We start from the raw sequence: 72,089 nt of genomic DNA, 5'->3' as shown, positions 1-72,089 counted from the left end.
CTACTATCTACATCATTGTTGACCCTCGGACATTTGATCGGATATTATTGGCTTTACCTTGCACTAAACGTTGTTCCCATATCATGTATGTAAGTAAACGGCTCAATTGTAATCATGTATTGTCTTTCCACTGACTGGTTGGCACGCAACAAAAGTTTTTCACTGTACCTCGGTACACGTGACAATAAACTCAACTGAAACAAGTTTATTTCCTGAAACCCCTCTGTTTGTGCATTCTCTCCGTGACCTGCGTGGGTTTTCTCCGGGATCTTCATCTTCCTCCCACACCCCAAAGACGTACAGGTTTGTAGGTTAATTGGCTTGGTGTAAATGTGATATTGCACCTAGTGTGTGTAGGATAGTGTTAGTGTGCGGGGATCGCTGGTCGGCATGGACTCGGTGGCCCAAAGGGCCTGTTTCCGCGCTGTATCTCTGAACTAACAACAAAACCAAATTATGTATTTAATTCACATCCAAACTCGAATGGGCATGATATAAACCAATGAAATATATAGTACACGAAAAAAATTATTATGCTACTAGAGTTTGTGGTGAGTCAAACTGTGTTACATGGAGATAATGATTACATTTCAGAGATACTTTTATGAAGAACTTCATCTTGTTTTCATAACATTAAGTTCCCAGAGCGGTTAACTTTCGTGCTTGTAAGCACAAATGTCACAATACATTGCCGTGTATCATTTTATGAATTCAAACTCTTGTAACATGTTATATTTTTTTTACGTTGCTATTGGAAACAGCTGGCCTGTCCCACTGATTGCTGAATCCGACTACTTAGGAGGAACTATTTGGAAAAGTAAAGATGTTTTAGCAGATTTTATGCAACCAAGCGATCTTTTGAGTTTTAACATTAGTTTTTAAGGCTTTAGTTTCAAAGATACAGCGCGGAAACAGGCACTTCTGGCCACCGAGTCCACGCCGACCAACGATCCCCGCACACTAACACTATCCTACACACGCTGGGGACAAGTTTACATTCACACCAAACCAATTGACCTACAAACCTGTACGTCTTTAGAGTGTGGGAGGAAAGTGTAGTGAGAATCGAACCCGGGTCTCTGGCGCTGTGACCCCTCTTCTCTGTTTCATGATCCACCTCAGAGAAACAGCATTTGTAACATTATGTATTTCAGGTGTTAAGTTAATGGTGTTCCTTCTTATCATGGTGCCGAATGGGGAGCAAGGTGCTTTCCCTCTCAACCCCATTCTTCTGCCTTCCCCCCCATGACCCTGAATTTATGATTTGGTGGAAAGAGTTTCAATGGAATGTATGATCCCAGTAGTACCTGGAAGTGAAGCCCAACCATGTGTATCTGATAGTGAACCACAGAGTCCTGCAATCTGTTTACCGAGGGAATCTGAAGGCAAATGGAATGAGGGGCGGTACGGTGGTGCAGAGGTAGTTGCTGCCTTATGTGCCGGTGTGTAGGCTAATTGGCTTTGGTAAAAAAATTTGTCCCTAGTGTGTGTAGGGTAGCGTTTGTGTACGGGGTGATCGCTGGCCGGCGCGGGCTCAGTAGGCCAAAGGGCCTTTTATTGCGCTGTATCTCTAAAGCCTAAAGTAAAGTCTATGGTTATGGTCAGGGCTATTGTGCTTACTTTAAGGGTGAATTTAACCTAAAAATTGAGCTCATCTATTATGACTGGATTTTTGGCAAAAAGAAATATGTTTAGCCTATTAACTTTAAGATATACCTTTTGATATTTATATATTGTTACTAGACTAAATGGGACCCGTTGGGTCCCAGCATCACACGGGAGGGCTGGTCACCATCGCAATATTCCACCTCTCCACCAATTCCAATATTGCTAGCCAGTGGGGGGAGGGGCTTTCTATTGCGCTAGTATGGGTGTTGCGGGCCGAAGGTACTGGTTTCCAGAGGGCTAGTATAAACTTGTTAAAAAGGCGCGGCAAACAATTGGGCAGCAGCCACCCGACAACAAAAATTCATTTTGTGAACACAAACTTTTTTTAAAGGCTAGGCAAACAATTAGGCATCAGCCACTTTACAGCCTCAGAGAGCCATGACCCTCCCACTTCCTGGGTCTGGCAGAGACTGAGTGAGGGACTACACTTCCGGGTTTTATAGTCCCTCCCCCTGCCGCCAGAGGGGGCAGCAGAGAGAATGGGGATTTTTTTGGAAATATTAATATCTCTCTGATTTTTCATCGATGGGAAAAATCCTCCGGTCCCGGAAGGCGGAGGGGGGGCTCTGAGCGAGGTGACCAAAAATGACAGCCGTAGGTGGCGGCATTCTCTCGGAAATCACGCCACAGTGAGCCAAAAGCGGTCAAGATCAGACTTTTAGTAATATAGATTGTTATTGATATTGGTCTATTATTGTCACATGAACCAAGATACAATGAAATGCTCTATCGAGTTGTAGAGTCATACAGTGTAGAAACAGGCCCTTCGGCCCAACTTGCCCACACCGACCAACATGCCCCATCTACACCAGTCCCACCTGCCTATGTTTGCTCCATAACCCTCTAAACTTGTCCGATCCATGTACTTGTCTAACTGTTTCTTAAACGTTGCGAACGACCCTGCCTCAACTATCTTTTCCATGCCCTTTGTGTGAAAAAGTCACCTCTCAGATTCCTATGAAATCTTTTCCTCTTCACCTTAAACCAATGTCCACTGATTCTCGATTCCCGCACCCTGGGAAAGAGACTGTGCGTCTGCCCGATCTATTCCTCTCATGATTTTATACACCTCTATAAGATCACCCCTCATCCTCCTGCACTCTACGGAATAGGGCCCTAGCCTGCTCAACCTCTCCCCATAGCTCAGCCCCTCGAGTCCTGGCAACATCCTCGTAAATCTCTTCTGTTCCCTTTCCAACTTGGCAACGTCTTTCCTATAACACAGTGCCCAGAACTGAACACGATACTCTAAATATGGCCTCACCAACGTCTTATATAACTGCAACATGACCTCCCAACTTCCATGTCTTTGGCTTGCATGCGGCGAAGTGCTGTTCTGGATAGAAAATGTTGCACACATATTTCAAAGTATTACATTGTAGACAAGATTAAATAATTATCTCAGGCAGCCTTGGACTGGTTTCATCCACGAGAGTTATAATGAACCAATCAACAGCTGGCTTGCTTATTCCTTGCAGTGATTCATCGAACACGAGAGCAGTCAACTTAAACTACTGATGAAGACTTGATTAACTGTGTTCAGTTTGAGGATGAGAGGCCCCAATGCCAAGCCAAGACATTGAGCAAGCCACATGACTCGCTGCCAGATCTTGCTACTGCTCTTCATCAACTACATGAATTGGAGCTTTCGAAAGGTTTCAAGTTCCCCCACCGACACTGCCAAAGTTAGATATGGTGAAGGGAGGGCCACCCCCCCCAGCTTCTTGTTATGATGCGACGTTTCCTATGCTCATTTGCCTGCCGCAAATCCACATAAAAGCACTTTTGATGGAACTCGTTCAATTCCCGACCAGAAAATACAGAAACCGCTGGGTTGCTGAAGGCCTGATGATGTTGTGTTGAAAAAATGAAAAGCATACAGAGTGTCCCGACCAGAGAGTTAATTACCTAAATAATGTTTCCAGTAGCACACTGTGTCATTAGAAACATAGAAACATAGAAAATAGGTGCAGCAGTAGGCCATTCGGCCCTTCGAAACAGCACTGCCATTCAATATGATCATGGCTGATCATCCAGAATCAGTACCCTGTTCCTGCTTTCTTCCCCATATCCCTTAATTCCATTAACCCTTATAGCTACATCTAGCTCTCTCTTCAATATATCCAGAAAATTGGCCTCCACTGCCTTCTGTGGCAGATAATTCTCTGGGTGAAAAAGTTTTTCCACATCACAGTCCTAAATGGCCTACCCCTTATTCTTAAACTGTGACCCCTGGTTCTGGACCCCCCCCCCCAACATGGGGAACAAATCTCCTACTTTCCTGGTTTCGACTTGCAGCTTATTAGTGAAACATTGATAGATGCAAAACACAGCTCCTGGACTTATGATTTAGTTGGTTGTGTCCAAATTATTTTAAAAGAAGCAGACACAATTTGAGCGACTTCGTCAGTGACTGAGGATGTGCCATTTGTACATTTTCATAAAGTCATAAGATCATAAATGATAGGAGCAGAATTAGGCCATTGGGCCCATCAAGTCTGCACCGCTATTCAATCATGGCTGATCTATCTCTCCCTCCTAACCCCATTCTCCTGCCTTCTCCCCATAATCCCTGATACCCGTACTAATCAAGAAGCTATCTATCTCTGCCTTAAAAATATCCATTGACTTGGCCTCCACAGCATTCTGTGGCAAAGAATTCCACAGATTCACCAACCTCCGACTAAAAAAAATCAACTTCATCTCTTTCTTCAAGGAACGTCCTTACATTCTGAGGCTATGACCTCTAGTCCTGGACTCTCCCACTAGTGGAAACATTCTCACCACATCCACTCTATCCAAGCTTTTCACTATTTACTATTTCCATATGGATGCTCAACAGGCTTGTTTACTGCATGACAGACACAAACAGCTGGAGTAACTCAGCAGGACAGGCAGCATCTCTGGAGAAAAGTAATAGGTGACTTTTCCGGTCGAGACCCTTCTTCAGACATCCAGAATTTTGTGTCTTTTCTTGGTAAACCAGCATTGCAGTTATAGAGTCATAGAATCGTATAGCACGAGAGTCAGGGGCCAGAGGAACGAGAGATATAGAAGGGACTTAGGACAAATGAATGGAAGATATGCAAAAAGCAATGATAGTCAAGGAAATCTGGAGCCCACAATAATAATAAATTTATTTATTTATTTTTTATTAATTTAAAAAAAAATTTTGGTCCATTGTTGGCTGTGGGATAGGCGATAATGAGTTATACAGACAGTGAAACTAGTACGTCAACTAGGGTGGGGCCCACTTCATGGATTCCATCATATGGAGACCTGAAAATTAGAATCAAGAATAACTTTATATAGTTTATTATGATGTATTAACACATTACCTAGCAAGGTTACAACATTTTGAGATTTTAAAAATCAAGTCTGCAATTTATCCCATCAGATAAAGCATAAAAAAGAAGTTTAATTTGACACATAATTCACTTTCATATCTTCAGTATTAAAAAGGTTATGGCCATTTTCAAACTCGGAAATTAGCAACTTGTTCCCTATTGCTTTTCCATTGACTTAACTCAAAAGCTGTGATCGAGGACAGTCAAAAGCCCATAACTTTCTTAAAAATTAAGAGAACTGAAAGAAATTTTCAGTTATTATAGATTGAAGCATTCTGAAACAAACATGAAACAAACTTACTTGGATGACCTGAAATTAAAGCATATAATTAGTTAGTTACCAAATTGTAGCTAATTACAAAATTCAATTACTAGATCCAAACATCTATCCATTTCTTAAGAAAAGGTTAACATTTTTAAATAGCCTAAGTGTCCAAATAACATTCACACATGAATTTACAATATAACATGTTTCTTAAATCTCATTGTCATGAATTTATAGGCCAAAGGAAGGAATTTAATGTTTAATTCCCGTAAATTAATGGCCATTTTAATCATCTTGCGAGTGGGTTTTTGTGGAACGCGATCGATTGGAACGTTGCGGTTTGCGGTGAATTTAAACCCCATATCGGCAGGAAAAACACTGCCGGTTCGTACGGGGCCCAAATCACATTTTCTCAACGTGAAATTTTGATTAAAGCCATCCTAAGAAGCAAGTTTATATGTATAATATACGACTTACCTTGCTTTGTCCCGTACGTGAGATCCGTTCCGTTACCAGCATTGACAGCGTTAGAAGTCGATTTTTATTTTACTCCAGCGCTGAAATTGTCCTGCCGTTTAAAAAAAAATATTCCGAGAACGGCAGTCGGAACGAATTTTCAGCATCAGGTAGAAGCCCGAGAAAATATACCTCGAACAGGCAGAAGAAAATGGCATTTTAATCCCGCCCCCCTCCTCAAAGGCGCCAAAGTCGCGCACACGGCCAGTGACAGCGCCGTAGAAGGTATGTTTTGTAACATACCTACATTACCTGCTTCAAATATTTCTCTATATAAAACTACGTGCAAAAGTAATTAGAGGATTTTTTTATAGAAACAGGGAACTTGTTAACAACATGTAAAAAACATTTGGATAGCGACAGGGATAGCGAAAGATTTTTAGGGATATGGGCCAAACATAGTCGGGTATGACTTGTGTAGTTTAGGCACATTGGTTGGCATGGGTAAGGTGGGCCAAAGGGCCTGTTTCCATGCTGTATGATTCTATGTCTCTATAACTGCAGATGCTGGTTTACCAAGAAAAGACACACAATGCTGGAGTCTGAAGAGGGGTCATGACCCGAAGCGTCACCTATCCATGTCCTCCAGACATGCTGCCTGACACTGGTAGGCCAAGGGGGCCTGTTCCCGCCTGATCCGCTGAGTTACTCCAGCACGTTCTGTTTTTTTTTGTTGTAAACTAGGATCTGCAGTTTCTTGTTTCTAAGTTTGAAGAAGGGTCCCAACCCACAACGTCACCTATCCATGTTCTCCAGGGATGCTGTCTGACCCGCTGAGTTACTCTGGCATTTTGTGTCTTTGCAAGAGGATTTTTTGCCTGGCCTGAAGCACTGGCAAAGAATGCTGGAGAAGGAATACATGTGTATACACAAGTTTAGGGGCTTTGATGTCCTGCCTAATCTAGAGATACAGCGCGGAAACAGGCTCCCTTGGCTGACCAGCCATCCCCGTACACTAACACTGTCTGACACACTGGGGACTATGTACAATTTTTACTGAGGCCAAATTAACCTACAAATGTGTGCTTCATTGGAGTGTTGGAGGAAAGCAGAGCACTGGGAGAAAACCCCAGCATAAAGGGAGTGGATGAGAAAGTGGGAAAAAATAGAATTCATATGAACGAGGGATCGATGGTCGGCGGGGACTCGGTGGGCCGAAGGGCCTGTTTCCATGCTGTATATCTAAACTAAACTAAACTAAACTAAACTATATTTGCAAGCTAATTCTAAAAAGAGTTATTAGTTTTTTGAAGCCTGAAGAATGGTCTCAACCTGAAACGTCACCCATTCCTTCTCTCCAGAGATGCTGCCTGTCCCGCTGAGTTAATCCAGCACTTTGAGTCTTCGGGTTAAACCAGCATCTGCAGTTCCTTCCTGCTAATTTCCAAGCCATCTTTCTACTTATTTCAGGCACATTAGCTTCAGAACACAGATCATTGTGAGTGGTGCACTTTTCCAATCAATTGCTGGAGATCATTTAGATTACAATTAATTCTATGGAAGCTTTTACTGGTCTATCTTCCCGAACACAAAAACCAGCATCAGCATCATAACTCACCAGCCAGCGAGTTCCCCAGCACGGACGATTATGCATTTGTGCAATGTAACAGGCGGGTTCAAATTGGAGCTATTAAAATGTTAATCGATCCTTCAGCCATGCAGATACCAAAACACTCCATTTTCTGACAATGCAACTTTAAAAAATGTTTAGTTTAGTTTAGAGATACAGCGTGGAAACAGACCCTTCGGCACACCGAGTCCACACCAACTAGAGATCCCCACACATTAACACCATCCTACACACACAAGGGGGCAATTTATATTTATACCAAACCAATTAACCTACAAACCTGTGTTCAAGAAGGAACTGCAGATGCTGGAAGATCGAAGGTACACAAAAATGCTGGAGAAACTCAGCGGGTGCAGCAGCATCTATGGAGCGAAGGAAATAGGCGACGTTTCGGGCCGAAACCCTTCTTCAAACCTACAAACCTGTACTTCTTTGGGGTGTGGGAGGAAACCGAAGATCTCGTACAAAACCCACGCAGGGGAGAACGTACAAACTCCATGCAGACAGCACCGGTAGTCAGGATCGAACCCGGGTCTGGCGCTGTAAGGCAGCAACTCTACCGCTGTGCCACCGTGCCGCGCATATTCATCTGGGTAAGTTTGGAATTACTATTTGGTGAGTTCTGCATTATCACTTTTGGTGCAAGTGACATTTGGAAAGAAAATTGTCTTTGGGATAATTTTATCATCAACATGATCATATGATTACATCCTTTTACAAGCCAGGTAAGACAAACAAAGTTTGGAGGGTGATCACGGAGACACAAGGAATTGCAGACCCTGGTCTACAAAAAAAGACCCAAAGTGCTGGAGTAACTCAGCGGGTCAGGTAACATCTCTGGAGAACATGACTGCGTGACATTTCGGGTCAGAACCCTTCTTCAGACCTGCCTGAGGAAGGGTCCCTACCTGAACATTTCTTCGCTCCATCGAGTCTGTGCCGACCATCGATCACCCGCTCACACTAGTTCTATGCTATCCCACTTGCTCACACACTTGGGGCAGTTTTATACAGGCTAATTGATCTACAAACCCACATGCATTTGGGATGCAGGAGGAAACCAGAGAAATCTGAGAAAACTCATGTGGTCACAGAGAGAACGTGCAAACTCCACACAGCCAGCACCCGAGGTCAGGATTGAACCCGGGTTACTGTTGTTGCGTGACAGCAGGTCTACCAGCTGCCCCACTGTGCCATCCACAACCTCATGATTTTTGGAAAATGGAAAGTTGAAAAAGATATCTGAATACAGAAGTTGGGAGGCCATGCTGCAGTTGTACAGGACAGATGGGTCTAGTGTATATGGGGCATGTTGCTCAACATGGGCAAGTTGGGACCGAGGACCTTTCCACGCTGCATGACTATGACTCTATGAATCTTTGACCCTTACATGACTTTCAAAGTTAAAAAAGAATGACCCATGAATATCGCTGCCAACTCGGGGGTGGCACGGTGGCGCAGCAGTAGAGTTGCTGCTTCACAGCGCCAGAGACCTGGGTTCGATAATGACTATGGGCGCTGTCTGTTTGTACGGAGTTCGTAAGTTCCCCTCGTGACCTCATGGGTTTTCTCCGGGTACTCCGGCTTCCTCCCACACACCAAAGACGTGCAAGTTGGTAGGTTAATTTGGCTTCGGTAGAAATTATTAATTGTCCCTTGCCTCTAGGATAGAGTTATGCCCCTGTCCCACTTAGGAAACCTGAACGGAAACCTCTGGAGACTTTGCGCCCCTCGCAAAGTTTCCGTGCGGTTCCCGGAGGTTGCAGGTGGTTGCCGGAGATTGCAGGTAGTGGAAGCAGGTCGGGAGACTGACAAAAACCTCTGGGAACCGCACGGAAACCTTGGGTGGGGCACAAAGTCCCCAGAGGTTTCCGTTCAGGTTTCCTAAGTGGGACAGGGGCATAAGTGTACACGGATCGCTGGTCGGCACGAACCTGATGGGCCGAAGGGCCTGTTTCCGCGCTGTATCTCTGAAGCTGATTTAAACTAAACTCTGCTGTGTTGCAAATAGAGGGAAATTTCAGATTCAGGGAGAGGCGTAAAACCCTTAACTCACACACAGCATGGAGGTAATATCTTAAGCTGAATCAAAACCCTTTAGCTAACAATATTATGGAGTCCTGGCGTTATCCCTTCGAGTTCACCAGCGGGAAACACAGCAATCTAGCTCACAGCATTGTACGTCAATGATTTATGTGTCATGTGCCTTAGGAATCAACTCTCAATGTTTCTGCTATTAAGTGTGGGAGGGCCATGATAAACAGCTTTCCTGGATCGTTCCTGTTTCAACCATATTGGCAAAATGTCTCCAAACATTTTCAGCGTTTTAAAACCACAAGTTCGGCTTTATAAATCATCTAAGAACTTCAGGCCAGGAGACGATTAATGGGCCAGTCCATAACCAAACTGTCGTTCCATCATTTTCCAATGTCATATGTTATCAGCGGGGCTGCTTGATATAAACGCCACTGAATATTACTGCGTTTAAAAAAAAAAAAAGAAAAGCAGGCCCATCAATAATTAATCATCGGCCGCTACAATTTGTCTTAGGGTTACCAAGGTGCCTTTCAAGTCAGGCAGTGTCAAACATTAACGCTGACTTGGTGACACTGAAATAATCCCAGTGGAAGTTTCCACTCCGTGACATTGGTGAGAGATGACTATCAGAGAGCTTTGCGAAATTATGACTTTTAGTTTCGTTCAGTTCAGAGATACAAGAGCGGAAACAGGTTCCGTCGGCACACCGCGCCTGCGCCGACCAGCGATCCCCGCACACTAGCACTATCCTACACACACTAGGGACAAACGCAGGGCGATAATTTACAATTTTACCTAAGCCAATTAGCCTGCAAACCTGTACGTCTTTGGAATGTGGAAGGAAACCCGAGATCCTGGTGAAAACCCACGCAGGCCACGGAGGGAACGTACAAACTCCGTACAGACAGAACCCGTAGTCAGGATCGAACCTGGGTCCCTCGTGCAGTAAGGCAGCAACTCTACCTCTCCGCCACTACACTGCCCTTGATAGAAGTATATCAAATTATGAGAGGCATTAAAAGGGGAGACAGTCAGAACCTTTTCCCAGGAAGGAAAGATAAGTCCATATGACATAGGAGCAGAATTTGGCCATTTGGCCCATCGAGTCTGCTCCGCCATTTGAACTTGGCTGATCTATTTTTCCCTCTCAGCCCCATTCACCTGCCTTCTCCACGTATCCTTTGACACCATTTTCAATCAAGAAATATCAAATACTAAAGAGGAGAGAAGCAAAGTTTGAAGGAGAAAAATTTAATAGGAACCTGAGGGGTAACTTTTTCACAAACGGCGGTGGGTGTATGGAACAGGCTGCCGGAGGAGGTTGTTGAGACAAGGGACTATCGCAATGTTTAAGAAACATTTAGACAGGGCAGGTTTGGATGGTATATAGACCAAGTGCAGGCAGGTGGGACAAGTGCAGATGGGACATGTTGGCTTGGGTGGGCCGAAAGGCCTGTTCCCACGCTGTGTCACTCTGTGACTCCATGCTTCAATGTGCGGTAAAAAGCTTTTTTCCCCACAGAGGGCGGTGAGTGCATAGAATGTGCTGCCGGGGATAGTGGTGGAAGCAGATATAATAGTGGCATTTAAAAGTATTTTGGGTAGTCACCCAAATATGCAGTGAATGGAGGGATATGGATCATGTGCAGGTAAATAAAGGTGGGTCTTGGCATTATGTTTGGCACAGACATTGTGGGCCGAAGGGCTTGGTCCTGCGCTGTACTTGTAGTTGCTAGTTCTAAGCTCCCACCCCCGTCTAGTTTCAGTCAAAAATCACTGAGTCAAGCACTTGCGCATCTAAACTTTATTTTGACAAAACACAATCACAGTTCCAACTATTGTACTGCGGGTTCGATCCTCGTATCTGCCTGATCAAGCCCTCTTAGCCTCGCTCAAACAGAGACACTCCAGAAGGTCATGCAGTCGTAAGCGTTCTCCCAGAGATCGACACAGGACCTCGTGGGAGCGGCCTTTTATACGTCCCCAAACCTTGAGGGCCGAACAACATGGGGTGGTCTCTTTACAGTCCAATAACAGATATCGATTAACCCCGTACATTACAGACATTTCCCTAACCCAACAATACAGTGGCTAATACATTGTATTCAAACAGTGTTTCTCAAAGGAAACAAACATCACAACATGTGCCCTGATATGCAAGAAAAGCCAGACAAGGCTCAATGCTTAATCCAATCAACATCCAGCAAAGTAAAGCTTTGCAACATTATTTACAATGTGTGTCTGGTTTGCATTCATCCAATCCGTTCTATGCATTTTGCACCTAATTGTCAGGGTCTGCAGATGTTCCCATTCTCTTCCTACAGCTCTAATCTAGGCTCTAGACAAACTGGCACCATTCTGCAGCTTGTCCCATTTCTACAGAAGGCACATTTAAATTGACCGAATGGCCTAGCAGCCCAGAAGCCTTTATTCAATTTTAGTGTCCTAGCCTCTCCAATTTGGCAAGGATTAACATACTGATCTACGTGTTTGAATCCAACATTATCATAATCATGATCATAATCATACTTTATTAGCCAGGTATGTTTTGCAACATACGAGGAATTTGATTTGCCATACAGTCATACCAATAAAAGGCAACAAGACACACAAAATACATTTTACCATAAACATCCACCACAGTGACTCCTCCACATTCCTCACTGTGATGGAAGGCGAAAATAAAGTTCAATCTCGTCCCTTCTTTATTTTCCCGCGGTCGGGGGCCTCGAGCCTTCTGTTGGCGGGACGATCTTGGCTCCCGTAGCCGGCAGTCGGGCCCTCCGCGTCGGGGCGATCAAGCTCCTGCATCGGGGGTTGGGGGAATCTCAGCTCCCCCACGCCATGCGATCTGACCCCGGGTCGGGGCTGGTCGAAACCTTCCGCGTCGCAGTGTTGCAGGACACTTTTATGTTTCCTGACATGAATTATTTCTCGATCAGTGTAGGTTGAAGTCAGACATAAAGGTGGTTAACTTTAAGACGCTCCCTGACATGGCACAAGGCCTGAATCTGAAAAGACTGCCCTCTACAGCGTTACGACCAAATCTCTCAAGCTCTGCGTTTCCGAGGTGTTGCCGCTGAGCAAAGTTGAGCTGAGTTCTGCTGAACACTGAGAATACACAGTGTTCTTTCAACGAACTGTAGCAGCAGATGTTGTCTTCACTAGCAGGTGAATACCTGTTGGCACGCCGCCTCACTCGCAAACCACTCCAAAATCAAAAGCAGTAATAAATCAAGGAAAGAAAGAAACGGCTGGAGGAAAAGAAATAGACACAAAATGCTGGAGTAACTCAGCGGGTCAGGCAGCACCTCTGGAGAATATGGATGGGTGACGTTTCGGGTCAGGACCCTTCTTCAGACTGGTCACGTTTAAGGAGCAATTAGACAGGTACTGTACATAGATAGGACAGGTTTACAGGGATATGGGCCAAATGCAGATGTAGACTAGTGTAGATGGGACATGTTGGTTGGTGTGGGCAAGTTGGGTGGAGGGGCATGTTTCCACACTGTGTGACTATGACTCAAATAAAATAACTTATAAAGTTACTTATGTTAAAATGAACTTAAGCCTACTATAGTATTCCATTGTAGGTTTATTTTCCTGATTTCCCTCTTAGTCAGTTAGGAGCCACCATTTCGGTTTTACTCTATATATTTGGTCGGGATTCCAGTATGCTACTTAAGTGTAAACGTCATATTGTCGTGTGAGTTTTAGTTTTAGAGATACAGTGTGAAAACAGGTCCTTTGGCCCTCTAGTTCTACATTATCCCACTTTCACATCCTACGCTTTAGGGGCACTTTACAGAAGCCATCTCCCTCCTCGTCCTCTTTCACATTTAATGCACGCAAGTGCCACTGTGTGGTAGAACCAGCGTGGGATCAAAATCCCTCCCCCAATCATTTTGACAACAATACAATACCATTTATTTGTCATTTGAACCTCCCATGAGGTTCAAACAAAATTTGGTTTCTGCAGCCATACAAGAAAAGAACCAAGACACACACCAACACAATTTACACAAACATCCATCACAGTGAATCCCCTCCTCACTGTGATGGAAGGCAAAGTCTTGTCTCTCCCCTGCTCTCCATTCTTCTCCCGGTGTCAAAGTCAAAGCCCCCGGCGGGCGCTAGCAAGTCCCGCGGCTGTTTAAACCGCGCCGGGCGATGTAAGGCCCCGCTCCAGGTCACTTTCAACCCAGCAATTCGGGCGGGAGAAGTCGCCTGGCTGTCCATGGGATGTGCGCCTCCCATCACAGCTATTGCCAGCTTAACTGAGGACCACATCTCTTCCCTTGTCGGCACTTCCTAATTCACTCAGAGCATGGTGGATATATGGATTGAGTTGGCAGAGGAGGTAGTTGAGGCAGGTACTATAACAACATTTAAAAAGGCATTTGGACAGGCACATGGTCTCTGAAGGTCAAACATAGGCATTTGTACATTTACGCCAAGCCAATTAACCTACAAACCTGTATGTCTTTGGAGTGTGGGAGGAAACCGAAGATCTTGGAGAAAACCCACGCAGGTCACGGGGAGAACGTACGGAGACTATACAGACAAGAACCCGTAGTCAGGATTGAACCCGGGTCCCTGGAGCTGTAAGGCAGTCGCTCTACCACTGCGCCACCATGCCACCCTGTCTACACACTTAATTTCTAACCCTCAAGGAGATACTTATTTCCATGCACCATAAATATCATTTATTACTTCTGTGGACAGCCCAACCTCTGTCTGTTATGTTCTAATAATAATAATAATAATAATAATAATAATAATAATAATAATAATAATAATAATAATAATAATAATAATAATAATAATAATAATAATAATAATAATAATAATAATAATAATAATATATTTTATTGTCATTGCACATAAGTGCAACGAGATTTGTGTATGCAGCTTCCATCCGACATCATAACTTAAGTAACTACTAAAATTTAGGTTTAGATACCCCGAGAACATGGTTTGTACAAAGAACATTACAACAGTAAAATAGTAAAAACAGACTAAAGTGCAGATGTGTCTGTGCGACGTGACCATCCGAGGGAGACAGTCCAGGGGGGGTGGGGGGCACTCAGCAGGGCCGGTTCAGAGCCGCTATAGCTCTGGGAAAGAAGCTGTTCCTGAGTCTGGAGGTTGGAGCGTAGAAGGCCTTGTAACGTCTGCCGGAGGGAAGTAGTTCGAACAGTCCGTTACAAGGGTGTGAGGAGTCTTTGTGGATGCTGACGGCCTTCCTGAGGCACCGTGTGTGGTAGATGCCCTCCAAGGCTGGTAGCCGTGTCCCAATAATCTTCTGCGCTCTGTGGACGACGCGCTGAAGAGCTCTCCTCTCCGCCTCCGTGCAGCTGAGATACCACACAGAGATGCCATACGATAGTATGCTCTCTGTCGTGCAGCGGTAGAAGGTTGTCAGCAGCTGTTGGGGCAGACCAGTCCTTTTCAATGTTCTCAGAAAGAACAGTCGTTGTTGTGCCTTTTTAACCAGCGCAGCGCTGTTGGTGGACCATGTGAGGTCCTCTGAAATGTGATGCATTAATTAATTTGTCATCTAATTAAAGAGGAGGTAAGTGTCTTGAATTTCATTTCATTTAGGATGTAGAATTAATAAACAGTAATGACCGTGATTTTGTTATGCAGTCTGTGAAAATAAACCTTACTATGCAAGTTGACCATGTAACATGCTGTTTTATTTATTGCAATGGTGGGTGTTCATTGCAGTCCTGTAAAATTCATTCCACGAGAAATATGAATAAGCTAAATATTAATGAGGGTACCTTGGATGAATAAGAGGCAGAAGGATAAGATTGGGACAAAGGAGGGTGTTTGAGGTGAGAACATGACAGGGATGAAGAGATTCGGACTAAAGTGAAAATGAAGAACAAATAAAACACTGAAGACAAGGTGGAACAAATAAAATTAAATTCAAGAAAGCGATGATCAGTTTCAGTTTCAGTTTAGTTTATTGTCACGTGTGCGGTGAAAGGTTATTGCTCGATGGCCATTTAAAAAGGATCCTCAGATTGGGAATAAGAGCGCTGAGGTGTGGATGGTATTAAAAGGATTGGGCAGCACGGTGGCGCAGCGGTAGAGTTGCTGCCTTACAGGGCCAGAGACCCAGGTTCGATCCTGACTACGGGTGCTGTCTATAGGGAGTTTGTACGTTCTCTCCATGATCTGTGTTTTCTCCAGGTGCTTTGATTTCTTTCCGGGGTATTTTTTAAAGCAGAGATTAATGGGTTCTTGATGGGAAAGTCATCAAGGATTATGGGGGGACAATCAATCAATCAATCAATCAATCACTTTATTCATCCCCGAGGGGCAATTTAAAGGGCGCATTACAGTAGCTTTTAAAAAAAGAAAAGGACACAATCAACGAAGAGACAAACATTCAAAGCTACTCTCTGCACCAACCGGTCGACCACACGAGCAGTGACCCGGCAAGGATTGGGTTGTCAGCAGCGATACAATAATAAAGAACACACAAAATGTAACACAAACATCCACCACAGCATTCATCACTGTGGTGGAAGGCACAAAAATTTGGCCAGTCCTCCTCCATTTCCCCCCCGTGTACAGGACCAGAGTCCAGAGTCAGTCCAGGATCGGCTCTTCCTCACCGGAGACAGCGGCTTTAAGTTGTTGTAGGCCGCAGGCCGGCGGTCGAGATTTAAAGTCCCCGCCGCAGCCAGAAGCACCGTAGACTGCAGGGCCGGCGGTCGAAGCTCCCCTCCAGGGGTGATGGTAAGTACATGCCGGCCCCGCGGTAGAAGTTGGCCGCGGGCCGGCAGTGATGGCTTCTTCTTCCCCCGGGTCCCCCACGAGGGATCCCGGGCTGTAGACGCTTCAGGCTGCCGGCTGCCCCGGGCCAGCGAAATGAGCGCTCCCCTCCAGCGAGCCCCAGCGAGGGTTCACCCGCTCCACGCCGAGAGTCCACGCTGAGCCCGCTGCTGAAGCCCCGGGCGCGTCTCCGGGAAAGGCAGCGCCGATCCTTGATGTTAGGCCACGGGGGAGGCGACCTGGAAAAAATCGCCTCTCCATGGAGGAGGCGACCAAAACGGTTTCCCCCTCACCCCCCCACACCACCCCCCACACAAAACACACGAAGGAACATTAAATACATACTTTAAAACAAACTAAAAAATAAAAAAAGTTGAAAAAACTGACGCGCTGCTGACATAGCTGCTGCCAGAACAGCGCCCCCGGAGTACCAGTGCCCCCGGACGGCAGGAGAATGGGGTTGAGAGGGAAAGATAGATCAGCCCTGATTGAATGGCGGAGCTGAAGGGCCGAATGGCCTAATTCTGCTCCTACGGTCCATGGTCTTAGAGTCATACAGCGTGGAAACAGGCCCTTCGGCCCAACATCCACACCAGCCAACATGTCCCAGCTACACTAGTCCCACCTGCCTGCGTTTGGCCCACATCCCTCCAAACCTACCCTATCCATGTACCTGTGGAACTGTCGCCTAAACTAAACTAAACTAGTCTCTGCATCCAAGCCTTGCAGTCTTAGGATAAATGTCAGGTTTCCCATGTATGCGTAGCTCGAACATAGTTGGACGAATTGGTAGACCTGTTATCAAATCAGTATTTCATGAGAATTGACATTTGAACCTCATTGCTCTGTACAAGCCTGGAGGTGCTTGGTACAGCTTGCACTGCACAGCTTGTAAGGTGCACCAAAAAGGTGTGCTCACAGCAGAAATCGGAAGTAAATCAAGAGCTTTAGCATTGAGAAAGTTACTACTACCCGCCTCAGTTTAAGGGGTTGGACAGGCTAGATGCAGGAAGATTGCTCCCGATGTTGGGGAAGTCCAGGACAAGGGGTCACAGCTTAAGGATAAGGGGGAAATCCTTTAAAACCGAGATGAGAAGAACTTTTTTCACACAGAGAGTGGTGAATCTCTGGAACTCCCTGCCACAGAGGGTAGTCGAGGCCAGTTCATTGGCTATATTTAAGAGGGAGTTAGATGTGGCCCTTGTGGCTAAGGGGATCAGAGGGTATGGAGAGAAGGCAGGTACGGGATACTGAGTTGGATGATCAGCCATGATCATATTGAATGGCAGTGCAGGCTCGAAGGGCCGAATGGCCTACTCCTGCACCTAATTTCTATGTTTCTATGTTTCTATGTTCTCAGTTTAGCTTCCTGCAAACCTTTCTTTACAAAGAATATTAATGCTCGGTGAAAAATCTGGAAACGGTGATGTGGGTGGATATTAACAGCAGGAAGTTTTAATGCCTGAAGCAACAAATAATTTATATTGCTGACGAAACCTTTGTATACACATTCCAATAGCACACACGGTCTTCAAAGCCCCTTACCCTCTGACTATTGCTTACTCATGAAAGGTAAATTCAGCAATCCGAACATGTATTGCTGATTGATCTCAGTCTTACGTGTTTAAATGGGTACTTTTAATTGATCGCTACTCCCTTATTCACTCTCACGCAAAAAAAGTACCTTGCAAGTTCTCAACTAATCTTCATCCCACTCTTGTCCATGTTCCAGCTTGAAAAGCAAACGGAATTAAAAATGTTGAGCGTAATAGATCGGGCAGAAGCACAGAGTCTCTTGCCCAGAGTAGGAGAATTGAGGACCAGAGGACATAGGCTTAAGGTGAAGGGGAAAAGATTTGATAGGAATCTGAGGGGTACCGTTTTCACGCAAAGGGTGGTGGGTGTATGGAACGAGCTGCCAGTGGAGATAGTTGAGGCTGGGACAATCGCAATGTTTAAGAAACAGTCAGACATGTACACGGATAGTGCAGGAAGGGACTACAGATGCTGGTTTAAACCGAAAATAGACACAAAAAGCTGGAGTGACTCAGCGGGTCAAACAGCATCTCTGGAGAAAAGGATTAGGTGATGTTTCGGGTCGAGGCTGAACAAGGGTCTTGACCCTGAAACAGGTTAGGAGGGATATGATTGGTACGGGAGTCAAGGGTTATGGGGAGAAGGCAGCAGAATGCCTTCTCAGGCAAGAGAAATTTATGGAATTCCCTGCCACAGAGGGCAGTGGAGGCCAAGTCACTGGATGGATTTAAAAGAGAGTTAGATAGAGCTCTAGGGGCTAGTGGAGTCAAGGGATATGGGGAGAAGGTAGGCACGGGTTATTGATAGGGGACTATCAGCCATGATCACAATGAATGGCGGTGCTGGCACGAAGGGCCGAATGGCCTCCTCCTGCACCTAGTTTCTATGTTTCTAATGGGGTGAGGAAGAGATAGATCAACCATGATTGAATGGCGGAGTAGAAGATGGGTCGAATGGCCTAATTCTGCCCTTATCCATTATGACCTTAATTAGTAAGAGTGTCAGAGGTTATGGGTGTCAGAGAAGCAGGAGTATGGGTTTGGGGGGAAAACCCTGTACAACAACATTCATAAGAAGTAAATTTAGAGCATCAAGTCGTCAAGTTTATTTGTCACATACTCATACGAGATGTGCAGTGAAATGAAAAGTGGCAATGCTTGCGAGTTGTGTAAAAAAAAAAGCAGAATAAGAAGATGGATGGAATGGCCACCTTCTGGCTTAAGATTGGCAATCAAATGTAACCCATCGCAATGCTACAAAGAGAACGTTTGGCTAATGCAATCTGCTCGGCACGTCACTGCAAGTTAAACAGCAAAATATCAAATCCTTGACCAGAAGGGATGTCTGAATTCATGCTCAATATCCATTTCCCAAAGTCCCAGCCCATTCTGATTAAACTATGCACAATTTGTTCAAGTCTTATTTGCTAAACTTTTACAGGCTTCAAGGATTTGAATGGCATCTCAGGAATTATTCTTTAATACCCAGCTGAGCTATTAAACAAAAAAATCAATGAATTTGATTTGAATGGCTTGAATAAGTGGCTTATCTGTTCAAACAATTTAAGAAACTTTCCTTCCTAGAAATCCCCAGAGATACTTATAGATATCCAGTCTTGGAATGTTATGGACCTGTGATCTATACTGAAACAGTAATTCACAATAAGGGCGGCACGGTGGCGCAGTGATAGAGTTGCTGCCTTACAGCACCAGAGACAGACCCGGGTTCGATCCTTGTAGACAACAGAGCTTGCACGTTCTCCCCGTGACATGCTTGGGTTTTCTCCGGGTGCTCCGGATTCCTCCCACACTCCAAAGACATACAGGTTTGTAGGTTAATTGGCTTCGGTAAATTTGTAAAACGTCCCTAGTGTGTGTGGGATAGGGTTAGTGTGCGGGGATTGCTGGTCAGTGCGGACTCGGTGGGCTGAAGGGCCTGTTTCGGGCTGCATCTCTAAGCTAAACTAACAATAAGGGGGCATCGCTAAATGGTGCATCTTTCCTTAAATCACTCAGCTTTAAGGCAAATTAATAATTTCAATTGCAGATGAATAATTCTGTAAAAACAGAAGTTTATCTAGATTTTGCGTCATAAATTGACATATTGATATTTTGCATCTTGGTTTAAATCTCAGCAAATCTTTATTCCATTCATTGATTTTTGTTCATTATATTGACCGTAGTGAGACTGGTCTTTGATTATATATTTTTTTTTTTTTATTTTTTTATTTTTTTTTTAAATCCAAAATATTTATTCAAATATTAAAATAGTATTGACAATACAATAAAACAAAACACCACCATAATACAAGACGAACAAATATGCTAAGCAACTGCTAAACAATTATATTCAACCCCCCTCGGTGCCCAGCGGTCCCGGAACTCCCTCAGGAACTTTGATTATATTGGCTGGCTTTACAAGGCAGCCTAAAGTATAGATGAAATCCATAGTGGGGCGTTTGGTCTGTGTGATGCGTTGGGCTACATCCACGAATCTCTGCAATTCCTTGCCTTGTGGAAATTCCTTGCAGTGTAAAGGCGGCACAGTGGCGCAGCGGTAGAGTTGCTGCCTTACAGCGCCAGAGACCCGGGTTCGATCCTGACTACGGGTGCCGTGTGTACATTGGGTGAGAGGGCGGTGGAGCAACGGCATTGGACACCAATGGCTAGGCTTGGTCAGGCCGATCCTGCAACGCCGCCAGATACTCTATCCAGATCCCGGAATGGCGGGACTGTCATATGCTGAGAGAATGGAGCAGCTGGGCTTGTACACTCTGGAGTTTAGAAGGATGAGAGGGATCTCATTGAAACATATAAGATTGTTAAGGGCTTGGACACGCAAGAGGCAGGAAACATGTTCTTGATGTTGGGGGAGACCAGAACCAGGGGCCACAGTTTAAGAATAAGGAGTAAGCCATTTAGAACGGAGACGAGGAAACACTTTTTCTCACAGATAGTGGTGAGTCTGTGGAATTCTCTGCCTCAGAAGGTGGTGGAGGCAGGTTCTCTGGATGCTTGCAAGAAAGAGCTAGATAGGGCTCTTAAAAATAGCGGAGTCAGGGGATGTGGGGAGAAGGCTGGAACGGGGTACTGATTGAGGATGATCAGCCATATATTGAATGGCGGTGCTGGCTCGAACGGCCGAATGGCCTACTCCTGCACCTATTGTATATAGTGTATTGTCTATTATCTTTCACTATTCGGTAAGTTTCAATGAGGCCCCCTCTCATCTTTCTAATCTCCAATGAGTAGAGGCCCAGTGCCATTAAATGCGCATCATTCATTAACCCACTCATTCCTGGAATCATTCTCGTAAACCTCATCTGAACCCTCTCCAGTGCCTACACATCCTTCCTCAGATATGGGGCTCAAAATGGTTCACAAAATGTACCATTGACCCATTGAATTTCCATGTTGTCCCTGTGATCACGCGGGCTTTCTCCCCCACCCCCACCCCCACCCACATCTCCAATATCTCACCAATTCTCCTGACCCTTTACATCCCAGGCCCCACTAACTCCTCTCCAATAACCCCCACGCTACGTTTCAGCAGGAAGTCACAGAAAATAAATCTACACCACATGCGACTGTGACTCTCCCAGCAGAACATCCTAAGGCTTATTCTGGGGTGGGGCCGAAGATGTCCTAGTTGGGTTGCTCCTAGGCCTGGCCAAGCTGGCCATCCGTGAATCACGGCACCAGGCAGAAGAGGTCTTTGCCCGAGCCAGATGCTTGCCCTTTTATCCGGGTAATGTCCGTGCCCGGGTGGTGTTAGAGAGGGACAATGTTGTATAGTAGTTATTTAGTATATTTGTAAGGATTGTAACAGATGTGTTTGAAAATTGTCTAGATAATTTGGTGATTTTGTACTATGGTGGTGGGTGCGTTACCACGGTTTTGTTTTGTATCGTGATTGTAATTAAATAAATTATTTTTGAAAAAAAATTATTTTTGGAAAAATAGACTTTATTCTGTGGACGTCCGTTTCACTTTCTAATCGTCTCCTTATAAATATCGGTATTTCATTTGTCTACTTAATTGGTGCAGAATTTGTTGAGAAGTGTTGATAACTTCTACATGTGCACAGTGGAGAGCATGCTGACCTGTTGCATCGTGCCTTGGTTCGGCAACTTGAGCGTCCAGGAGCGGAAAAGGCTGCAAAAAGTTGTAAACACTGCCCAGGCCATCACCGGCTCTGACCTCCCTTCCATCGAGGGGATCTATCGCAGTCGCTGCCTCAAAACGGCTGCCAGCATCATCAAGGACCCATACCATCCTGGCCACACACTCATCTCTCCGCTGCCATCAGGTAGAAGGTACAGGAGCTTGAAATCTGCAACATCCAGGTTCAGGAACAGCTGCTTCCCCACAGCCATCAGACTATTAAACACAACTTCAAACAAACTCTGAACTATAAGAGCCTATTGCCCTTTATCTGTTTATTTATGTGTATATATATGGTCTATGGTATATAGACACACTGAACCATTCTGTGTTTATGCCTACAATATTCTGTTGTGCTGCAGCAAGCAAGAATTTCATTGTCCTATCTGGAACACGTGACAATAAACTCTCTTGACTTGACTTGTATATATCCATCTGCAATGAGGAAAAACTCAAAGTTGCTGTCAGCACTTCATTATTGTAATACTAATTGTCTTTTAACTGTCTAAATAGAAAATTACCATTGCACCTGAGTATAAATTATTTTGACAAGGCCTACTTTCCAAAATAATCATTGGTCTTTTCTAATCACCTCAGATTTTTCTAAATACTTAACATTTGTCCTTAATTGGAATTCATTAATGTCACCTTCCACAAATACTAAACTAATTTCAGCGGCACGGTGGCGCAGCGGTAGAGTTAGTGCCTCACAGCACCGGAGACCCAGGTTCGATCCTGACTGCGGGTGCTGTCTGTACAGAGTTTGTACGTTCCCCCCATGACCTACTTGGGTTCTCCCCAAGATCTTCGGTTTCCTACCCACACTCCAAAGACGTACAAAGGATTGTAGGGTAATTGGCTTGGTATAAATGTAAAATTGTCCCTAGTGTGTGTAGGGTAGTGTTAATGTGCGGGGATTGTTGGTCGGTGTGGACTCGGTGGGCCGAAGGGCCTGTTTCCGTGCTCTATCTCTAAACTAAACAATTTCCTGCTGTTCCTCTTCTATTTTTCTTAAAAGGAAGTTCCTGCTACCTGTTAGGATGAGTTTTGAAGTGAAGGATTATATTTAGATTGAGTTTATTGTCACATGTACCGAGGTACAGTGAAAAGCTTTTTGTTGCGTGCTAACCAGTCAGCAGAAAGATAATACATGATTACAATCGATCCATTTACAGTGTATAGATACATGATAAGGGAATAACATTTAGTGCAAGGTAATGCCAGCAACTTCCGGTCAAGATTAGTCTGAGGGACATCAAAGAGGTAGATAATAGTTCAGGACAGCTCTCTGGTTGTGGTGGGATAATTCAGTTGCCTGATAACATTGTCAAATCTTCTACCATGGTGCTTTTAAACAAAACAGTTTTCTTGTTGATACAAACTTTCATGAATTTGGGTCCATGATTCATTATTAATGTGTCTGAAGGTCAGTCCCTGGTTGGAACATGATGGTCCTATAGCACAGCAATAGACACTTTGGCGGACAACGTATGCATACCCCGTCAAGAATCCATCCAAACTAATCCCATTTAACAGCATTTGGATCATAGCCATCCAAGTCGTGCTAATAGAAGTGCTAGTCTTCTTGTGTAAGTGTTTTGAGATTGCTGAATCAGCAAAGGTTGAATCAAAATAATTACTCAGCAACTCTGCCAATTCCTTATACTCACCTACATGCATAGATACATAGAAAATAGGTGCAGGAGCAGGCCATTCGGCTCTTCGAGCCAGCACCGCCATTCAATGTGATCATGGCTGATCATCCACAATCAGTGCCCCGTTCCTGCCTTCTCCCCATATCCCTTGATTCCGCTAGCCACAAGAGCTCTATCTAACTCTCTTTTGAATGCATCCAATGAATCGGCCTCCACTGCCTTCTGAGGCAGAGAATTCCACAAATTTACAATTCACTGGGGGAAAAAGCTTTTTCTCATCTCAGCTCTAAATGGCCTACCCCTTATTCTTAAACTGAGGCCCCTGGTTCTGGAATCACCCTACATCGGGAACAAGTTTCCTGCATCTAGCGTGTCTAATCCCTTAATAATTTTATATGTTTCTATAAGAAACCCTCTCATCCTTGTAAATTCCAGTGAATACAAGCCTGATTTCATCATATGAAAGTCTGCCATCCTGGGAATTAACCTCGTGAATCTACGCTGCACTCCCTCAATTTCAAGAATGTTCTTCCTCAAATTGAGACCAAAACTGCACACAATACTCCAGGTGTGGTCTCACCAGGGCCTTGTACAACTGCAGAAGAACCTCTTTGTTCCTGTACTCAAATCCTCTCGTTATGAAGGCCAACATGCCATTAGCTTTCTTCACTGCCTGCTGTACCTGCATGCTTACTTTCAGTGACTGATATACAAGGACACCCAGGTCTCGTTGTATTTTCCCCTTTTCCTAATCTGACACCATTCAGATAATATATACTCCATATCTCCCTTGAATATGTTTTGTCAACTGATACAAATATTTAAAAAATGCTTGTGTCAATCCTGATAGCTGCCAGATTTGTTTTTCTCTACTTGGCACAGTGGCACAGTGGTAGAGTTGCTGCCTTTCAGCGCCAGAGACCCTGGTTCGATCCTGACCATGGGTGCTGTCTGTATGGAGTTTGCATGTTTTCCCCGTGACTGGGTAGGTAGGTTAATTTGGCTTTGGTAAAAATTGAAAAATTGTCCCTTGTGTGTAAGATAGTGTTAATGTACAGTGATTGCTGGTCGGTGTGGACTCAGTGGGCCAAAGGGTCTGTTTCCACACTGGATCTCTTAACAAAACTAAACTAAACCACTCATTTTTGCGCCTCGTATTACAGCTTTCCATTTTATTTTTGATTACCAATATTTGTTACTTGAAACTAATTAGTTAATTGAATCTGAAGAAGGGTTTCGGCCCGAAACGTTGCCTATTTCCTTCGCTCCATAGATGCTGCTGCACCCGCTGAGTTTCCCCAGTATTTTTGTGTACCTTAGTTAATTGAAAGGTATAGAATGCAAAACAGGCCCTTCGGCCCACCAAGTCTTTGCCGACCATCACTAGTTCTATGTTAACCTGCTTTCTCATCCAGTCTCTGATTGCTCTAGGGTCTTTAGTATGTGGGAGGAAATTGGAGCACCCGGAGAAAACCAACGTGGTCACAGGGAGAACGTGCAAACTCCACACAGACAACACCCAGGGTCAGGATCGATCCGGGCTCTCTGGCGCTGTGAGGCAGCCGCACTACCAGCTGTGTCACTATGTCTCTTGACCTTGCCGAAATAACCTGGGTATAGATGTGTGGAAACAAGGAACTGCAGATGCCGGTTTACAAAAGAGGACACAGAGTGCTGGAGTAACTCAGCGGGTCAGACAACATCTCAGACGGACATGGTTAGCGGGCGTTTTGTGTTGGTATCCTTCTTGAGGCTGATTGTGAGAGGGTGGGAGGGGGAGAAGGACATAGATGTTCTTTGTTGTGAACAGGTAACTTCTAATTTCACTGTTGTGTACTTGGATGTAAAAGTATGAATGCTATTTTCTGTGAAATGTTGCCATGCCGCAGTCTTTGAATATGGATTCCGAATATTTTACTATCATATAAATGCATTGAAATTCCTTGTTTGCATGACGCTGCGGGAGTACAAAGTATACATGATAGTGATAGATGCAACATCGAATCGGACTGACACTGTTATCAGGCAACTGAACCATCCGACCAACAACTACAGAGCAGTCCTGAGCTACCATCTACCTCATTGGAGACCCTCGGACTATCTTTAATCAGACTTCACTGGACTTTACCTGGCACTAAACATTATTCACATTATTCCCTTTATCATGTATCGATACAGTGTGGATGGCTCGATTGTAATCACATCTTGCCTTTCCGCTGACTGGTTAGCACGCAACAAAAGATTTTCACTGTACCTCGGTGCACGTGAGAATAACCTAAACTCACCTAAACTTATCGCAACAATGATCTGAAGAAAGGCCTTGATCCGAAATGGCGCCCGATCCTTCTCTCCAGAGATGCTGCCTGTCCCGCTGAGTTACTCCAGCATTTTGTGTCTATCTTCGCTTTCGACCAGTTCCTTCCCACACATTGCAATGATCAACACAGTTTAACTGTTAAAATGGGAATCCACACTAGTTTCCCACTCTAATGACTCCGATATTGAAATATAGATAACGTAACCCTTGTTCGTTCAGTAGTTTAGTTTAGACATACAGCGCGGACACAGGCCCTTCAGCCCACCGAGTCCGTGCCGACCAGCTATTCCCGTACACTAGGACTATCCTACACGCTAGGGACGGTTTACAATTTTACCCACGCCAATCAACCTACAAACCTGCACGTCTTGGGAGTGCGGGAGGAAACCGGAGCACCCGGGGAAAACCCACGCAGGTCACAGGGAGAATGTACAAACTCTGCACAGACAGCACCCATGGTCTGGATCGAAACCGGGTCTCTGGCGCTGTGAGGCAACAACTCTACCACCTTGCCATTGTAGTGCCCTAACATTTTTAGCCCCTATTCCATCCCTCTGTTCCAAAAACCAATGTATGGTCCCTAGATAAGGGATGTATCAGATATTAAACTGATAAGAACAGATACTACATTTTATTTTAGCCAAAAGGCCACAGCTAGGTCTTTGATCAGACCAACATCATAACTATTCTAAATTAACCTCTCTGGTTCAGAAGATGTATGTATACCATAAATTATTTTATTATTATACCAGAATCCAGTTTCAATTCCTGAAAAAAAAAGTAATGTTTCTGTTAATTTTAAGTAAAATAGTGTTTTAAGAACATGTCTTACGCTTTGAATCTGTACAGTGTACCTTTCTCTTAACAGGGCACATGTTAACAGGACACAGGACACACTCTTAACAGGTACATGGTGAGTGTAGGAAGGAACTGCAGATCCTGGTTTAAACCAAAGATAGACACAAAACGCTGGAGTGTCTCAGCGGGCCAGGCAGCAGCTCTGGAGAGAAGGAATGGGTGACGTTTCAGGTCGAGACCCTTCTTCTGATTAGTCAGGGGACATGGATAGTAAAGGTTTAGAGGCATATGGGCCAAACGCGGGCAAGTGGGACTAGTGTAGATGGGACATCTTGGTCAGCGTGGGCGTTGAGCCGAAGGGCTGTATTATAATTGTGCTAAATTTCATTTTTTTAAAACATGAATTCCATCATTTTATGATCACCTTTAAGGAACACCTTCACAGTTTAAGGATAAGGGGGATGTCTTTTAGGACCGAGATGAGAAAAAAAAATTTCACACAGAGAGTGGTGAATATGTGGAATTCTCTGCCACAGAAAGTAGTTGAGGCCAGTTCATTGGCTATATTTAAGATGGAGTTATTGGACAGGTACATGGATTGGAAAATTTGGACAGGTACATGGATTGGAAAGGTTTCAAAGGATATGGGTCAAAGCTACCATCCACTTCTTTGATCGGACTTTACTGGACTTTAACTTGCACTAAACATTATTCTCATTATTCCCTTATCTGTACACTGTGGATGGCGGCGCGACTCACCCGTTGCAGCGGCCCCTACAGCCTGTCTGTCTTTTTTTTATTTTTTGTCTAGTTAAATGTAGTGTTTGGTGTTTTTTAATACTGGTTTTAAATGTGTATATGTGGGGGGCGGGGGGGGGAGGGGGAAACTGTTTAAAATCTCTTCCCTGTCCGGGAGACCCGACCTTTTCCCTGTCGGGTCTCCGTTGTCGTTGGGGCCTAGCACCGTGGAGCGGCCTCCAACCTGAATGACCCGGGGCTCGGGAGACTGCGGAGCTGCGGACTACTCACCATCGTGGGGCTGGCCGGCCTCGGAGCGTGGGGAGCGGTGGTGACTCGCTGCTGCGACTCGACTCCTGGGGCTCGGAGGCTCCAGCAACGCAGCCGCAGGTCCGGTGGACTGGGACATCGGGAGCTCACGGGTCCGGGGGGAGAGACCGCTTCCCGGAGCTCCCGCAACGCGACTTCTCCAGCCCGTGTCGCGGGGTTGGAACAACCTGGAGCAGGGACGTACATCGCCCGGCACGGCTTCATGGCCGTGGGACATTCCAGCGCCCGCCGGGGGCTCCAACTTCGAGACTTCTAGACCGGGAGCGGGGCCGTAAATCGCCCGGCATGGCCTAAAATGGCCGTGGGACTTATCATCGCCCGCCTGGGTCTTCGACATCCTGAGAGAAATGGAGAACAGGGGAGAGAAAAGACTTTGCCTTCCATCACAGTGGGTCCACTGTGATGGATGTTTGTGTGAATTAAATTGTGTGTATATCTAGGAATTGTCTTTGTTTGTATGGCTGTGGAAACAGAATTTCGTTTGAGCCTCACTGAGGCTCAAATGACAATAAATTGTATTGTATTGTATTGTATTGGATGGCTCGATCGTTACCATGTATTGTCTTTCCTGACTGAATAGGATGCAACAAAAGCTCGGCACACGTGTAAATAAATTAAATTCAAACTCGAATAAATATATCCAAGCCCTACCCTCCAGTTCTTGATTTCCCCATCTCTGTATAAAAGATTCTGTGCATTAACTCTATGTATTATATTAAAACCAAACGTGGGTAAATGGGACTAGCTTATTAGTAGGCGTGAATGAGTTGGTCTGAAGATCCTCTCGCCTTGCTGTGTAACTCTATAACTCCATTAAAAAGAAATCTCCTACTCCTGTTCCAGTTTCCCTTTAAAATATTTGGCTGGATTTATATGGACCGTTCTTCAACATGAATTGGATTATCTTTAATGAATGAATGAATGAATACATTTATTGGCCAAGTATTCACATACAAGGAATTTGCCTTGGTGCTCCACCCACAAGTGACAACATGACATACAGTGACAGTTAGGAATGACACATAAAACATTAAACATCTTCACCCTGTTCCAAATTATTTTCAACCCGAATGGAAATACAATTTATGCTTGCTTCATCACATGCTTTGAGATTCTATCGACAACCCTAATGATTGCATTCTCTACAGCATCTACATCCCTTCTCTCTATTGACAATCTCTCGCGACATAAAAACTGACCGTTTTAGTTAAATTTAGTTTAGAGATACGGTGTCTGCACTGACCAGCAATCCTCGAACACTAACACTATCCGACACACGCTAGGGACAATTTACAGTTTTACCAAGCCAGTTCACCTTCAAACCTGTACGTCTTTGGAGTGTGGGATGAAGCCAGAGCTCCCAGAGAACACCCACGGAGGTCACGAGGAGAGCGTTCAAACTACGTAGATACAGCACCCATAGTCAGGATTGAACCCAGGTCTCTGGCGTTGTAAGGTAGCAACTCTACCGATGTGCCACTGTGCCACCCCTTGTTTAATATTAATCTATAGCAAGTTAGTCATATCACAATTCTATAGTTTACTAACCTTCCTGTACAATTTGGCGCAGAGAGATTGATGGAATTATAACGCACGAGTAATATTATCAGAAGGGGATCAGGAATCGTAAAGATTTTAATCATTTCATTTAGATATTCTAACAATGAGTATCACAGATGGTTTTGGGGTCCGAACCCTTCTTCAGACTGAAGGTTCTGACCCAAAACAACACCTATCCAGGGCAGCACGGTGGCTCAGCAGTAGAGTTGCTGCCTTACAGCGCAAGGGACCTGGGTTCGATCCTGACTATGGGTGCTGTCTGCATGGAGTTTGTACATTCTCCCCGTGACCACGTGTGTTTTCTACGGGTGCTCCGGTTTCCTCCCGCACTCCAAAGACGTGGGCTGAAGGGACTGTTGGTTCTGCGCCGTTTCTGCAAACTAAACTAAACAATACCTTTGCTCCAGAGATGCTGTCTCCACCCAATCTGACTGCCCCCTGATTAAATTTAACCTCTGTACGCCTCGTTGTCACCTTCTCCGAGCTAACAATGATCTATTCTACTTTTCCCATGATTCACATCTCCTTTGATGTCTCGTTTTCACACCTTACCTTCGTCTCCCTCCCTCCTGACTCTCAGTCTGAAGAAGAGTCTCGACCCGTAAATGCCATCCATGCCTTCTCTCCAGAGATGCTGCCTGTCCCGCTGAGTTACTCCAGCATCTTGTGTCTATCTTCGGCAGAATCTGGATCTTTAATCATTTTGATACGGAAACTATCCAGCACTACCAAACACAGAAAGCACCATGTCAGCATGGTTTATGCCTTAAATTATAATCAGAACATAATAAATTCTTCTATAGTGGAAGAAAGACATCAAGATTAGTCTCGTACCACACCACCATCTGATGGCGATATATTCGGATCCATATTATGATCCATTTGTGCGGCACGGTGGCGCAGCAGTACAGTTGCTGCTTTACACCTCATGTAGCGCCGGAGACCAGGGTTCGATCCCGACTACGGGCGCTGTCTGTATGGAGTTTGTACGTGCTCCCAGCGACCCGCGTGGGTTTTCTCCGAAACCTTTGCTTTCCTCCCACACTCCAAAGACATACAGGTTTGTAGGTAAATTGGTTTGGCGTATGTGTAAAATTGTCCCCAGCGTGTGTAGGATAGTGTTAATGTGCGGGGATCGCTGGTCGGAGCGGACTCGGTGGGCCGAATGGCCTGTTACTGCGCTGTATCTCTAAACTAAACTAAACTAAACTAAATGCAGGGTAAGAAGATGGATTTTGAGTGACGGGCTTCAGGACCACAGAATTTTAATACAGTGGTATTAAATGTGATAACATTTTTCCTTCCTTGAGACAAGTTCACTTTCCCAGTTAGCTTAGCTCTCAAGGTTAATTCATTCGCGTGGCTTCCAAAGAACGTGCCACATGAGTCTTCCCCTTCTGGCCACATACATAAATCTGGTTATTATAATAAGCCTGCAAAGGAAGACTTTGGTATCAATAATCTAATTGAGGTGGAAAAGAAAGAGTACCAGCCTTCACTTATAAACCTACGCACCCACCCCAAGGGCAATCTACAATGAATGTATGCACAAGGTATTTCTGGTTAAAAACTGTTGCAGCACACATTCAGAATAATATCCACCTTCCACGTTACCAATTTGTTGGCAAATCTTCCTACCTCAGTATTATTGTACCTTATTATGAATAACAAGCATGGCATGCCTCCAAGGTGAAAAGAAAACTTGCATGTAAATAATTCAATGTTTTTTCTAGAGCAGTGTAAATCACAAGTGCTGATTGCAGAAATGTTATTAAGAATATAGAAAAGTATATGCACAGTGATAGAGCTGCTGTCTCAATGCCAGAGGCTCAGGTTCGAACCTGATCCCTGGTGCTCAACTATTTGAAACGTAGAAACATAGGAAAATAGGTGCAAGAGTAGGCCATTTGGCCCTTCGAGTCAGCACTTGTCTGATCATCTAAAATCAGTACCCCGTTCCTGCTTTTCCCCCACATCACTTAATTCCTTTAGCCCTTAGAGCTAAATCTAACTCTTTCTTGAAAACATCCAGTGAATTGGCCTCCACTGCCTTCTGTGGCAGAGAATTCCACAGATTCACAACTCTCTGGGTGAAAAAGTTTTTCTTCATCTCAGTCCTAAATGGCCTACCCCTTATTCCTAAACTGTGACCGCTGTTTCTGGACTCCCCTAACATCGGGAACATTTTTTCCTGCATCTAGCCTGTCCAATCCTTTACGAATTGTATATGTTTCTATTAGATCCCCTCTCATCCATAAATTCCAGTGAATACAAGCCCAGCCGACCCATTCTTTCATCATATGTCAGTCCCGCCATCCCGGGAATTAACTTGGTGAACCTACGCTGCACTCCCTCAATAGCAATAATGTTCTTCCTCAAGTTAGGAGACCAAAATTGCACTCAATGCTCCAGGTGCGGTCTCCCCAGGGCCCTGCACAACTGCAGTAGGACCTCCTTGCTCCTAAACACAAATCCTCTCAAAATGAAGGCCAACATGCCATTAGCTTTCTTTACTGCCTGCTGCACCTGCATGCTTACTTTCAGTGACTGATGTACAAGCACACCCAGGTCTCATTGCAGTTTGCATGTTCTCCATGTGACCGTGTGGGGTTACTCTGGGTGCCAGTTTCGGTTTCAGTTTAGTTGATTGTCACGTGTACCGAGGTACGATGAAAAGTTTTTTGTTGCGTGCCAACCAGTCAGCAGAAAGACAATACATGATTACAATCAATCGATTGTAATACTGATACCTGATAAGGGAATAACATTTAGTGCAAGGTAAAGCCAGCAAAGTCTGGTCAAGATTAGTCCGAGGGACATCAAAGAGGCAGATAATAGTTCAACACTGCTCTCTGGTTGTGGTAGGATGATTCAGTTGCCTGATAACACATGGGAAGAAATTGTCCCTGAATCTGGAGGTGTGCATTTTCACACTTCTGTACCTTTTGCCCAATAGGAGAGGGGAGAAGAGGGAGTGGCCAGGGTACGACTCGTCCTAGATTATGTTGCTGGCCTTGCCGAGGCAGCGTGAGGTATAAATGGAATCAATAGAAGGGAGGTTGGTTTGTGTGGTGGCCTGGGTTGCATCCACAATTCGCTGCAATTTCTTACGGTGCTCCGGTTTCCTCCCACATCCCAAAGATTTGTGAGTCAATTGGCCTCTGTAAATGCCCCTAGTTTGTAGGGAGTGGGACAACAAAGAACTAGTGTGAAGGGGTGATCGATGTTCGGTGTGGGCACGGTGTGCTGAAGAACCTGTTTCCATGGCGTACCTCTGAACTAAAATGAAACCAGCGCACCGGCAGGAAACCCACACAACGAAGGGAGCACATGCAAACTCCACAGAGACAGCACCCGAGGTCAGGATGAAAAGCCTGGGTTTCCTGCGCTGTGAAGCAGCAGGGTCTACCAGCTGAGCCACTGTGTGTGGTAATTAATGATGTGAACTACCTTGCTTAAAAAAAAAACTTGCTGAGGGAAGCTAATTCTGTTCATGTTGCTTGTAATACAGTGCTCAACTTTATTGATTGATGAGCTACTTTCCTAAGCATCAGCTGCTTATTATTCAACTGTGTCCAACGCACCATTCAGACTTGGTTTCAATCAGGCCTGACCTATATATTGTCAGAATTGGGGCCTGAGGAAACTCCATCTTAACAACATTTGTGATACAACATTTACAAGGGCTTTGACTTCCATGTAACTTGTAAGCCAAAAGTCTAGCAAATGCATACATTACTTGGCAGGTGTGCTTGGATTCACAAATTGATATTGATGCAGTATGTGAACGAGTAATCAAGGCTGCCTGCTCCATTGTTGAAAGGATGTAAAGTCAGGCTAATCTCAGTATTATGTTTCACAAACTAATGGATTCCCCACTGTGAATTTCTACATTAATGATTCTGTAAATCATTGCCATTTTAACTTCAACCACTTTAGGCTTTAATTCATTTTTCATCTCCCTTGGATCCATCATATCACTTCAGCGCGAGCACAATAAACACGCGGATCTCAAGCTTGTCCACCACTGGCCCGTCCATTCATTTGAGGTGTTTATTTGGAGGCCTTGATCTGGGGGGGGGGGGGGGGGGGAAACCTGCCCTTTTAATTTTTAGACAGACACAAAATGCTGGAGTAACTCAGCGGGACAGGCAGCATCTCTGGAGAAAGGGAATAGGTGACGTTTCGGGTCGAGGCCCTTCTTCAGGCTGAGAGTCAGGGGAAAGGGAAACGAGAGATAGAGATGGTATGTCTATATCTCGATAATGTTGGGCACACAATAGGCCATTGTTTTTTCCATATCTTCCATTCATTTCTCCTAAGTACCGTTTACACAGAAACATAGAAAATAGGCCATTCGGCCCTTCGAGCCTGCACCGCCATTCAATATGATCATGGCTGATCATCCAACTCAGTTTATACCTCTCATTCCCCTTAAGAAGGGTCTTGACCCGAAATGTCACCTATTGCTTTTCTCTAGCGATGCTGCCTGACCCGCTGAGTTACTCAAGCTTTTTGTGTCTGTCTTCGATTTAAACCAGCATCTGCAGTTCCTACCTGCACGTTTTGCCTTTTTAATTTGTTAGTTATATTATTCCTTATTAGAATAGGGAAAAGCTACATAAATATTCCGTGTACCTTAAAAAAAAATGTTTTAATTTTTTTAAATATTTTTATTAGAAGTACGGTAAGTTACAATAATACACAACACATACGTCTTAATACATTTTTTTGTACCGCTTCATTTTTTAAGCTTTAAGAAAAAGATAGAAGTAAAGAAAGTAAGGAAAGTGCGCAAGAGTCGTGAAGGTGCAAGAGAGTGTTGAGAAAAGAGAGCCCCTTAGAAAAGAAGTTAGAGAAGGAAGTAAAGAAAGAAAGAAAGTAGACCCTAGAAAAGAAGGAAAAAGAAAGGAGAAACAATCGCTCTATTATAACATTAAACTCCGCAGTTACAAGCATGAGGTGCAATAGTAATCTAAAAAATAAATAAACAAATAAATAAATGGTGCCAGGATCTGGCAACGGGGGGTAAAACAACAAAAACAGACTTGGTTGGTAGTTCCCTTTCTGCGGAGTTTAATTTGTTACTTCTGTTTACCCAGAGTCTGAAGAAGGGTCCTGACCCGAAACGTCGCCTATCCATGTCCAATCCCTTAAGAAATTTTATATGTTTCTATAAGAATCCCTCTCATCCTTCGAAATTTAAGTTATCCCAATTATTTAGTTCTTTAAAGAGACTTGATCTTGTTTTGCTAGCTCTCAGTCACTACAGAGATCTTGGATAGGGTACCATGTCACAGTGGAGTAGGTTCCACTAAACAGCCCATTGATTTAATTTTGAGCAAATGAATGAGAATAGCAGGCAGAGGCATCTCACATGAAAGCTGTAGGTTATGCCATTATTACAAAGGGTAGGTATGGCAATGTGTAGAAAGGAACTGCAGATGCTGGTTTTCACCGAAGATAGACACAAATTGCTGGAGTAACTCAGTGGGACAGGCAGCATCTCTGGAGAGAAGGTATGGGTGACATTTCGGGTCGAGACCCTTCTTCAGACCGAGAGTCAGGGGAGAGGGAGACATAGAGATAAGGAAGGGTAAGGTGTGAAGAAACAGATCAAAGGGGACGATCTTCAAGGAAAATGTAGAATGGTTCATTGTTAGCTGAGGGGAAGGCATGGAATCAGTAGTATTTAATCAGGAGGACAGTGAAACTAGTCGGTGGACTTGGATGGGGGAGGGATGGAGAGAGAGGGAAAGCAAGGGTTACTTGAAGATAGAGAAATCAATATTCATACCACTGGGGTGTAAGCTGCCCAAGCGAAACACGAGGTGCGGTTCCTCCAATTTGCACTGGGCCTCACTCTGACAGTGGTGGAGGCCCAGGACAGAAAGGTCAATGTGGGAATGTGTCAAACAACCTTGGAAGCTTGTTTTGGGTTTCGGGCCGAAACGTTACCTATTTCCTTCGCTCCATAGATGCTGCTGCACCCGCTGAGTTTCTCCAGCATTTTTGTGTACCTTCGATCTTCCAGCATCTGCAGTTCCTTCTTGAAAATCTTGGAAGCTGGCTGCGTGGAGTTTGCACATTCACCCTGTGGCCGCATGGGTTTCCTCTGGGTACTCCGGTTTCCTCCCACATCCCAAAGGCCTGCTGGTTGGTAGGATTATTTGGCCCTCTGTAAATTGTCCCTAGTGTGCGGGGAGTGCACACTAGGGACAACGTTTTCACCCAGAGAGTTGTGAATTTGTGGAATTCCCTGCCACAGAGGGCAGTGGAGGCCAAGTCACTGGATGGATTTAAGAGAGAGTTAGATAGAGCTCTAGGGGCTAGTGGAGTCAAGGGATATGGGGAGAAGACAGGCACGGAGTATTGATAGGGGACGATCAGCCATGTTCCCAATGAATGGCGGTGCTGGCTCGAAGGGCCGAATGGCCTCCTCCTGCACCTATTTTCTATGTTTCTATGTTTCTATCTTTCAAGTTGTCACAGAAGGCTGTGGAGGCCGAGTCAATGGATATTTTTCTTGATTAGTATGGGTGTCAGGGGTTATGGGGAGAAGGCAAGAGAATGGGGATAGGAGGGAGAGATAGATCAGCCATGATTGAATGGTGGAGCAGACTTGATGGGCCAAATGGCCTAATTATGCTCCTATCACTTATGATGCGTGCACCAAAAAAAAACCCCAATCTCTCTAATTCATCTGTCAAGCACTAAATTATTGTTTCAAATCATTACACCAGTTAATATAATTTGTTTTTGGATACACATTTATAAGAACAAGGACAGAAATAATGTGTATGTCCTTTCGAGGGGATTGCGGGCTGTCTGAAGTCGATGGCAGTTTCTTCCAAATGTCAACACTTATTAGCAAGACTTCACGTTCATTTCTAATTCAGCGCTCAGTAACCTAATTTTGAAATAATGTCCTGCAGCCATATAGTTGCAATTCAGTTCAAAATATTTAGCAGTTTCCTCCTGACATATAATCCCTCATTACGAAAGAATAATAAACTCAACTCAGGTGCCTCCCCAATAAATGATTTTTCTCAACAAATCAACCTTAATTTCCGTTTCCGCACAGTTTCTCGAGTACTGAGGTCCAGAGTTGGAAGTGATTTTTTTACAAACCTTTCCATTGGATTAACTCTCTTATAAACCAGCCTTTCTAATATATTCCAGAGATATTGTAACATGCTTAGCATGGGCTCCTGGCATTGCATTGTAAATATCTACCTTATTAATTGTTGCCTTACACCACAGAAACTATTTCAAGGCCTTACGCCTGCTCTTATGATTTTTTTTTACCCTCGTTCATCTTCAAAGGAGATGTCTTCGCTGCATAAACAAATTAAATGTGCAACGCTCCTGCTCCTATCATTTTTAACTTGATCCGCATGAGTGGAATTCATCAAAGATCAGCTTTGTAAAGTCTAACTTCCTCGAGAAAATATTTGCCTCCAAAAGCAATCTAAGTTACAAATGTTTTTTAATTATCTCACCTAAGCTTTAGTGAGCAGCATTTCAAATAGAGTTTCCGCAACAGGGGACAATGGTGCTTTGGAGGGGGGGGGGGGGGGGTCTGGGTTAGTATGGATGAGTTGGACCGAAGGGCTTTTAGACATAAGAGATATAGTGTGGAAACTAGCCCTTCGGCCCACCGAGTCCACACCATCCAGCAATCTCCCCCAGGCACTACCATACACACTGGGTACCGTCTGAAGAAGGGTTTCGGCCAGAAACGTTGCCTATTTCCTTCGCTCCGTAGATGCTGCTGCACCCGCTGAGTTTCTCCAGCACTCTTGTCTACCTACACACTAGGGACAGTTTATAATTTACAGAAGCCAATTAATTTACAACTCTATGCGTGGGGGGAAACCGGAGCTCCCAGAGAATACCCACGTGGTCATAAGGAGAACGTACAAACTCCGTACAAACAACACCCGTGGTCGGGATCGAACTTGCAGTCCTGGCGCTGTAAGGCAGCAACGTTACCGTTGTGCCATCGTGCCGCCTGTATAGGTCTATAACACTAGGCAGGTTACAAATGGAAATTGTCAAAAACCATGGGTGGCACGGTGGCACAGCGGTAGAGTTGGTGCCTTACTGCGCTTACAGCGCCAGGGACCCATGTTCGATCCTGACTACGAGTCCTCTCTGTACGGAGTTTGTACGTTCTCCCTGTGGCCTGCGTGTCTTTTCTCCAGTTTGCTCCCACATTCCAAAGATGTGCATGTTTGTAGGTTAAATGGCTTCTGTAAAATGTTATATTGACCTTAGTGTGTAGGAGTGTTAGTGTACAGGGTGATCGCTGGTCGGCATGGACTTGCTGAGCCGAGGGGCATGTTTCTGCGCTGTATCTTTAAAATCTAAAGTCTAAAGAATAGCATTTACTCATGGGGTCTTGCAACACAGAAACAGATGCTTTTGGCCCAACTTGCCCCCGCCAACCAAGATGCCCCATCTACGCCAGTCCTTCCTGCCCGTATTTGGCCCATATCCCTCTAAACCTTTCCTATCCATGCACCTGACCAAATGTGTCCTTTAATCTTCTATGTACTTTTTTTGCCTTCTCCATATGTGTAAAATGCCTTGGGATATGTTCTTCTATGCAGGCACTTTACAAATACAACTTGCTGAAATGCAATATGTCTCACCTTCCCAGAGCTGAAACTCAAATGTTCTATTTCACAATGTTTCTCCTGAATTCAACAATTATTGCTTCTGTTTACTTTTGACACTTACCACATAATAAGAGCTACAGCGCCAGAGATCCGGGTTCGATCCCGACTACGGGTGCTGTCTGTACAGGGTTTGTGCGTTCTCCCGTGATCTGCGTGGGTTTTCTCTAAGATCTGTGGTTTTGACCCACACTCCAAAGACGTACAGGTTTGTCGTTTATATAGCTTTGTATAATTGTAAATCGTCCCTAGTGTAGGAGGGATAGTGTTAATGTTTGAGGATCACTGGTCGTGATGACTCAGTGGACCGAAGGGCCTGTTTCCGCGCTGTATCTCTAAACTAAACTAAAAGTGTATTGGCTTCACTGTCAGATAATTTATTTCTACCAGTTCAAATAAAAATCTGAAGAAACGTCACCCATTCCTTCTCTCCATAGATGCTGCCTGTCCCGCTAAATTACTGCAGCTTTTTGTGTCTATCTTAAAAAAAACTAGTTATTTTCAAGCTAATAAGACACATCGAAGTACAGCCATCACACAATGAAACCTTGCGCTCAAAGGCATTGTCCATAAAGGAGAAAGAAAAGCATAAGTATCGTTACCTTTGAACTTGTGTGAAAATTTAATTTAAGCTTGACATGATGTTTCATACAATGGGTGAATCGGAGAATACAGTACAAGATGATTTGCTATTAAGTGCGCCGCTGTTTTGCTGACACATTTATGTAAGGAAGTAAGATGTAATTTCAGAGTTCCATCTCGGAGAAGGCACAGCAAGCCATTGTACAGCGAACAATGATGAACGAATTACATTTTAAATTTCATGTGAATGCACTGTTGCACAACGTATTTTAAAAAATGGCTGATGTGTCACAATCATGAAGAAACAAGGTTCCAAACATAATTGCAATCCATTTTGAAAGATTAGTTCAACTTCTCTTCGACTCTTACATTCTCACAAATTTTTGAATGGCTAACTGGTGAATTACATTAAGAACAACACTTCTGATGAAAGCATCTATTAAAATTCTAGTTTGTTTACTTGTACTTGTAATACAGAGCTAACTTGTTTAAAAAAAAAATTAAGTGCAAGTTTGGGCAGCACAAATTTGGCGCAGCGGTAGAGGTGCTGCCTTACAACGGCAGTGACCTGGGTTTGACCCTGACTACGGGTACTTTGGATGGCTCTGGATGCTCCTTTTTAAAATCAGTTTGCATTTGTTTTATCGAGAGGGTCAAGGTGTCAATTATGATCCTCCACCCTGAGTTCCAATGTCAATTAAAAACTTTAAAGGAACCATAAACACACATTCAAATTCACAATCGTCCCATTTTAATTTGAGATGTTTGGATGGTGGCGCAGCGGTAGAGTTATGCCCCTGTCCCACTGAGGAAACCTGAACGGAAACCTCTGGAGACTTTGCGCCCCACCCAAGGTTTCCGTGCGGTTCCCGGAGGTTGCAGGTGGTTGCCGGAGGTTGCAGGCAGTGGAAGCAGGTAGGGAGACTGACAAAAACCTCCGGGAACCTCCGGGAACCGCACAGAAACCTTGGGTGGGGCGCAAAGTCTCCAGAGTTTCCGTTCAGGTTTCCTAACCAGAGACCCGCGTTCGATCCTGACTAAGGATACTGTCTGACGGAGTTTGTACTTTCTCCTCGTGACCACGTGGGTTTTCTCCAGGATCTCCAGTTCCCTCCCACCCTCCAAAGACGCACAGGTTTATAGTTTAATTGGCTTGGTATAATTTGAAATGTCCCTAGTGTGTGTCGACAGTGTAAGTGTGCGGGGATCGCTGGTCGGAGCGGACCCAGTGGGCCAAAGTCACAGTTTCCACGCTGTATCTCTAAACTAAATAGCTGTATTAAGATCTGAAGAAGCATAATGTATTGCATTAGTATAAGTGGTGATTCACTGACAAAATCTGGGCAAGAAACAACAGAAGGATATTTAACCAGATGCATGGATCACAGCTGAGTTAAGAAATACTTCCCAGCCATCTGTTTATAAGGTTGGTGCCCTCATTGTTGAATGATAACATGCTGCCTTAGCCATGGGCCAAGAGAATACAATTGTTTGAGATTTGGAAACTGTGCACAATGAATTACAAAGCTTTTTAAATCATGTTTTAACCACGCCATTTGCCCATATTCATCATGTACACAAGTGCCAGGAATTCATTCATCCATAGACGTCATTCCTCATATGAATATGAGAGATGACAATTTCTGTTTGCACGAGATGGCATATATCAGCTTGATATCTGGGGTACAAAAGATTGTCGCTGCCTTGATCAACAGATCCTATCATCAGGAAATAAGATCTGAAATAGCTGGGAAATGTGCATATATAAACCCTTGTAGCCTGAAATAAGGGCAGATAAGTCAATTGGCCAACAACAGTTTTGTTTAAGAAGGAACTGCAGATGCTGGAAAATCGAAGGTAGACAAAAGTGCTGGAGAAGCTCAGCGGGTTCTGCACCATCTATGGAGCGAAGGAAATAGGCAACGTTTCGGGCCGAAACCCAAGGGTTTTGGCCCGAAACGTCGCCTATTTACTTCGCTCCATAGATGGTGCAGAACCCGCTGAGTTTCTCCAGCACTTTTGTCTACCTTGGCCAACAACAGTTACTGACATAGACACAAAGCACTGGAGTAACTCAGCGGGTCTTTACTTTAAAGATACAGCACAGAAACAGGCCCTTCGGCCCACCGAGCCCGCACCGACCAGCAATCACCCTGTACACTAACACTATGCTACACAGTAGAGACAATTTACAATTTTACCTGCACACCCGTATGTTTTTGGAGTGTAGGAGGAAACCGGAGCACCCGGAGAAAACCCACGTGGTCACAGGGAGAACGTACAAACTCTGTACAGGGAGCACCCGTAGTCAGGATCTGTACAGGGAGGCACCCACCTCCTGGGGCACAAAGGTGGCCAGGCGACGAGAGGGACGTGGGTTGCTGCTCGATCAAGGAAGGCGACGGCTGGAGGCCCTTCAGCTGCTTGGGGCTCGCCGGGATTACAACTGGAATGCGGACTGGACTGGTACAATGGCAACACAACATTGCTCATCTTGCATGCGGGCTCAGTGTACAACTGTTAATCGGGGGTGGTATGGCCATACCAAGATGGCTGCCGTGAAGAGAGAGTGGACGCTGGCGCGCTTTGGCTGCCGCTGCTCTCTCTTCACACTGTGTTTTTGATTTTCTGTTTTTGGATTGAATTCTGTTTTTAATTTGTCTCTCTGTGATGTCTTTATTACTTGTTATATTCCGATGATATGTTATTCCGATTACTATGTAAGGTGTCCTTGAGATGTCTGAAAGGCGCCCATTAAATAAAATGTATTATTATTATTATACTCTACCGGACTGTTTGTAAGAAAAGTATTTCACTGTGCGTTCACACTTTGCATTTGACCATAAAGCACCGTTGAACTATTGAACCATTGGATAGGCGACGTTTCGGGTTGGGACCCTCCTTCAGATTTATTGTAGGAGGAGGGGGTGCAGGAAAGAAAGCTAGAAATAAGAAGATCATGGGCTGTAATGGGTGAACATAGGCGAGGTGGAGTGGGGGGGGGGGGGGGGGGGGGCGACAGGCAGATTGTTGGACAATGGCCAGAAATGAAAAGACAGGTGTGAGCACAAATTGTGGTGAATTGTGAGGCTCAAGTGAGAGACACGATGTGAACTGTGAAGCTGGCGGGACAAATACAGGTAGGGGAGGGGGTGAGGGTGGGGGAGGGGGAGGGTGTGCGGGGGAGGGTAAGGAGAAGCTATACTTCACCCTCGTTAGACTTCATTTGGACTATGCAGTTGCAGCATGGGACCCATACACAAATAAAAACATTTCTTCCATCGAACGTGTCCAAAGACAGGCAGCTCGATTTGTTACTAACACCTATGAGAGAGAAGCGAGTGTCACCAAACTTCTGAATTCTCTGGGGTGGAACCCTCTCCAAGACAGACGTGAAGCTCACCGTTTGACCTGTTTTTACAAAATGTTAAATGGTCAGCTCGACATAGACTACAAGACCTACACCAAACCCAAACCAATTAGGAGCAGACGAGGGCATTCGATCCAATTTGTGATCCCAGCTACAAAGACAGATGTGTACAGCAATTCGTTCTTCCCCCGCACAATTAAAGCATGGAATAATCTTCACCCTACTATAGTTACCCAACCAGATGCAACTAAATTTAAAGTAGCTCTTTCTTCCCAATAACCCTTTCTGGCTTAAGTCCTCCCTTCACTACCTCCAGTTTAAATTCCATTTGGAATATTTTGGAGGACCAAGAAACCAAGAACCAAGGGGAAGTGGGGAGAGGGTGGGGGAAGGAGTGGGGGAGGGGGATGGGGAGGGGGAGACACTGGTCCAAAATCAGCCAGGGTTCAGAGGAGGGTTTGTAGGTGAATTAGCTTTGGTAAAATTGTCCCTAGTGTGTTGCATAGTGCTAGTGTCGGCGTAGACTCTGCAGTCACAATAATGTTCTGTCTACCCTATCTTTGTCTCTATTGATTAGTCATTGGACTCCTGCCTGTCTTTGATTGCCACCCAAGCACAGTGTAATGCACCCAAATCACAAACACATAAGTGATAGAGGCAGAATTAGACCATTCGGCCCATCAAGTCTACTCCGTCATTCAATCATGGCTCATCCATCTCCCCCTCCAAATCCCATTCTCCTGCCTTCTCCCCATAACCTCTGACACCCATTCTAATCAAGAATCCATCTATCTCTGCCTTAAGTATATCCACTGACTTGGCCTCCACAGCCTTCTGTGGCAAAGAATTCCACAGATTCATCACCCTCTGACTAAAGAAATTCCTCCTCGTCTCATTTCTAAAAGAACGTCCTTTAATTCTGAGGCTATGACCTCTGGTCCTAGACTAGTCAGACCGTGCTGTGTGTAAGATAGTGTTAGTGGTCGGCGCGGACTCGTGGGCCAAAGGGCCCATTTTCCCGCTGTATCCCTGAACTAAACTAAACTAAAAATAAACATTTCAAAACCGTCACCCCAGGCTCGCCCTGACCTTCAAGTAGAATATAAGATTCAATTAGATGTCATAGTAATATTATTTGTACAGTTAGATAAGAAATGCAGGTTGAAAGGTTTATAATAAATAATCTAACTCACTGTTTTGTCTTCTGGTTTTTCTTATGTGTTAATTTTAATACACTTGTTCTGTTATTTACAGCTTGCAACAAGGGCCGATAAATTGTTTATTCTTCAGCTTTCTAAAGCCTTGTAAGATCTTGAGCAGGCTTATGTTATATCCAGAAGGATACACCAAGGAGCAAGAAGTTCTGTTTGACCGCAAGGCAATGTTAAACTTGAGCCTGGGTGAAAACGCTCCCGAGTTGGTGCGGAGAGAGGTCTGCCTTGCAGAAGTGGCCTTTGGCAGAAAGCATGAAATAAATATTTAGATAAATCGCCAAGGACAACAATTTTCAGCGCAACATAATATCTAGCGGTATGCTCCAAAGCCAAGGGCATCCAATCAATGGCGTGCTGCTTTGTATTTCATTTTATTTCTTGCGAGGGGAAGCCTATATATAGGCTTTAATCTGTGGGTAAAATATTGGACCTCGAGGTGTGAAAGATCAGAATGAGCTGCAGAATCCAACCGCACAATTCATAAACATGTTAGTGATGTGACCGTCGGAACCCATAAACAGCGGGCGCTTTGTGTTATTGATATTTATGAGGATCTGAAGGTGAAACGGTTTGTTTTACAATAAGCAGAGTACAGGTTTACACCTGTCAGGCTGGTAATGTGTGGCGTTCCTTGCAACGTCTTCTTTCTGAATGCAACAACGCGTATTAATGCAGGCGAGCTGGTTGGGAAAGCCAGATTAATGGCGAGTTTAGTTTAGTGCTACGGCATGCAAACAGGCCCCCCTTTCGGCCCACCGAGTCCGCGCCGACCACCGGTCACCCCGTACACGGGCGCTATCATTCACACTTGGGACAATTGATCATCTTTGCTGAAGCCAATTAGCTCTGGAGTGTAGGAGGAAACCGGAGTGCCCGGAGGAAACCCACGCGGTCACGGGGCGAACGTAGAAACTCCGTACGGGCAGCACCCACAGTCAGGATCAAACTCGGGCTCTGACGCTGTGAGGCAGCAACTCTACCGCTGCGCCACCGTGCACCTCTGGCAAGTGCATAGCCTCTTTGTATAATTACTGTAAAAGAGGCTACTGTTACTTCTGAACCAGAAGCTAAATCCCATTTAATTTTACTTGACAGATATATGTATATATATATATATATATATATATTTTTTTTTTAAACAGGAAAGATTATTTCAGACTATTTTGCCCTGTGTTGGTTTGATCAATTCACAGGAACATCAGGGGGGAGGGGGGGAAGATGTTAACTCTGCGATAAAACTTGAATGAAATATCTGATCACATTCACGAGCCCAGTGGGACAGATTTTTGGGACGTGCTCATTCTGACTGAGATCCGATGAGGGGCGTCATGGAGACCACCGATCATAAGAAAATTAACCTTCAAGACAGCTGCTGCTAACAAAAACCTTCTGTTCGGCCACAGGGAATGTTTACAAGGAACTGCATGGGTCAGGGATTATAACTGTATAAAGAAAACAAGTTAAAGAAACATAAGCATTGGTCTTGAGTTTTACTCCTGGTAAGAGCTTTTAAAAACTCTTGGGAGTTGAACAATGAGGAAAGGAAATGTCAAGATGTAGCTCTGGAGATTAAAAGAGTTGATACTGCTCGCAGATCTGAGGTAAACGTTATGTTTCACTTTCACACGAGCTCTCTGATACCGAGTTCAAATGCTTTAAAAAAATGTTAACATTCCTCCAAATTGGAAACATTGTTTTCCAACATTTTTTAAGATAAAGCACTTTTTTTCTCCCCCTTTGCGAAATCTTCTTGGAAACACCTTGTGGCACAGACTACAAATAATTCTGTTATTAAATTAAATAATTAAGAAATATATTTGTGCAAATTTTACGTCAAGTTCTCCAGAGATGTTGCCTGACCCGCTGAGTTGCTCCAGTATTTTGTGTCCATCTTCAGTATAATCCAGCATCTGCAGGTTCATTTTATTACGTGTTTAAGAAGGAACTGCAGAGTCTGAAGAAGGGTTTCGGCCCGAAACGTTGCCTATTTCCTTCGCTCCATAGATGCTGCTGCACCCGCTGAGTTTCTCCAGCTTTTTTGTGTACCTTTCATTTTATTACGCAATTACTTTGATGAGGCATGTTGGTCAGTGTGGGAAAGTTGGGCCGAAGGGTCTATTTCCATGCTGTATGACTTTATGATTTCAATTACTGTCGACACTATTTACAAGAATCCGAGCACACAGATATTAATGGTTTGAGATTTAAATAAGAAGTACACAATTTGCTCAGGCCTGTTTCCACACTGTAATTCTAAACTAAACTATATTAAACTAAACCAAACTAAACATAAACATGTATTTAAGATTATTATGCTCGTTGTGAAGAATATATTTGACTGTCATTGTGTACAAGTATCCTACGAAACACCAATAAAATAAATCCTATTTCCCAATTCTGCAAAGTATTATCTTTAACAGAATTAGAAATAAAATAAATTATTGCCACAAACTTGATATAAAATACAAACCATTTAAAAAATAACAAATTCATATATGTGTATGATGGAACTGCAGATGCTGGTTTAAACCAAAGATAGACACTAAAAAGCTGGAGTAATTCAGCGGGACAGGCAGCATCTCTGGAGTGAAGGAATGGGTGATGGTTCGCAGGCCCTATCAGAGGGAGGGGACAACGAATGCCATTTGGCATGGGCCTCATGCCTCTGCTTCAAAGGGATGTTGATTTGGGGGCCTCTAGAATTGAGGGGCCTCTGCTTGATCTTGGTTTGGGGGCCTCTAAAATTGAAATTGGCCTGGGCCTCAGTTCATCTATGAGAGAGCCTGATGGTTCGGGTCGAGACCCTTCTTCAGACCCGAAACGTCACCCATTCCTTCTACCCAGAGATGCTGCCATTCCCGCTGAGTTACTTCAGGTTTTTACTCCAGAGTTTACTCCATCACGTGTCGATTCTCGGTTTAAACCAGCATCTGCAGTTCCTTCCTACACAGGCAAAAGACAAGCCCGGATGCTGAATGACAACGGGCCTGGATCCTACATTGTGATGCTCCCATGCACAGACTGTGGGCCGAAGGGCCTGTCCCGTGCTGTCCTGCTCTATGTTCCAAAAGCAAAATGAAGTCCAGATTTTATCAAATTTAGATGGCATGTAAATTTTTCAAATCATTTTGCAAAGCGAAGGTGATGTGCAGGTCAGATATACATAAAACGGCAGGCCAGTGAACAATGCGATATGAACTGCTCAGAAAGGTAACTCAAGCTGATAATGTCAGCACTCTCAGATGCAATGTGTACGATATGCCTAGTGAATTCTGCTTTCAATCCGATGACCCTTTTTAGGGTTAAGAAGATAAAAAACATCAGACTGCACAACATATTTAATAGAATAAATGTCAAATGCTAACTGATAGAGGGGAAACAGATGACATGCAGCAAGGGGGGAAACAGGACAGGCAGCCAAACAGATGGTAAAGGGGTAGATTATGCTTGTTTGGCAACACTGGGCCTCTACTCGCTGGAGTTTAGAATAATGAGGGGGGGACCTCATTGATACGTACAGAATAGTGAAAGGCTTGTGGAGAGAATGTTTCCACTAGTGGGAGAGTCTAGGACTAGAGGTCATCACCTCAGAATTAAAGGATGTTCTTTTAGGAAGGAGATGAGGAGGAATTTCTTTAGTCAGAGGGTGGTGAATCTGTGGAATTCTTTGCCACAGAACACTGTGGAGGCAAATTCAGTGGTTATATCCAAGGCAGAGACAGATAGATTCTTGTGTATGCAGGAACTGCAGATGCTGGTTTAAACCAAAGATAGACACAAAATGCTGCAGTAACTCTGTGGGACAGGCAGTATCTCTGGAGAGAAGGAGTGGGTGACGTTTCGGGTTGAGACCTTTCTTTGGACTCTCCATGCTGCCTGTTCCGCTGAGTTACTCCAGCATTTTGGGTCTATCTTTAGATAGATTCTTGATTAGTACGGGTGTCAGGGGCTGTGGGGAGAAGGCAGATGAATGGGGTTAGGAGGGAGGGATAAATCAGCCATGATTGTATGGTGGAGTAGACTTGATGGGCCGAAAAGGCCTAATTCTGATCCTATCACTTATGATCTTATGTTCCTATGAATTTCTTAAAGGGTGGAGAAGAATGTGGCAAAGTGGGCCCATTTGACAAGAGATGAAGAACCAAGATCGCAGCAAGCACCGCCAGCATTGTTAAAGCAGGGATAGTCTGCAAGTCAAAGACAGAAAATATTTTGAAGAACTCAATTCTACCTAACTTGTTTTGGTGAGTTCCTGGGACAGTATTTGTATGCTGAAATGTCAAAACTATGTAACCAGAATACAGGGCTGCCAACATTGGGTGAAAGTTGAGAGTGAGAAATCTGGATGCACCCTACGGCAATGTCTACGACAAACTATCACCTAGTCGACGTGAAGCTACGACAAGCTACGTCGATCAGCGACACAATTCCTGGCGTTTGGGCGTCCACCTACGACCAAACCTACGACAACCTACGACCACACAGGCGACAACCTACGACAACCGAAGTCAACTTACGTCTACCCGCGACGAGATACAACAAGCTACGACCCTGTCGGCGACAACTGAAGACGTCAAATTCTGTGATCAAGTTCAAGTTCAAGTTCAAGTGAGTTTATTGTCATGTGTCCCTGATAGGACAATGAAATTCTTGCTTTGCTTCAGCACACAGAACATAGTAGGCATTTACTACAATTTACTACTCAGCGCAAGAGCGTGAGAATTGTGTGAAATGCGTGAGTCTCACGCTCAATACGTGAGAGTTGGCAGCGCTGAGAATATTCGTTCCAATATTATATGATTTCATTTGCTCTGGAATTTGGTCAGATCACAATGGCTACCAATTGATGTTCCACATAACGTCGGGACTCTGTACATGGCTGAGCTTACATTGAACAGCACCATGGCTCCACTTACTTTAGTTCCCAAAGGTAGACACAAAAACCAAGAGTATCTCAGCGGGTCAGGCAGCATCTCTGGACAACAGGAACAGGTGACATTTCGGGTCCAAACCCTTCCTCAGACTGAGAGTTGGGGTAAAGGGAAACTAGAGATCTGGATGGTGAGACATAGAACAAATGACTGCAAGATATGCAAAAAAGTAACGATGATATACGTGGAAACATAGAAAATAGGTGCAGGAGTAGGCCATTCAGCCCTTCGAGCCAGCACCGTCATTCAATAGGATCCAAAATCAGTGGCCACATAGCAGAAGCGTCCACGTCACGGGGCTGGAAACTGGAAGTATCCCGAGCTAATTCTGCCACCACCATCATCTATTATAACAAGTGATGGCTTCCACTGATTGCCGCCGGAAGCTTGCGTCGTTTTCTGGACGGTCGATGACAGCGATGTCAACATTTGTAACAAGATGGACCCGAAAAGAAGAAGAAGATCCAAAATCAGTACCCCGTTCCTGCTTTCTCCCCATATCCCTTGATTCCGTTAGCCCTAAGAACTATATCTAACTCTTGAATACATCCAGTGAATTGGCCTCCACAGCCTTCTGTGGCAGCGAATTCGAAGAATTCAGAGAATAAACAATGACTTTACTTTTCGTCCGCTGTTATCCTCACTATTTGCAAGCCACAACTTCTTTCTTCCTCGAAAAATACTATGTACTTCCATGCCCAGCAGATACTGTTCAAAATGCACCCTTTTATTTAAACAGATGGAGAAAGTCCTTCGGCAGAAATCGAAAACAACTTTGGTTTTGGATTAGTTAATTAAATATATTGAAAATCTGATTGAGGTCAGGAAATAAGGCATGGCTTCAATTCCTTTGTAACAATCTTTGAATTATTCAACCCAGAGCAGAACGTAGATTTGAGAGAATTATTTATAACTGCATTTTCCTACGTAATAGACATATTCCACCCATTTAGTTTAGTTTAGTTTAGAGACACAGCGTGGAAACAGGCCCTTTGGCCCACGGAGTTCATGCCAGCATTGTGCTGGAGCAGGTGAACTGCTGCGGTTTTCTCCCGCACTCCAAAGACGTACAGGCTTGTAGATTAATTGGCTTTGGTAAGAATTGTAAATAGTCCCTCGTGTGTAGGATAGTTCTAGTGTATGGCTGATCATTGGTTGGTGGGCCGAAGGGCCTGTTTCTGCGCTGTACCTCTAAATTAACGTCTAAAGTAAAGACCAACAATCACCCCGTACACTAGTACTATCCTACATTCTTGTGACAATTTACAGAAGCTGCAAACCTGTACGTCTTTGGAGTGTGGGAGGAAATCGGAGCACCCGGAGAAAACCCACGCGGTCACAGGGAGAGCGTGCAATCTCTGTACAGACGGTACCGTTTGTCAGGATCAAACCCGGGTCTCTGGTGCTGTAAGGAAGCAACTCTACCGCTGTGCCACGGTACAGCATTTGCAATCTGAGCATCTGTTGGAAAGTGAAAAGATAACTTCTTTTGCAGGCCTTTTTTCCCCCGTAGAAGTCTTTATATCGACGTCGTGTTGGTAGCAAGCAACATTTGTACTGATCATGGGCCAGTAAAAGATCACCCTCAATAGAAGGGGGCATAATCATACAATGACATTAACAACAATGACTCTCCCATTAACATTCCTGGATCACCCTCAACAAGACACATTGAAAATCCAATGCCTACAAGGGCAGCCAGAACATAGATCCCAGAACAGTACAGGGCTGTACTGAACATGATGCCAAGACCAACTCGTAACTGCTTGCCCCTTCCCAGTTCTCCTACCAGTCTTCCTGTCTCCAACTATATTTAATGTGAGATGTGGCCCTCGTGGCTAAAGGGATCAGGGGGTACGGAGAGAAGGTAGGTACGGGATACTGAGTTGGATGATCAGCCATGATCATATTGAATGGCGGTGCAGGCTCGAAGGGCCGAATGGCCTGCTCCTGCACCTATTTTCTATGTTTCTATGTTTCTATCTCTGTACCTCCCACTCACCTGACATCAGTCTGAAGAAGGATCTCGACCCAAAAAGTTACCCATTCCTTCTCTCCAGAGATGCTGCCTGTCCCGCTGAGTTACTCCAGCATTTTGGGTCTATCTTCGATCTCAACTGCCTGCACATGGTCCATATCCTTCCATACCTTGAATATTCAAGTGCCTATTCAAACGTCTTTAAATGCCACGATCGTATCAACCTCCACTACCACCACCACTCCCAGCAGTGCTTTCCGAGCCTCTGTGTAAAAAAACATGTCCCGTACATCTCCTTTAAACGTTGCCCCTCTCACCTTAATGCTATGCCTTCTATTATTTGATTCTACTTCGGAGTCACGTGAGTGACTACGTGAAGAACCCATCCAGCATGCATGCGCGACATGAGCGTTCACGCAGATGCAACAGCGACGAACGGGAGTACGGGTGCTCCCGCTACAAACCTGAAAGAACGGACCGTTAGACAAGTACTTACCCACAGGTTCGATTTTACAACTTTGCTCCTCTTTGTTGCTCCAGGGGAAACTGGAGAGAGCAAAGCAGAACAGAGGGAAGCGGCCCCCGTTCGACTCCAGGGAAGGAGCGTTCCGTCAGTGGAGGGGGGAGAGGCGGCACCTGGACCGCACACGCTGCGGTCCACAGTCAGGGTACTGAGCCGATGCCCAGTCCGCAAACAGCTGTCTGACCAACAGCAGCGGACTGGAGGGAAACTCAAAAACCGGCCGGTAATCCCTGCATACTCCGACAAGGAGACTCGCCGCCCGAGAACCGCAGAAATGCCGCCCGAAAACGGCAGGCAGCCTCCAGAGCAAAGTCAGCAACCAAACCTCGGGCTGGAGACAGACACGGAAGATGGAACCGGCACTTCAAACTACCGCCCGAGAGCAAGTAAGTGTCTGTTCTCCAAGCCTAGAGTAAGGTCGGAGTAAAAAACTCCAGCGAGACTTGCCTCGGGAGCTGGGGCAAGCTCGCCAAGGGAGCATAACACTCCCGCTCCAGTGCACTAACAGCACTGGCGATCTCCCTTATCGAGGGATCGATGGCGACCAGGGCTGGGCTGGTCAAGAAGAGGGGTCACTGGCTGAACAACATCGGGAGTATGCTTGAGGTACAGGATCAGGAAGAGCTGCTGGGTGTGGCCGCTACGTGGCTACACCACGAGCGAGATGGCCTTTTCAGTCCAAACTGACGGCCAGCTTACTACCTGTTTTTTTTTTTTTAAACAACAAAAAAAAAAATCTCCAAGACAGGTAGTCATGAGGCGTTGGATTTTATCACGCCTCCCCAAAATTGCATTTACTCAAAGTGCCCACCATTATTGGGGGGTACATTGAGCAGGGCATTTAAAAACCCAAATATCTTAAATTGCATTTGATACCCCTGACGTCGGCGATCATTTTCACATGCTCATTCCAGAGGGGCAGGGTAGTATGGCAAAACACCTGACCCTGCTGTTCAACACAATATGCTCCGCAACTTCTCGAAGGAAGTCATAAAACCTGCCCTCAACCTAAATAATTCACAGGACTGTGAGAACGTCGACCTCACAACCACAGATCCTGCTATCTGGCAAAGTTACCAAACCAAGCCTAGAAAACTGGACAAAGTGTCCAAGATATTCGGCATCAAGAGGGCAGGTCCTGGAATAAGCAAACCACACAAAACCAGACAGCAGTACCTCCACGCGTCCACCAGTAGGCGTCTACTTAATGGTACTGGTGAAAGCTCGGGGCCCGCATGCCAGCCCCCGTAAGCCTTTCAGGCCAGGGTCCAGAGCGGGCCCCATGGAAAATGCGCCACCCCCCAACAACACCATCCCTACAGACAAGGAACCAGAAACCGAAGAAATGAACACACCACTAAACAACAGTGAAGGCAGATGAGTATGGTTCCTACCATCACATAAAAGGTGAAGGGTTTGTACTAACAGGGTGGGGAAATCACACCTGGGTTGGAAGCATGAAGATCTATCACACTTGGTAGTTATATACCAAAAGTATTCAAGGATAAAATTGAATTAAGAAACTTGCCACCAGTTCAGCATGCACCCCAAAGGGGTTTACCCTCCCACTAAAAAAGAACATGAGGGACCAGCTAACTGGAGAAGATATACCAAGGGGTCATAAAGAAGTCTAATATGAACCTTTGGTACCAAAAAACCCAAATATGGTGAATGTCGCACCATCATTGACTTAACCACTTGAGTATTTTCACCAGGTCACACACTTTATGGAAACTTGTAACTGCTAACCATGGATTTCCTAGGATACTTTATGGTAGACATCGACTTAAAAGATGCATACTATTCAGTACCCATTCATAAAAGATTTTCGGAGATACCAATTTACCTGGATGGGGTAACTATGGCAGTATAAATTATTGACAATGGCTAATATGAGCCAAAACTGTTTCCAGATATTCAAACCAGCCCTGACACTATTAAGGAACATATCGTCATGGCATGTCTCTATGATATTAACGACAGACAAATCCATGGATATAGCTAAATCAGCAGCATTAGCTACTAAAACTTATTTAGCCTGGGCTCTGTCATACAATCCAGATAAATCTACGTTGACACCATCCACAACTATTGACTATCTGGTATTCAATTAACTCTATCCACTCATCTATAACATTGCCATAAGGAGAGTCAGCGTATGGCACAACCTGTAACAATTAATGGTAACAATCAACCAACCATTCAACAAAGTGGCAAGAGTAATTGGGAATCAGTAGCAGCATCACCAGCTACTTAACTTGAACCTTTCCATTAGAGCTAAGGTGCTAGTGTTTAAACAAAATAACCCATACCCAGAACATGGTGGCAAATGGACTAATCTGGAGTCGTCATCACTATAGACACTGGGCATAAAACCTAGTTGGAAATATTGAGTATGTTTCTATGGGTAAAAGCATATTGTTCAGTAGTGCACCATTTTGCATGTTCGTTTATAAATTAACAACATCACAGTGGTGGCATATACCAAACCACTTGGGCGGAATAAAATCGATATCATGTGACAATTTATTTAACAATTGGTAACCGTATGTCGTCAAACATATTTGACCATCAGCAACTTACCTACCAGGTGAGCTAAATACTGTAAACAGACATATTAAACCAAAGTATTTGCTGAAATTACAAAGCAATATGGAACACCAGATATCGATTTCCTTGTATTCCAATTAAATCACCACGTACCGATGTATGTCACATGAAACCAAACTTTGAGGCAGCGGCAATGGATACATTCCCGCTGAACTGGGGGGGGGGGGTGGAATCTAATCTCTATGTTCTCCCCTTTTCTACCTAATCAGTCAGGTACTACGGCCTCATCAGTCGGGTACTACACAAAATACAGATGGACTCTGCTTCAGGTATTTTGATAGTACCCGACTAAACCTACAGTCATGGTTTCCAGTGGTCCTCAACATGGTCATTAAAACCCTAATGATTTTCCCAGTAGCCCAGACTTATCAACTCACCCAGTATCAGGCATAAGCCACCCATGCCACGATAAATTAAACTACTGGGTTGCAGATTTGAAAAGACCACTGCTGGGCCTGGGTTGCAGAATTAGGAAGACCACTGCTGGGCCTGGATTGTCAGACAGCACTATCGACACGATGACAGCATCCCATCGCATATCCACTAGGGAACATACTTGGCGAACATCAAGAAGTGGGAAGATACTGTTCAAATACAGGAACTACATATTCAACTACAACAAAACCTGTACTGGAGTTCCTGGCAGGTCTTCACCACAATTAAGGACTCAGCTACTGCGCCATTAACACAGCCAGAAGTGCTCTGTCAGCCTACTTAACTCAGGCACCAGGACAACAGGCCATAGGGTACCACCCACTGGTGACCAAACTCAGGAGAGGCATATTCAACTCTAATCCCCCAGACCTAGGTACACCCAAATCTGGGATGTCAGTGTGGTCCTGACGTACCTTAGGGGATGGTCACCAGCCAGGTCCCTCACCCTGGAACAGCTAACCCTGAAGACGGTCATGCTGATGGCACTTATCTCAGCACAAAGAGTCCAGTCCCTCCATCTACTACGATTGGACAATATGGTTATAACACCAGACCGTGTCACATTTGCCATTCAGGGGCTGGTCAAACAGAGCAGACCAGGAACACCAGGTCCAGTCATGGAATTCCGGGCACACCCACCTGAACCACGGTTATGTGTCATGACCCACATTGAATTACATCGACACAATAAGAAATCCCCGAGGGAGAGAAAAAGCCTTATGGGTCAGCCACAAGAAACCTCATGGTCGGGTGACGAGACAAACTATCCCAAGTGGCTCAAGCAGGTACTGGGAGTTGCTGGAGTAAATACTAACGTGTATAAATCTTACTCCACCAGGGCAGCATCCACATCGGTGACTAAGAGGATGGACGTGCCTATGGACCACATCCTGGCTACAGCGGGGTGGTCTAGGGAGTATACGTTCCAAACTTTTATAACAAGCCGCTGGCAGAACCTGTATCGTTTGCAGAAAAAGTATTAGAATCTGCAAATATATAATTTAAGCCCGGGGGAGCATTTTGATCTTGTTATTGTTAATAACACCATTATTGTTTTACAAACAGATTCATGGTTGATTACGATAACATACTTCCTCCCTTGAATGACTTCAGCAGTGAGTGAAGTATGAACTGTTACATGGTTTGAAATCACAGAGCTTTAAAATCTTCACGTAGTCACTCACGTGACTCCGAAGTAAAATAGTAAGATTAAACGAGAACTTACCAGTTCGAAGTTTGATCTGTATTTTGTGAGGATTACGATGAGGGATTACCGCTGCTTTGAAGTATGTCGCGAATGCGTGCTGGACAGGTTCTTCACGTAATCCCTCATCGTAACTCCTCATAAAATACAGATCAAACTTCGAACTGGTAAGTTCTCGTTTAATCTTACTATTTTTTTTTTTCCATCCTGGGAAAAAGGTCCTGACTGTCTACCCAATCTATATACGGCACCTCTCATAGTTTTATATGCATTGTTTCCAGAGAAAACAATCCAAGTCTGTCCAACCTCTCCATGTAGCTAATACTCCCCAATCTGGACATGCGTTGCAAACTCACAGACTCACATCTGGCCTTCATTCTACAGACGGCTGTGGAGGCAAGTCATTGGGCATTCCTAAAATGGAGATGACAGGTTCTTGATTAGTGAGAATGTGTCAGGGGTTATGGGGAAAGGGCAGGTGAATGCGGTTGAGAGAGAAAGATAGATCAGCCATGATTGAATGGCGGATTAGGCTTGATTGGCTGAATGGCCCAATTTTGCTCCTATGACCTGATACTCTGATAATGGGCGGTGAAATTGCTTCTAAACCAGATACAATCTAGTCTGTGGCTCTTGGTCCCAGAGAATCAAACATGGAGGGGGGGGGGGGGGCAAACTGGAAACAACAGCCAACTTGAGAGAGTTTGAGGCTCAGGCTCATCAAAGGCATCAATCAGAGAGTAATTGGGGTGTTTGACAACGACGGAAACAGAGAAGTAGAGGGAGTCCCAAACGCGCCTTGAGAGTAGAGTTGCCATTGAGTTGGGAGTGAGTTTTCTTCCAGGGTCAGGCAGCGAAGGAAGTTGGGTTGGATGTCAGTGGTGCAGCTTGTGAGAAAGTGATCGGTAATGGTCGATGTCTAACTCTGATTTGGAACACATTTTTCCCTTTCCTTTTTGCAAGCTGGAAGTACATTCAAAGGTTCCCTTTTCTTTGCTTTTTGATCAATTCACATTTCATCCTCAATTAAACATCTGCCCACCCGTTTTGATGCTTTGTGCCTTTGTGACTCTGGTACGCGATGAAGGATTTGTACGTTTTTTGGTTACATCAAAGGATTGGTATTGTTGTCCTTAGATCTCTGTGATACGTCCATATCATAAAATTGAAACTCGAATTGCAAAAATACTGAAATTTGCACACTAATAATTTTGATTGTCTTCTGATTGTTAGAATGGAGCCTTGAAGCTTATTTTTAGAACACATTGAGGAAAATACTATTTTTATAATAATGGTCCTATGGTAAATAACTAACGTTTTATGGGTAAAACATGAGCCTTTTCCTTCACAGTCATATTTATTCTCGATGACAGTAAAAAGTATTGTAATTCTGTGCCAGAGAAATCTTTTGACAACAGATGATGAATGAACAGGATACCAAGCTCGGCCTAGGGGGCTGGCCCTGATGGCATACTTGACTTAGCCTTCACTGTGTACTAAGTGGCCTGTCAGAATGATACCAAGGGAAATGGAGACTGGTTTTGATTGCACTTGTGTGCAACCAAAAATGAACACTTTCAAATGTTACTGGATACGTCATGTTCAATTTTGGTATGGCTTGAAAAAGAAAATACAAGTCATTTTCGTCTTGTCGTCTGTGGCTCAGAAGTAGTCTCTTGTTTTGTACGCAGTTGACATATTAAGAGAGGTGAACGCAAGCAATGTCTGTGCAGTGCTAGGCAGTCCTCAGACGCCCTTTGGTTTCAGAATTATTTGCTGCTCTTTACTCAAGAAAGCTGGACAATTTCCATGAAACTAATTAAACAATTAAGTAATGTTCTGATAGGCGGCACAGTGGCGCAGCGGGTGGAGGTGCTGTCTTACAGGGCCAGAGAACCGGGTCTGATCTTGACCGCTGGTACTGTCTGTGCGTGGAATTTGCACGTTCAGCCTGTGACCGTATAGGTTTCCGCTGGGTGATCCGGTTTTCTCCCACATCCCAAAGGCGTGCGGGTTTGTAGGTCGATTGGGCTCTGTAAGTTACACTCCATGTGAAAACTGGTGTGAAGTGATGATGGATGGTCGGTGTGGACTCAGTGGGTCAGAAGGCCTGTATTCATCCTGCGTCTCTAAACTAAACTAAATTACAATGAGTTGAGAGATTGGTACTGGCGTGGAAACCTGGCTTAACTCCCTTGCTTCTCTTTGAAGGTGTTTTTTTTTGGATCAGTGTGAGAGTGCAGATGACCTTTCAAGCTATCCTTGCGCTACCAGACAGCACACCTTACAGTGAAGCTATCATTAGGTACTGCATAAGTTCATAAATGATAGGAGCAGATTTTGGCCAGTCTGCCCATCAAGTCTATGCCATTCAATCTATGGCTGATCTATCTTTTCCTTCTCATCCCCATTCTCCTGCCTTCTTCCCATAACCCCTGACACCCGTACAAATCAAGAATCTATCTATCTCCGCCTTAAAAATATCCATTGACGGCCTTCACAGCCTTCTGTGGCAAATAATTCCACAGATTCACCACCCTCTGACGAAAGAAATTCCCCCTCTTCCTCCTCATCTCCTTCCTAAAAGAACGTCCTTTTATTCTGAGGCTACGACCTCTGGTCTTAGACTCTCCCACTAGTGGAAACATCTTCTCCACATCCACTCTATCCAAGCCTTTCACTATTCAGTAAGTTTCAATGAGATCCCCGCTCATCCTTCTAAACTCCAGCGAGTAGAGGCCCAGTGTCGTCAAATGCTCATCATATGTTAACCCACTCATTTGTGGGATCATTCTCGTAAACCTCCTCTGGACCCTCTCCAGTGCCAACACATCCTTCCTCAGATATGATCCCAAAATTGCTGACAATACTGCATTGGATTCTCATCCAGATTGAACTTGCAATTTAGTATCGGAGGTAAATGTTACATTGGATAAATAAGTAGAACAAATATTTTTATCAAATCAAATAATGTCAAACATTAAAAAAAAGGAATAAGAGCCTATCTTGAATTACCACCCATTTTCTGGTATGTAGTCACCATGTCATTACTGGAGTACAGCTTGATGGTATAATTACTGCAGAACAGAACTTAAGTGCATTGAAATTCCTCAGCAAATAACCATTAAGGCTCACCTTTAGTAGATTTGGGTCAGGCTGGATTGATGTAACTTGGCCACATGCTGTAAGCAGCATATTTGGAAGTGATATAATGTCAAAGACATCTGACTTTGAATTTAGCTTCATGAATTAATCGAAGAAAGAATAATGCTAATTTATATGTGTAGGACTAGCTTCAGGGCTATCAGTTCCCTTACAGATGAGATACATTATACGTATTACTCATCAATGCTGTATATCCAAACACCAGAACAAATAGGCAACGTAACAAAAAGGAACTGCAGATGCTGGCGATAGACACAAAATGCTGGAGTAGCTCAGCGGGTCAGGCAGCATCTCTGGAGAAAATGGATAGGTGACATTTCAGGTCGGGACCAGTCTGAAGATGGGTCCCGACACAAAAGGACACATATCCATTTTGTCCAGAGATGCTGCCTGACCCGCTGAGTTACTCTTTACAGCGGATCCTTCTACCTCTCAACTGTATCCTTATATTGGAATAACAAGGGAGCAATCTCCGTACCTCCGCTGTCCAGTTTCGATTTTAGTTTAGTTTAGAGATACAGCACAGAAACAAGCCGTGCGGCCCATTGAGTCCATCGATCACCCGTACACTAGTTCTCTGTAATCCCAGTATTACATCCTACACACTAGGGGCAATCTACAGAAGCCAATTAACCTAAAAATCTGCACGTCTTTGGAATGGGGGAGCACCTGGTCATAGGGAGAACGTACAAACTCCATACAGACTCGGGTTTGATCCTAACTACGGGTGCTGTCTGTACCAGTTTGTCGGTTAATTGGTTTCAGTAAAAATTGTCCCTAGTGTGTGTGCGATAGTGCTAGTGTACGGGGATCGATGGGCTGAAGGGCCTGTTTCCATGCTGTATCTCTAAACCAAACAAATGATATACCATGGAAGCAGAGGGAGATGTTCCTACACTTCTGTGATATATAATTTGGTTCTTGCGTTGTCCCAACCCACTGAAATAATGCTGATGTTGCATTTTTAAGGTTGCCAATTTAAATCGCAGGGCAACCGCCTGGATTTAGCTGGATTTGGAGATTGAAATGGGTCAAAGTCATTGTTTTTATTCTCTGGTGTATTTCTAATTAGTTCTGCATTAATTTCACAAATGCAAATTTGTCGATTGAATACATAGATATACATTCTTGATTATAATCGTACAAGAAACTCCAGGCCATGATGAGTCTTCATCCATTGTTAATTTTAGTTTATAAGTTCAATATGGGAAAAGGCCCTTCAGCCCATCGAATCCACACTGACCCTTGATCTACCATTCACACAAGTTCATAAGGTTATAAGTGATAGGTGCAGAATTAGGTCATTCGGTTCATCAAGTGTATGCCATTCAATCATGGCTGATCTATCCCTCCCTCCTAACCCCATTCTCCTGCCTTCTCTCCATAACCCCTGACACCCCCGTACTACTCAAGACGTTATATGCTATCCCACTTTCTCATCCACACCTTGCACAGTATGGACAATTTTACAAAGGCCAAATAACCTGCAAGCCCACACGACTTTGGTTGTGGGTGGAAAACAGAACACGCTGGAGGAAACCCACGTAGTCACAGGGAGAAGATGCGAACTACACACAGATACCATCCAAGGACAGCATCGAACTAGGGGGCCTCCGGCGTTGTGAGTATAAAAAGAAAAATATATAGAAAATTACATAAATAATTACATGTAGAACAAAGCTATTTTAATTCACATTTCTCTCCACGCTTGCCAAGGTCAGCTACTCACAGAGTATCTTCCTAGCATTGGAGAAGGTTGAGGAGTTTTGGATGGATCTGATGGGAAGCTGCTATCATCTCTGATGATAGCCTTCTCTGCAAGAGGATCATCCATCACACCCTCTACAATCTGGTTGACTCTTTGCTTTCTTGAGAAATAACTATTCCGTTCAAACACAATGATGGGACAGATCGTAAATGTCAGCCTTACCAGCAACGAACATCCAAATAATGAGGAAACAAATACATTACGTAGGTTTTTTCCTCTGTGCACTACATCAATATCCACCTTCAAATTCATCAAAATCCCTCACAATATTCTCAATGTTTTGGCCCAATGGAGCTTTTGTAACACCGAGAATAAGTGAAATGTTTTAGAGTCAGAGCAATAGGGAGATACAGTGTTGGAAACAGCCGCTTCAGCCCAACTTGCCCACACCAGTCGACATGTCCCAGCTACACTAGTCCCACTAGTCTCTTGCGCAGAGAAGGTGAATCGAGGAGAAAGACTGGATAGACTCGGCTTGTACTCGCCAGAATTTAGAAGATTGAGGGGGGATCTTATAGAAATTTACAAAATTCTTAAGGGGTTGGACAGGCTAGATGCAGGAAGATTGTTCCCGATGTTGGGGAAGTCCAGAACAAGGGGTCACAGTTTAAGGATAAGGGGGAAATTTTTTAGGACCGAGATGATAAAAACATTTTCCACACAGAGAGTGGTGAATCTCTGGAATTCTCTGCCACAGAAGGTAGTTGAGGCCAGTTCATTGGCTATATTTAAGAGGGAGTTAGATGTGGCCCTTGTGGCTAAAGGGATCAAGGGGTATGGATGATCAGCCATGATCATATTGAATGGCGGTGCAGGCTCGAAGGGCCGAATGGCCTACTCCTGCGCCTATTTTCTATGTTTCTATGACCAGAGGACATAGGTTCAAGGTGAAGGGGGAAAGATTCCATAGGAACCTGAGCTGTAGCTTGTTCACACAAAGGGTGGTGGGTGTATGGAACAAGCTGCCAGAGGAGGTAGTTGAGGCAGGAACGATCCCAACATTTAAGAAACATTTAGAGAAATACATGGATAGGACAGGTTTGGAGGGATATGGACCAAACACAGGCAGGTGGGACTAGTGCAGCTGGCAAGTTGGGCCGTAGGGCCTGTTTCCACACTGTATCACTCTCCGACTCTATTTTCTATTGAAAGTCTATAAAATTCCACTTGTACGGTTTTAATTTTTTGCTGCAGACTGTACTGATCTATTGCTGGAGTCTCTTTCCCATTTTGGTACGGCTGTTTTTCAAGAAGACCGATGCCAATACCAGCCTTTTAAAGCCTTTACTGCCAAAAAATAAAATTACCTTGATATCATCACTGAATCTAATTTTGCAAACCGTTCATGCAGTCTTTCATTAAATAAGCAAACTGCCAGCTGCCTCATTTTAACTCTCTATATCGCAGGCCCTCTGTGGAATAATACAGCCACTGGGATTAATAGGGTTTTCCTTAACTGAGTATTATGAAGCAAGGTGGGGATAAATAATGTGGTGAATCTGTTCATTGGTTCCCTCCTATCAGTTATATTCATTTAACATTCTGAAGAAGTCATTTAATGCCCTGGGGGAACAATTTCAAAGGTATTATGATTTAAAATCGGTTATTCTGCGCAGTGCAAGGGATACATCTTCTGCACTGAGCTGCACGCAGATTGAAAGATGGTGTCGTTCATCAGCGGAACTCCCAGATGCGTTTACTTGCCTCACTCATTTGCCGCCCTTCATGATCCAGCCTCCCGCTACACTCACTGTGTGACTGTCACGAAGATTCAAATGTTCAAATCGCTGAGAGAAAATTTGTGCAATCATGCTTCATTTTACGTTAAATTAACCTCAGAGGGCTTTCGTGATAATGTGTTAATTTTAATGCTAATCCAAATAAATTGTCCCAAATGAGACCCTGTCCTGAGGGGATATAATACAGGTGCTAAAGACAGGAAGGTTGTTTCATCAGCCTGCTCCCGAGCACTTTCATGCATTCAGTTTGCGTTTCCTTTCATCCTCCCTATTACTAGCGATGTTCGATGAACATGGAGAGTGCAGGTTGGATTCAGTGCAGGTTACAAACTTGGATTCAGTGCAGTTACAACGGTGGCGCAGCGGTAGAGTTGCATCGTCACCGAGTTAGATGCATCTCAGGTCAATGCCCAATTTAGTAGAGAAACTGAAAGCCGCCACTTGGAGCAGCACGGTGGCGCAGAGGTAGGGTTGCTGCCTCACAGCGCCAGAGACCTGGGTTCGATCCTGACTACGGGTGCTGTCTGTACGGAGTTTGTACGTTCTCGTCGCAACCTGCTTGGGTTTTCTCCGGGAGCTCCGGTTTTCTCCCACACTCCCAAGGACGTACAACGTACAGGTTTGTAGGCTAAAATTGGCTTCAGTAAAATTGTAAATTGCCCCTAGTGTATGTAGGATAGTGCTAGTGTGCGAGGAGTTGGTCGGCAAGATCTCGCTGGGCCGAAGGGCCTGTTTCCGCACTGTTTCTCGAAAATATAATAAACTGCACTGCTGGAGGCCTGGTGCATTTCTTATTCATTCTAACATAGAACATAAAGCAGGACAGCACAGGATCAAGCACAATACTGGGACATGTCAACATGTCAGCATTTAGGGAGGCTCAGCGGTAGAGTTGCTGACTTACAGCACCAGGGACCCAGGTTCCATCTTGACTGTGGGTGCTGTCTGTACGGAGTTTGTACGTTCTCCCTATGACCGTGTGGGTTTCCTCTGGGTGCTCCGGTTTCCTTCCACATCCCAAAGATTTTCAGGTTTGTAGGTTAATTGGCTTTGGTAAAATTGTAAATATTCCATAGTTTGCAGGATAGTGCTAACGTACGGGGTGATCGTTGGTTGGCGTGAACTTGGTGAGCTGAAGGGCCCATTTCCACGCTAGTATCTCCAAAGCCTAAAGTCTTGTGCCGAATATGCTGGCGTTAAACTAAACTCTTCTGCCTGCAAGTGACCCACATCCCTCCATCCCTAGCATTTCCATATGCTTCTCCAAATGTTTCTTAAACTCCGCTGTTGTATCTGCCTCTACCTCCATCTCGAGAACCGCGTTCCAGGCACCCACAACCCTGTGGAAACAAATGTATCTAGAATAACAAGATTGAGGCAGTGCAGCGTAGATTCACGAGATTGATCCCTGGGATGGCGGGACTGTCATATGAGGAAAGATTGAAAAGACTAGGCTTGTATTCACTGGAGTTTAGAAGGATGAGGGGGATCTTATAAAAACATATAAAATTATAAAAGGACTGGACAAGCTAGATGCAGGAAAAATGTTCCCGATGTTGGGCGAGTCCAGAACCAGGGGCCATAGTCTTAGAATAAAGAGGAGGTCATTTAAGACTGAGGTGAGAAAAAAAGTTTTCACCCAGAGAGTTGTGAATTTATGGAATTCCCTGCCACAGAGGGCAATGGAGGACAAATCACTGGATGGATTTAAGAGAGAGTTAGATAGAGCTCTAGGGGCTGGTGGAGTCAAGGGATATGGGGAGAAGGCAGGCACGGGTTATTGATAGGGGACGATCAGCCATGATTACAATGAATGGCGGTGCTGGCTCGAAGGGCCGAATGGCCTCCTCCTGCACCTAGTTTCTATGTTTCTATGTTTCTATGTATGAACGAGCAACAACACGTGCGGCATCAAAAGTTAAAATATTTGGGCTTGGTGCAAGTACTATGTGTAGGAAGGAACTGCAGAAGTCTGAAGAAGGGTCTTGACCCAAAAAGTCACCTATTCCTTTACTCCAGAGATGCTGTCGGACCCGCTGAGTTACTCCAGCTTTTTGTGTCTATCTAAGAAACTTCAGACATGTGACGTTTTCTTAAGTTAGAGAGATTGTTCAAAAGCTGAGGATTTTTCCTGATTGGATTAAATTGCACAGTAGCGCAGCGGTAGAGTTGTTGCCTGGAGACCCAGTAGAGACCCAGGCTGAATCCGGACTATGGGTGCTCTCTGCATGGAGTTTGTATAACCGTGGCTTGGTTCGGCAACTTGAATGCCCAGGAGCGAAAAGGACTACAAAAAGTAGTAAACACTGCCCAGTCCATCATCTGCTCTGACCTCCCTACCATCGAGGGGATCTATCGCAGTCGCTGCCTCAAAAAGGCTGGCAGCATCATCAAGGACCCACACCATCCTGGCCACACACTCATCTCCCTGCTACCTTCAGGTAGAAGGTACAGGAGCCTGAAGACTGCAACGTCCAGGTTCAGAAACAGCTTCTTCCCCACAGCCATCAGGCTATTGAACTCAACTCAAACAAAAATCTGGACATTAATAAGTTATCAGTTTATTTGCACTTTATCTGTTTTATTTATTCATGTGTGTATATATTTATACAATGGTATATGGACACACTGATCTGTTCTGTATTCATGCCTTCTATATTCTGTTGTGCTGAAGCAAAGCAAGAATTTCATTGTCCTATCTGGGACACATGACATAACTTTCTTGAATTTTGAATTTCTTGAATCTTGAATCTTGACCGTGTGTTTTCCCTGGGTGCTCCAGTTTCCTTTCACATTCCAATTGTGCAGTTTTGTAGGTTAATTGGCTCCTATAAATTGTCCCTAGTGTGTATAATAGTACTAGTGTCCAGGGATTGCTGGTCGGTGAAGACTTGATGAGCCGAATGGCCTTTCCCCCACTATATCTCTCTTAAGGCCAAAGTGTAAAGGTGACCAAGAAGACTGATGAAGCAGTGAGTGTGGTGGACATTGTCTGCATGGACTTTAGTCTAGGGCCTGTTTCCATTCTGTATCTCTAAACTAAATTACACAGCAGGCTTTAGCTGAAATGGTTTCTCTGGATTTATGGGAAAACCGGAAACATTACACTAGTCCACAGGAAAGGTGTTATCAGGTAGACCGGATTCTTCAATTTGTCGGGAATGATTATCTGTTTGTCCAAAGCGTGTGAAAGTTTTGGTTTTGACATTTCTATGAATGAGATGGATGAGATATCTTTATATAAAGGATGGAGGCGAGACCTGTATTGGAATATATTTTGGCACTGTAGTTACAAACTATTTATTATTTCTACTTGATGGTCTGTCGATGCAATTTAATGACTGCACGCTGCCTGGTTCCTCTATTAAACCTGCTTCCATTGCTGCTTAATTCTTTGTCCACTCTTTAATACATCGGTTTGTCGGTTAAATTCTGATCAAAGTTTTTTTCGTGTCATCCGCAAGCTTACTAACCATGCCGCCTGCATCCACATCCAAATTGTTGATATCAATATCGAACAATAGTGGAATTGGCTTCAATCCCTGTGGTACACCTTGTGGTACGGTGGCACAGTGGTACAGTTGCTGCCTTACAGCGCCAGAGCCCCGGGTTCGATCCTGACTATGGGCGCTGTCTGTACAGAGTTTGCACGTTCTCCTCGTGACCGCGTGCATTTGTGCTCGTGTTTCCTCCTACTTCGGGACGACAGATGGCGCAATGGGCCAAGTGTTCGGCTGGCAACCGGAAGGTAGCCGGTTCGAATCCCGCTTGGAGTGCATACTGTCGTTGTGTCCTTGGGCAAGACACTTCACCCACCTTTGCCTGTGTGTGAATGTGTGTGAATGTGTGAGTGATTGGTGGTGGTCGGAGGGGCCGTAGGCGCAGATTGGCAGCCACGCTTCCGTCAGTCTGCCCCAGGGCAGCTGTGGCTACAGAAGTAGCTTACCACCACCGAGTGTGACTGAGGAGTGAATGAATAATGCGATGTAAAGCGCCTTGAGTATTAGAAAGGCGCTATATAAATCCCATCCATTATTATTATTATTACTTTCAAAAGACGTGCAGGTTTGTAGGTTCATTGGCTTCCTTAAAATTGTCTCTATGTGTGTGGGATAGAACTAGTGAATGGGTGATCGCTGGTCGGCATGGACGCGGTGGGCTGAAGGCCCTGTTTCCACGCTGTATCTCTAAACTAGACTAAACAAGTAGTTTAGCTGAGTTTAGTTCAGAGATACAACATGGAAAAGGGAAAAAGATTTAATAGGAATCTGAGGGGTAACATTTTCACACAGGGTGGTGGTTGTCTGGAATGAGCTGCCAGAGGAGGTGGATGAGGCTGGGACTATCCCAACATTTAAGAGAACAGTTAGACATGGATAGGACAGGTTTGAAGAGATATGGACCAAACGTGGGCAGATGGGACTAGTGTAGCTGGGACATGTTGGCCAGTGTGGGCAAGATGGGCCGAAGGGTCCACAATGTATCACTCTATGACTCCTTGACTCCATATGACATGTCACAGTGAAATTCTTTGTTTTACATACAATACACAAGGTATGCAACGGGTCGCCATGTATAGGGCGCCGACCAAATAACAATGCATTCATTACAGTCCTCAATGGCCCCTCTTTGTTATTGGTGGCCCCCCCACACCGGGTTAGATTGAAGACATCTAAACTCTTGCTACTGGTAAACAACGTTACCCTAAGCTTACTGCCCATTCCACGTTCCCATTAAGATGCACATTGATTTCTAAATTCTTCTTCTTGTTCAAATGTACTCCCTTCCATTATGCGACCCACTCTGAACCCACACAACTAGCTTACTTAAACCTGTTCCTCTCTGTTTACATATAACGAGGACACAGACGTTCAGTTTTGTAGGTTAATTGGCCTCAGTAAAATTGCCCCTGTTGAGTAGGGGGGTGGCTGAGAAAGTGGGATAACGTGGAACTGGTGTGAACGTGTGATCGATGGTCAGCATCGATTCGGTGGGCCGAAGGGCCTGTTTCCATGCCGTGCCTCTAAAACTTCTAACTGCTTTATCCATGTTGTTACTTAACCTTGAACCTCTGTACAATAAACCATGTTGGCTCTGTTTCGGAGAAGATGACACAAAGCTGGGTGGTAGTGTGAACTGTGAGGAGGATGCTATGAGAATGCAGGGTGACTTGGACAGGTTGGGTGAGTGGGCAGATGCATGGCAGATGAGGTTTAATGCGAATAAATGTGAGGTTATCCACTTTGGTAGGAAAAACAGGAAAGCAGATTACTATCTAAATGTTATGTACACAAAAATGCTGGAGAAACTCAGCAGGTGCAGCAGCATCTATGGAGTGAAGGAAATAGGCAACGTTTCGGGCCGAAACCCGTCTGAAGAAAGGTTTTGGCCCGAAACGTTGCCTATTTCCTTCGCTCCATAGATGCTGCTGCACCCGCTGAGTTTCTCCAGCATTTTTGTGTACCTTCGATTTTCCAGCATCTGCAGTTCCTTCTTAAACACTATCTAAATGGTGTCAAGTTGGGAAAAGGGGAAGTACAACAGGATCTGGGGGTCCTTGTTCATCAGTCAATGAAAGTAAGCATGCAAGTACAGCAGGCAGTAAAGAAAGCAAACGGCATGTTGGCCTTTATAACAAGAGGAGTTGAGTATAGGAGCAAAGAGGTCCTTCTGCAGTTGTATGGGGCCATAGTGAGACCACACCTGGAGTATTGTGTGCAGTTTTGGTCCCCTAATTTGAGGAATGATATTCTTGCTATTGAGGGAGTGCAGCGTAGGTTTACAAGGTTATTTCCCGGGATAGTGGGACTGTCATATGCTGAGAGAATGGAGTGGCTGGGCTTGTATACTCTGGAGTTTAGGATGAGAGGGAATCTTATTGAAACATATAAGATTGTTAAGGGTTTGGACACACTAGAGGCAGGAAACATGTCCCGATGTTGGGAGAGTCCAGAACCAGGGGCCAGTTTAAGAATAAGGAGTAAGCCATTTGGAACTTAGACGAGGAACCACTTTTTCTCACAGAGAGTTGTGAGTGTGGAATTCTCTGCCTCAGAGGGCGATGGAGGCAGGTTCTCTGGATACTTTCAAAAGAGAGCTAGATAGGGCTCTTAAAGATAGCAGAGTCAGGGGATATGGGGAGAAGGCAAGAACGGGGTACTGATTAGGGATGATCAGCCACGGTCACATTGAATGGCGGTGCTGGCTCGAAGAGCCGAATGGCCTACTCCTGCACTTATTGCCTATTGTCTATAAAGAGCTGCTGAACACATGGGGCAATTGTACAAAGATGTGACTCAGTCATCTCTAGTTACATCTTTTCATCTCGATTATGAGTTTCCGGATACTTGAGACAGCTAACCATATAATTTGCATCATTCTCAATCTGATTGCCAGGGGACAGAATGGGAAGGAAAAGTTAATGCATAGTCAAATGAAATTTTAAATTTTAGAATTTTAAATCTGCCTTTGTCTCTTGGCAGCTAAAGTGCCTTAAGAAATAATCTGGATACTAAATTAAATTTCTTTATGAATCTGGTCCGAGGAAGGATTGTGTTCCCAATGCAGTAAGCATGTTACAGAATGGAATGTGTTTCAGCTTGAATGACATAGAGCCATTGATTTATACAGTTTGGAAACAGGCCCTTCGGCCCAACTCATCCATGCCGACCAAGATGCTCTATCAAAGTTGGTCCCATTTGCCCATATCCCTCTCAACCTTTCCAATTCACTCTGACTATTCACTATTACACTTTTCACTCTCAAAGTGTATTTTTAAATGCCATTATAGTACCTGCCTCAACCACCTCCTCTGGCAAAGATAGACACCTAGTGCTGGAGTAACTCAATGAGTCAGGCAGCATCTCTGGAGAAAAAGGATGGATGATATTTCGGGTCAGGACCTTTCTTCAGATCTTGTGAGTCTGAAGAAAGGTCCTGACCCGTCACCCATCCATTCTCTCCAGAGATGCTGCCTGACCTGCTGAGTTACTTCAGCACTTTGTGTCTACCTACAATTAAAAGCTCTTTGTTGTGTACCGTCCAGCCAAAGAAAAGGCTATACACAATTGCAATCAAACCTTCCACTCTTTTCCCTAATAATATTTTATCTTTTATATATTTAATATAATATTTTATCTTTATATAACCATGCATTTGGTTCAATGGCATTAATTTTCATTGAAGGTATAATAATTAATATATATATAGGTACCTGTATATATAAATAACGTAGCAATAACACTTCCAAATTGTTAGCATTTCAGGATCGATCATCATAGTCATAGAGTGATACAGTGCGGAAACAGGCCCTTCGCCCCAACTTGCCCACACCGGCCAACATGTCCCAGCTACACTAGTTCCACCTGCCTGCACTTGGTCCATATCCCCCCCAAACCAGTCATATCCATGTACCCGACTCGGTCCTGGAGCTGTGGCGGCGGCAGCGGCAGCGGCAGCAGCAGCGGTAGCGGAGACCGGACTCGGCCCCGAAGCTGTGGCGGAGGCGGCGGAGACCTGACTCGGCCCCGAAGCTGTGGCGGAGGTAGCGGCAGCGGAGACCCGACTCGGCCTCGGAGCTGTGGCGGAGGCAGCGACCACCCGCGGAGTTTGAACCGTCGCCTCGGCGCAGAGGGAGAACAAAGAGGGAAGAGACAGAGACTTTAAGATTTTGCCTTCCACCACAGTGAGGAGGTGTTTGGTGAACTCACTGTGGTGGATGTTAAATTTGTGTTGATTGTGTGTTTTTGCCATTTTTTAAATTATATGTATGACTGCAGGGAAACAAAATTTCGTTCAGACCGAAAGGTCTGAATGACAATAAACGAATCTAATCTAATCTAATCTAATCTACTTCTTTAACTGTTTCTTAAATGTTGAGATGGTCCCTGCCTCAATACCTCTTCTGGAAGCTTGTTCCAGACATCCACCACCCTCTGTGTGGAAAAAGCTACTCCTCAGATTCCTATTAAAATGGTTTCCCCTTCACCTTAAACCTATGTCCTCTAGTCCTCGATTTCCCCTACTCTTGTTCAAGAGACTCTGTGCATCTACCCAATCTATTCCTTGCATAATGTTATACACCTCTATAAGATCATCCTAAAATCATCATATCTTTCTCTGGATTAATTCAATTATACCTTGATGCATGGTTATCATTCTATTGGATGAACAAAGGAGGAGGACTGACTGAATATTATTGTCTTCCATCACAGTGAAGAATGGTGATTCCACTGTGGTGGATTTTCATGTTATATTCTATTGTATATTGTGATCTTTTTGATTGTGTAGCTGCATGGTAAATCAAATTCCACTGTACCTTAATTGGTGCATGTGGCAGTAAATGTGAACGTGAACTTGCTGTGAGTTCTTTGGAAAATTCTTGCTGTGAGTTCTTTGGAAAGATTCAGGATAACAGGAGTAAATTCTGGCCGACACAACACAACTGACAATGCACTAGCATCTACAGTTTACCCATCTCATATCACCCCAACACTAAGTTTAATTTCATCTATTTGAAAACAAGGGCAAATGATTCTTATATCGGACTATTGGAAAATCGCTTAAAAGTACAATGTTTTGGGAAACCAGATTCATTTTGATGAGGTTTTATTGTTTTATTTAAAACCTTGATAATGATTCAGGTGTAAGTTATTAGCTATTGTTGCCGAGTGAGTTGCAGAGATCGCATTTGCACAGCTAAAATTAAAATATAATTCAAACATTTTGGAAATAAAAATACAATCATAATCAGTCAGCACAAATACGCACAAGAAAGGTTATGCTTATAAAAAGCGAAGAAGAATAGATCAGCAGATAGATCAGAAGAAGGGTGAGAGGGGATAAGTTTAAAGGAGATATGCAGGGCAAGTCATAAGGTCATAAGTGATTGGCCCATACAGTCTACTCCGCCATTCAATCATGGCTGCTCTATCTCTCCCTCCTAACCCCATTCTCCTGCCTTCTCCCCATATTCCTTAACACTCGTACTAATCAAGAATCTATCTATCTCTGCCTTAAAGATATCCATCCATCCATCCGAGTCTGAAGAAGGGTTTCGGCCCGAAACGTCGCCTATTTCCTTCGCTCCATAGATGCTGCTGCACCCGCTGAGTTTCCCCAGCAATTTTGTGTACCTTCCATCCATCCATTGTTGTTTTTTACACAGAGGGTGGTGCGAGTCGGGAAGGCTGCCGGGAATGGCAGTGGAGGCAGATACGATAGAGGCACTTAGGAGACTTTTGGACAGGCACATGGATGTGCGGAGAATGAAAAGATGTGGATCACGTGCAGGCAGATGAGAGTTGGTCTTGGCATTCTTGTTGGCACACACATTGTGGGCCGAAGGGTCAGTTCCCCTGCTTTACTTTTCTATGTTCTATGTTCTCAGGGTCACGGCCCAAAGCACCACATATCCATGTCCTCCAAAGGTGCTGCCTGACCCACTGAGTCGCTCCAGCACATTATGTTTTGCTGTGGATTCCAGCATCTGCAGTGGCTTGTAACTTTAGAGATACAGCGCGAAAACAGGTCATTTGGCCCACCGAGTCCACGCCGACCAGCAATCACCCGATACACTAACACTATCCGACACACTAGGGACAATTTTACAACTTACCGAAGCCAATTAACCTACAAACTCTGTACATCTTGGATAGACACAAAGTTTCACGGATAGACACAAAATGCTGGAGTAACTCAGCGGATCAGGCAGCATCTCGGGTGAAAAAGGATGGGTGACGTTTCGGATCGGGTCCGTTCTACAGACCCGACAGTTACACTTTCCATAGATACTCTCTGAGCTGCCGAGTGTCTCCAGCATTTTCTGTTTTCAGAGCAACATAAAGAAGTCTTTTTGTAATTTCACAGGACTTTGATGAAGCGCACAGTTGAATATTTCCATTGCTGAGATCAATATATTTTTGAACACCAAGAGAATCAGGAGACTGGGGAATAAGGCAGCATGGTGAATGACGTTTAACTTCAGCCCCGATCTTAATGACGGAGCAGGCTCAAGTGCTTTCATGTTCCAGTCTTTTTATATTTTTGTTCAGATACAGAGTTTGGAAGGAGCCCAAGTTCACGGAGAATAGAAAATAGGATGCTGGCCGGGAAATCAATTCTGTAGGTAACTGCAGCACAAGTGAAGATAAAATGCTTTCGACGGCGCATCTGCAGAAGTTGGTGAGAGTTGTTGGGGCAACCTCAACTTCCTAATCTTTCTAAGGAAGTGCAGTGCTTTCTTGTCCATTGCTTCAATATGGGTGGTCCAGGAAAAGTTGTTGGTGATATTAACTCCTAGGAATTTGAAGTTTTCAACCACCTCGACTTCGGTGACATCAAAGCAAACTGGGGAAGCTTTGCTTCCTGAAGTTGAACGCTATCTCCTTTGTGCATGAAGGAACTGCAGATGCTGGTTTAAACCAACGATAGACACAAAACGCTGGAGTAACTCGGCAGGACAGGCAGCATCTCTGGAGAGAAGGAATGGGTGGCAGGTCTCGACCCAAAGCGTTACTCACTCCTTCTCTCCGGAGATGCTGCCTGGCCCACTGAGTTACTCCAGCATTTTGTGACTATCTCCTTTGTCTTGCTGGCGTTG

At 44.5% G+C, this 72,089-nt stretch overlaps 1 pseudogene; it reads right to left on the bottom strand.

Moving 5' to 3' along the window:
- Positions 1-26,389: 26,389 nt before the first annotated feature.
- LOC116982991 lies at positions 26,390-26,521 on the bottom strand (annotated as a pseudogene).
- Between the last annotated feature and the right edge of the window lie 45,568 nt (positions 26,522-72,089).

The sequence above is a fragment of the Amblyraja radiata genome, chromosome 17, assembly GCF_010909765.2.
Source record: "Amblyraja radiata isolate CabotCenter1 chromosome 17, sAmbRad1.1.pri, whole genome shotgun sequence".
Lineage (NCBI taxonomy): Eukaryota > Metazoa > Chordata > Chondrichthyes > Rajiformes > Rajidae > Amblyraja > Amblyraja radiata.
The sequence above is the reverse complement of the archived record's forward strand: the minus strand, read 5'-3'. Positions and strand labels throughout refer to the sequence as shown.